This window comes from Phyllobates terribilis, unplaced genomic scaffold (assembly GCF_046119375.1).
Source record: "Phyllobates terribilis strain yellow unplaced genomic scaffold, ASM4611937v1 Scaffold_4__5_contigs__length_816908805, whole genome shotgun sequence".
Taxonomy (NCBI): Eukaryota; Metazoa; Chordata; class Amphibia; order Anura; family Dendrobatidae; genus Phyllobates; species Phyllobates terribilis.
This window is the reverse complement of record NW_027362764.1, coordinates 67,490,088-67,551,035: the sequence shown is the minus strand read 5'-3', so window position 1 is coordinate 67,551,035 and position 60,948 is coordinate 67,490,088. Positions and strand designations below refer to the sequence as shown.

The window sequence follows — 60,948 nt, the reverse complement described above, 5'->3', positions numbered from 1 at the left end:
GAATATTCATTTTCTTTAGCAGTGGGCACACATTATAGCTGCAGCAGCTGGCCATTACCTGTGCCCGCTGCTCCACCGCCGCTGCAACCCGCCCCACCACCCTCAACAGCCGGGAGAACAGCTGAGCCGTGAGGGGACGCGGGACTGAGCCCTCAAAGCGGGACAGTCCTGCAGAAACCGGGACGGTTGGGAGCTATGAGTGTGTTGGCAGGTCCCAATCCTTGTACCTGAGTTCCCTGGACCTTGTGCGGCCCGAGCCTGAACCTTAATCCCCGGTCCCTGTGCGGCCAGTGTCTTAACCCGAACTCCCTGTCTTTGTGCGGCCAGAATTTGAACCCGAATCCCTGGTCCTTGTGCGGCCAGAGCCTGAACCTGGACCTCCGGTACTTGTGCAGCCAGAGCCTGAACCCCTGGTACTTGTGCGGCCAGAGCCTGAACACGTATTCACTGGTCCTTGTGCAGCCAGAGCCTGAACCTGAACCCCCGGTCCTTGTGGGGACAGGGCCTGCACCTGGAAACCGCACTGGCGGCAGTATCCGAACCTGAATCAGTTTCGTTAGTACTAGAACCTGCACCTCTGTCAGTCCGGGAGGAGTTCCTGAGTCCGTACTGTCGGAGCCTGTTCCAGGATCCAAATCCAGCTCTGTCTGACTCCGTATCAGTATCCGTTCTGCCCAAGGTTCCAGAACTGTGTAGTCTGAACAGAGTCCATATCCTGTCTTGTTAAGTTACTCAGAGTCCAGTCTGCGTCAGCATACCTGACCCTTTGGGTCGGCAACTGCAGTACCGGGAACTGCCTAGGAGTGGTACCTGGCGTGGCTACCTGCAGCTCAAGTCTGACTCCACCATTAGGAACAAAAGGACTTTCCAAAAGTGCTGCTTGAAAACTCTTGGTTTTTGAACTCCTGAAAAAAACCTCAGTGTGAACATAGCCTTATGCTTTTCAAGAACTGATTGTTTTCTGCCTGCCTAATGTATCCCATCCCTGAAAGGTAGCATTATTACACGATAATCATTGTTATTGATTTCACCTATTAGGGCTTTAATGTTATGGTTAATCAATATACATTTTCAATTTTATTGTCTGCTAGGAAGAGTTAGACAAAGCTATTGAATCGCTCCTCCCTTGTGCTCTATTATTGGAGGGTCCATGTGCCACTGAATGTGAGATTTGTCAGCCCCAGCTGTCAGGGGTGCTTCACACTGCAGCCTGACCCGCAGCCTGTGCTTGTGAAGCCATGGCTTCAAGTGAGGACGAGGGGTCTGTAGAAGAGAAGGAAAACTCCAAGAAAAAGCCCATCGGAGCTGTGGCCACAGCATGGCTCACCTTTTACAACATTGCCATGACTGCGGGGTATGTACCAGCCCCTTATATTGCTCCCCTTATTTTTGCCTTAGAAGCTTTATAATCATGTGGACCCTTTGTTACAAGTTGTATAAAGTCTTCTTGTAAATATTTACAATGTTGTCTAATTTGTAATATTGTTATAACTTCGTCCTCCGCGGATCCTAAAGAAGGGCAACTAAGCGCCTTATGGATATTAAATCATTTTTTAAGGGTTAGATCGAATCATGCATTAAAAAAAAAAAGTTTGTTTTTGACTTGTAAAACTTTATTGACAGTCTTTTTTTTTTGTGGGGGGGGAACCCAAAGGGAAAGATAGTAATGATGAACGGACAGCAGCGTGTCCGCTGCTCGTCCCAAGTTGCATTTCCTAATACGGTTCATTACAGCAGCTGCGTCAACCTACTGCCGGTCTGTGAGGTTAAGTATAGCCTGAGAAGCCAGTAGGCGGGGAAAGTGCTTCCCTCGGCACATTTTACTGTAATAGAAGCATGCATCCCCTCAACTTAACATAGTTGTACGTTCACAGCGTGTTAATGCTAAAATAAGAGGAGGCTTTGCGTTCAGCGGGGAGATCCATCGCTTTTGCATTTATCGGAAGGGTTAATAATATGTAGATTTTCATTACAGTCATTGGAAGAATCTGTTAGAGATTTTCATGGTAAACTCATTAAAAAATGTTGTGTAATTCCTTGAATTTTTCATCTAATAATCCAGAAAATCTGAGCTCGGACTTACCAGATGTAATAATGTCAGCCAAAGGTTCAGCGCAGACAACAATTCCACTTGGAGCTGATTAGTCAGACACATGGCGCTGCCACTAGGGCAGGAGTCAGCAACCTGCGCCACTTCAGCCATTAAGGAGGTTTTCCTGTTTGGAAAAAACCCTCTTTCCTGGCTGCCGTTTCTTTATAGCACCACTTCAGAGTTTTTGGTTATTTTTCAGCACTGGAGTGGTGCTATTAATCTAAGGTCCCTGACTCATATTATACTTACCCGTTGCCATCTTCACTTTTATCAGCGCCACTCCGGTCTCTCTATGCCAACTTGGGACTGCAACTTCTGACTGGTCAGAAGTCAGAGGTAATGACCACAAGCGCTCAATGTAAGGGCGTAGTCAGACGGCTGTATAACATGGACGACGATCACATTGAATGCTCGGACTGGCTGGCGGCTCTACTGACTCAAGTGTAGCACCATGTATTTTTAAGCTGCTGTCACGCTCAAGTCTGGAGAGCCACCGTCCAGTCCGTACACTGCAATGCGATCGTCGTCCATGTTATATGGCTGTCTGACTGCGCCCTAAGTCTATGGAAGCCAGGACAAGGCTCTCATAGACTTACATTGAAAAGTGACCTCCAGTCCGCTCCAGCAAACACTGGAGCCATCCGGGAGGTCACAACCTGCTGAAAACCAACCGGAGTGGCATTGATAGAAGGTGAAGATGATGGCGGGTAAGTATAGGACTAGAGGCAGAGACCTTAGATTACAACTCTGCACCAAAAAAGAAAAGCTCTGGAGAGGTGCATTAAAAAAAAATCCTTTACTCACCCTTCCCAGTTCTGACGCTGAGTCTCCGCTGCTGCTCCTGCTGTCTGTTGTTGTCTGCAGCGCTCACGCCACACGGGTAGAGCAGCTGAGCTCACTGATTGGCTGCAGTGCTGTAGACGTGACATCAGCTCTACAGGCAATAATAGACATTGGGAGCAGTAACAAAGACTCAGTGCTGGACCTGGGGATGGGTGAGTAATGCACAATTTGTTTGTTTTCAATACAAGCTGCAGCCGGGGGACGGGGGTTTTCCAAAACAGGATAACCCTTCAACTGCAAATTCCAGCATGTCCTGAGAGTCTTCAACTAATTTCACAACAGCTGGAGTGCCGCAGGATACTGACCCCTAAACTAGGGTCTCTTTTTTTTTAGGCCAGATTCATATATTCATGCAATCGGACTATGCTGCGCGGACCATCCGAGGGTCTCCTGATGCAAACTTGACAATTTCATTTATGTCTATGAGATTATCGCGTTCGGGTCAAGAGACCCATGACCAGTTTGTGCGTCTAAGTTGTACTCAGATGGCAAAACACAGATATGTGAATCCGGCATTTTGTGATGAGTTATACATAATCTATTAGACCTCAGATTTTTTTACTGAATAAAATATCCCCCCCGAAAAATCATAATTAAAAAAATTAAAAGCCATACTGAGTCATAAAGTAAAGGAGTAAAATATGTTTACAGTTCAGACACATATATGAAGACCTCAAGTGCATCTACTATAGATCTGTCCTCATTGGCACCAGTTTCTCAGCTCCCCCAAAAAAATCATGGATGCATCAATTTTTTTTTTCTATGAACACTGGGAAAAAAAAGTATTTTTTCTTTTCCTGGGCTCTGGATGATATGTCCTGTGTATGCAATGATTCAACTGAAAGTAATGTGCACATGTTCAGTGTATGGAGGGTAGACCCTCAGAATCATTTCCTCTGCTGGGTCAGAAGAACCTCAGTCCAATGCTGGTTATAACCAGGAAATCGTATCCTGTGTTCTCTGTTATCTAATGTTAGGATATAGTGTTTTTTATTTTTAATATCATGCCCTATATTCTCATGAAAAGAGAGGAGCGCAATAGGTGGCTATTATTGACCTGTGTGGCTATGGTCTCACTTCTGATTTAGATCTCGTAGACCTAAATCTTGGTTCTTTTGAGTGAAGTATGAGAAAAAGTATAAGAAATTTCCCACAAAGTGCACTTATCACCACTGGAGCTTCCATACTAGGCCCCCAACCAATCACTAATATGGGGTTCTCCTCACCACAGTCATGGGGTGAGAATGAATAAGTGAGGAGGACCTCAATTTTAGTAGGATTTCGAAAGGAGCAACTAAATTCCAAAGCTGTGGGATTCATGGAGACTCCCTATTCTTAGTGATCACTGGGAGGCCAGTTTTGGACTTTTTGGTAAAATTTCTTAAAATGTGACAATCATTTATGGTGTTAACGGGTTTTAGACTTTTGGTCCTTGGATTTAAAGTGATCAACTTTCAAGAATTGTCTTGTTATGTGTTGTTCAGTAGAAGGCATCTGTGAATACCTGCGCCATTAACTGCTGTTATTGAGTCATTTATGGGGATCTAAGAGCCCTTAAGAGGGCTTCACCCCGTCAATTTGTTTCAGATTTATTCTAAATTTCCTTGAACACTCACAGACATTGTAGTTTCATTGGAATCAGCTTCCATTTGAGACACAAGGATCTGACATCCCATCATAAGAATTCATTTTTTGTATTGAAGCCAGCCGGGCAATCAGCTTTTATCGCATGGGGCAGCTAAGAGGTTTACACATCTCCTTTGCCACAGAAACTTTGGAGGAAACCTATTTATTAGATGCCGGCTATTAGAATAAATGAGAGATCACCAGTTCACCAGAATAAGAGATGCTCTGAGGTAGTAACTCTCTACTTTGAATGGCAGATGGGACTCCTAATAAAGAGACCCCATCAAGTTACATCCATATGCCTTAACAGAGCCTTTAAGAAGGGGTTAACATCTGAAGACCTCATTCACATGATCATTTTCAGGATCTGTATCACTAGGAGGTCTCCTCTATTTGATGTTTAGCTCATAGGGGAGACTCTATAAGTATTATATGGCACCATACAGAGCCCGTACGGATCCAAACCGCAGATGAAAAATGGTTTTATGTGCTACCGGACAGGGGCAAGAGGTAATGTTGTATACATGAGCCCTGAAAGTGAAGGAACTATTTATAAGTGGGGCAGTAACTGGCTTCAGACCATTGTGTTAAGTTTTCCATGCTACTCATAATTTCTTCTGATATACTTTTCTTTCAGGAATTGTAATTCCTAACCCAAAAGGATGTTGATACAGTATATGTTTTCACTGTTTTACCTTATTATTGTATGCAATCATGGTGTCTATCACTAGAAAATGGAACTGCTATAAAGGAAAGGACCTGGAGGAGGTGATAAAAGGGAGCTGGCAGCAGGGAGTGAGCCCGTGTGTGGCTGCGGTACCTCTATAACCCAGGGAAAAAGACATCTAGACCTGAGACGAGATGTGGAGTCGGACAAATGAGGAAGCACAGAGGAGACTAAGAGGAGGAGTTATGAGAGCTACAGAGAGACATCATAGTGGTTAAATGATTGTAGCATGCCCCAACCCAGCCTCTTCAAGGAGGACAGGCTGCAATGTGTAAGGAAGATTTGTGAATTATATTAGTTGGGGTTTGTGATATCTTGGCAAGTACTTTTCTCTGGTGATGATCTTCTTGCGTAGAGTGTGGAGTAAGACCTTATGAGGTGCTGGAAGAACCTGTTGCTGAGGGCAGAAGGCCTGAGCTTGTCCATCGATGGTTGGCTGATGGCTAGAGCAAGCGATGGTGTGCCTAAATGGAAGATTCCATGGTGGATTCATGAGGTTGAGATAGAAACCTAGAGTGCCAGAGTGGTTCCCAGTAGCATGGTCAGAATGAGGCATGGTATTGGATTCTCTGATTGGGGGAAAGTGCCTTGCAGACTTAAGGGATTTCCTCCCACCAAGAGCGAGTGACTCGTGAATAGTGAGAGGTTGAATTCCAGTCCCCTAAAACTGCGGTTATTTACTGGTGGAAGCTATAAGAGATTAGCCCATCAGATTCTTGAAGAAATGCCAAGTGATTGAAGAGCATCCACCCAACTGAGGGCATCTGCGTAATTTCAGAAGTGGAACCATCCCTCACATTTGTAGACCAAGATAGATGTTTTTTTTTATAATTGTTGCCACTGATTTATAAGGGATATTGGGAATATAACCAAAGGGCTGCTGTTAAGAAATAAGAATCAATAGTTGGATTTGCCTACCAGATGCAATAGTTATTCCCCAAAAGTCCAGTATAAGACATTATTTGGAGCTGTCTTTGGAGCCAGTTACATGGAGCCAAGCAAGACGGGAAGAGCGTCATCGGCCAAATTGGCTTTCAACTAACAGCTATTGAGGGTTTATGCGCGACTTTCGAGGATGATTTAGAAATAACCTATTAGATCTTCTTAATGCTCCTTGTGTGTACAACAACAAGGTTTACAATGCATTTATGTGCACATGTTCTGCATAGATGGAGGATAGACACTCAGGAGCATTTCATCTGGTGAGCCCAAGGAAGCTCTGTCCAGCCCTCGGAAATGCCACTGGTATCAGACAACTCCTAATAATAATTTGAATTAGTATTTTCAACATTTTTTTCTTTCTTCGTTATAGCCATTGTGCAATTTCAAACGGCTGATCATTCTGCTTTGGTTCATTTTATGGACTAGAATAATGCATGAAATGAATGGTAGCTCCAGCACCGGTCCACAAAGCGCAGGAGCACATATATGCAATTTGCAGTCGAGACTGGCCCAATTTTTAACACACGTTTTTTTGAACCCATCCTAATTCTTCCCTTCTCTGGCTAACTATAGGTTTAACTACAGATCTCTGATGCTGACACGCGGCTTTTTCATCACTGTCTCTTTTGTCTGACCCTTCGTTTGCCTTCTTTATGTACCTATGGCTCTACATTCCTGGTTCATTCCCCGACTGTCCTCCTGACCTCATCTTCATCTACCGATCTTGCCCCTGTCCTTGTTTCTCTGGATTTGATCCAACTTCAAGACCAACTCTGCTACCACTTGGTAGATGCAACCGAGGGGATTCACACCAGAGGCCAAATGCTTGTACAGGATGAAAGGGTGAAGACTGAAGTGCTCATTGGGACATGCTAAGTGAGGTGGCTGGCATCAAGACTATCACTGGAAGCCCTGTGAAGAGTTGTCAGAAGTCAACATCCAGTCCCTCATAACAGTGTCGCAGAAAAGTTGCCAAATTGTATTTGAGAATTGCCGCCGCACATCGCCTTATCTCTCCTCTCCTGAATAGAGATGAGCGAACCTGAACTTAAAAGCTCAGGGTTCGCACTGGACATTTAGTGTCCGGAACTAAACACGAACTTCTCCCGGAACTCCGTTTTAATGAAGACAGAGAGACTGTTAGAATCTATGTTGTTTTACTATCGGCCATCTTGTGGTGGTTTGCTGGCTTCTAGTCTTTTCCTCTGGTGCTGGGTTTCTTGGTCACATGATCTCTGCACTCTTTATTACTCAGCTTTCATTCCCCGCTGGACATCAGTGTTGTATCGCTCGTGCTCTGGCTAAGTAGCTTTGTTTAGTTTTTCTTGCTGTGGACTATTGTTATCCTGGGACTTCTTGTTCCACCAGTTTTGTTTCCTTTGATTTTCGTTTCTGCAATTAACTTTTCTGCTAGGAGGTCTCCTGCTCTTGCTCCCTGTCCTTAGATCTTTTAGGGACCCCTTTCCCCTTCCTACAGGTCTTCGTTTGAGATCAGTGCAGGAGTTTCGGTGGGGCTATTCATAAGGAATAGGGCACCCACCCCAGCGTAGGGTAAAGCTGAGTCTCAGTGCAGGGACAGCTTTTCCCTCCTATTCCTTAGTTCTAAGTCGCAGAACATAACAGAGACACACTAAAGTTCGAGTTGGGTAACAGAACCCAAACTTCCACAGGTCCACTCATCCCTACTCTTTAACAATGCAGTTGAACTCTATTTGGAAGATGAACTAAATTTTCAGCTCTTCTTTGGAACTTGAAGTGATAGGTTGCAGGAAGCTGAGATATGAGGAGTTATCTGCAGGGTCCTTACATCAGCCATTTCTCAGCTGAAAATCCCCTGTATTAGCCATAGTGGAGATGCACCTCTAAGGCCGTTTTCGCACACCCGTGTTTCATGGTCTCGAATATAGACCATGGTGAACTGACCGGCCGCGGGTCTCCTGTCCTGGACTCAACAGCTTCATTAATGTCTTTAAGGCTGTCAAGTTTGGGTCAAGAGACCTGCGGCGGTCAGTGAATCGTTGTCCAAGAACATAAATGTGTGAATCTGGCCTAAGACGTAGACGTGCGGACCAAGAAGCACAGATGTGTGAATATGGTCTACGAGTGACTCGTCTTTACACAAAAGACCCATTGATATCATTTCTACTACTTTTTGCTGATCACAGTCGGTCTTTGTGCCATGATCCAAGCAATCAGCTCGTTGCCAGACCCTTATAATGAGGAGTTTGACAAACTGGACAACACCATTAATGCAGATGAATTTTCTTTAGCCACAGCTCATGCGTCTGGACGTATTGTGGCTCTATGCAACCAATGGTGCTACAGAACCATTATTTGTCATGTATAGCAGTTTATTTCTCCCTTGGTGACCTTGAAGCTCAAAGCCCTTGTCCGGATCAGTTTTTTGTTTTGCAGCACGGACTAGTGGTGTTAGTGCAGCAGGGATATCCAGATGTTGTTGAAGGACAGCAACAAACGAATCACCGAATGCAATAAAGCTAAAACTAATGCAGAAGTGAATTAGAGATACAATAGAGCTGAGTTTGTCACATGGTTCAAATTGGAACTGATCAGCAGTATAGCAGAGTAGCCAGCAATGTAACAGAGCTGGGTTTGTCATAAGGTGAAAAGCAGAAATGGCCAGCAGTATAGCAGCGTGCTAAGCGAACTAGCAGATCTCGGTTTGTAAAGTAATGCTAGTGATCTAGGAATGGTGAAGGAGTTCACAATATTGGTGTGGACTACAACTACCTGAATACTCAGGCTGCACAAATTGGCACCATGGCAGTTTGCTGAGACAGGAGGAGGACATGGTGCCCGGTACTGCAGCCAGGGCAGGTGGGTAATGCAGCAAATAATACCGACCCAATACATTTAGCGCAGTATTCAGGAATATTAAATCCCATGCCATCCTTACAGCGTAGTAGAGACGTTGTGCAAAGTAAACAGCCCAGATGGACCGGCCAAGGGTTTATTTTGAGTTTGAGGTCCTTGAAGGTGAAGTCGAGGCATTCGAGGCCGAGACAGGAATTTTTCTGGTAGGCAGTGCAAGATGATGGAGTCATGTAAGCATGCAAGTATCAGAGAAATCTACGGATCAACGGACAGAGGGAGATCAGCTCCTCGAAAAAAAAAAAAAAAATTACTGGGAACTTTCTTATACAAACATTTCATCTAAGTGGTGCCGCAATTAGAGGGAATATTTTTTAGCACGCGGCACATTTTATTTCCTGCTTGCTCCATTCTTGCGCACAGAAGTGGTGTCATACTCGTAGAGTTGATATTGAAACAAATGTACTAGAATGGCACACCTACTAATACCAGGGATGGATGAGCCTGTAATTGGCGAATGAGCATTCATAAGAACGCTCATTCTCATTCAGTCTACGGAAACATATCAGCGATTACCTGAAGGACCACCATACGATCGGTAATCCGATCATTTATGCCGCCACCTGTTTACACTTGTCCAGTGTAAACAGGAGATGTGCTGCTGACAACGTGATGCGGTATGAGGACGGAATGATCGTGATTACTATCGGTGTCTTCCCGTCAGTATTCATTGGTCTCATTCAGCATTGTATGGTGGTATTATTCAGCAATTCCATTGTGGTATTATGCAGAAAATGTACGGCAGTTTCATAATGGTATTACCCTGACACTATAAGCCTAAATTACCTAAACTGAAATCATAATAAAAAATACCTAAAAGGGGAAGATGTGAGGGCGCTACTGTACATTGTTGGCCATGGCTGTTTTCCATAAATCCAGTCCTAAATCCATATACGTATTTGAGGTTTTCGGACATCATTTCATTTTTTTCATTGGAACATTTAAATGGATATTCTCATCTCCAAGATCCTATCCCAATATGTAGTAGGTGTAATAATAATAATATTATCAAATACCTCCAATTAGAAATGTAGTATAGTTCTTCTGATTTGCTATGTCGCTTACCCCATGTGCAGGGCATTACAGTAGCTTAGTTATCCATGGTTACGGGCACTGATATAATTAATTAGTTAGTTGTTAGTGTTGTAACCATGGATACCTAAGCTAATGCAATGCCCTCCATATACCTCCAATTAAAAATGTAGTATAGTTTTTCTGATTCGCTATGTCGCTTACCCCATGTGCAGGGCATTGCAGAAGCTTAAGTATCCATGGTTACGACCTATCATATAGTGACAGTTAGTTGTTAGTGGTCATAACCATGGATACCTAAGCTACTGCAATGCTCTGTACACGGGGTAAACGATACAGCGAATCAGAAGAACAATACTACATTTCTAATTGGAGGGCACTGCATTAGCTTAGGTATCCATGGTTGCGAGCACTAACAACTAACTAATTTGTTATATCAGTGGCTATAACCATGGATACCTAAGCTACTGCAATGCCCTGCACATGGGGTAAGTGACATAGCGAATCAGAAGAACTGTACTACATTTCTAATTGGAGGTATTTGCTAATATGATTATTATTACTCCTACTACATATTGGGATAGGATCTTGGAGATGGGAATACCCCTTTAAATGTTCCAATGAAAAAAATGACTGGGAATGAAATTCAGCCCTGGCATTTGAAACCACACAGGCCCATGCTGTCCCTGCCCCCCGAGCCCCAGATGGGTATATATTACTAATTTTACCCTGCCTGGAGGAAATCAAGTTTAACTACAAGACAAATATTTCTAATAATACCAAAAATATTTCTATATAAGATTAAATAATTATGATATCAAAATAAGAATATTGCAATATTACAGACAAATCCCAACAAACCATAGACACATCTTACCAGCATATACAATATTGATAATCCACCATACTGATTGCTAAAGGGGTTGAGGTGAAAGTCTATGTAACTTCAAACTTCTCAATCCTCGTAGCGCATACTTTGAGGATTTTTCGGTGCCGGCATTGAGATCGGCCGTCATGTGACTGCAAGTATGTGATTTTCACACCTCCGGCCACATTTAGACTAATTGTATTCGGCTTTGCTAATTTCACTCGTATTGAGCAAGGCCTTGCACGTCTAGTTAGCACATGACCGCATGTATGCAAATCGCGTACTTGTGGTCACATGATCAGGGGCATAACTACAGTAGGTTCAAGGGTTGCAATCGCACCCGGTCCCTGGAGCCTAGGGGGCCCCAAAAGTCCCTTTGGCCTACATGAAAAGACCAATGCTATTAAAGACTAGCAATAATTGGGGCCCCCATTAGAGCTCTTTCTTTAGGACCTGTGCTGTTCAAGTTACACCACTGTACATGATGACCAACTCCCAGTGTTAGCACCGGAGAATCTTCACAGCACACGAGGTCTTTGAGGATTCAGAAGTCCGCAGTCACATAAAGTCACTGCAGACTTTATCTTCAAGCTTGGACAACTACTTTAACCAAAAACACTGTACGAAGACTGATATCACCACCATAAAATGACCATATAATGCAGGGATGTCAAACTCAAACACACAAAGTAAACCAGTAAATTGTATAATAGGCCCTACACAGTCCTCCATACAGAATTTTGAGTCCCAAGTAGTCCTCCAAACAAAATAATGGGCCCCACATAGTCCTCCATACAGAATAATGGGCCCCACATAGTCCTCCATACAGAATAATGGGCCCCATATAGTCCTCCATACAGAATAATGGGCCCCACATAGTCCTCCATACAGTATAATGGGCCCCACGTAGTCCTCCATACAGAATAAAGGGCCCACATAGTCCTCCATACAGTATAATGGGCCCTACGTAGTCCTCCATACAGAATAAAGGGCCCACATAGTCCTCCATACAGAATAATGGGCCCCACATAGTCCTCCATACAGAATAAAGGGCCCACATAGTGGTGGTGGTTCTGGTGTCTCAGGCCAAATATAATCACCCTGCTGGCCAGATTTGGCTCATGGGCTAGAGTTTGACATGTATGATGTAATGGAAATATCAGTTTTACACCAGTGTTCTGCAGACCATATATTTATTTATTTATATTACTCACTTATATAGCGCCATTATTTCCACAGCGCTTTATGGATTATTTATATGTATATTTTGTGCAGGTTCTCACCAGTGATGTTCTCGCTGATTGTTGTCATTCATTTTCCCTTTTCCTTTGCATTCGGTCCAGACCACCATGACCTCTTCTTCCATCCATAACTCGTCCCTGCAAAATGTAACATACCGACATCTTCACTTTACTGTTACTCTCTACCCCAATACATCAGACTCTCGCCTACCGTGGATACAGTGGCGTACCGCCAAAGGCGGCAGGCCACGCCACTGCTATGGGGCCCGTGACCGGAAGGGGGCCCGTGAGCCGGGAGGGCCCCAAACAGCGTGGGAACCAGGAGGATAGGTGAGTGTTGGGGGAATGGAGGTTGAGGCGGTGGAGGTGCGGGTTGCGGCGGTGGAGGAGCGAGCACACGCGGTAGCCGGCTGCTGCTGCTACCGCGTGTGCCCGCTGCTAAAGGGACATGAATATTCAATCTTCTCTACTCCCATGGGCGTGGAGAAGAGGGAATATTCAGTCTCTTAAGTAGCGGGCACGGAGAAGCGCTGAGCCCCAGCTCCTGCTGTCAGTGCCCGCTGCTAAAGAGAAAGCATATTATTCACGCTTCTCCACGCCCATAGTCCCGGCATGGAGAAGCGTGAATGTGCCGGCAGCAGCAGCAGCTCACCTCGGCTTCTGAGAACGCTCGTTGCTCAGATGCCGACATGAACTGCAGCAGACAGGATACAGCAGCGCTGGAGCAGAGGTGAGGAAGGAAGGTGAGTATAAGTGATTATTATTTATTATTTTATGTGTGCAGTGATTGGGGCCATACATAGTAGGATTGGGGAATGAGGAGGCCACACATGCCAGGATTGGGGAATGAGGAGGCCACACATACCAGGATTGGGGGGTGAGGAGGCCATACATACCAGGATTGGGGGGATTGGGGAGGCCACACATACCAGGACTGAGGGATGAGGAGGCCACACATACCAGGATTGGGGGGATTGGGGAGGCCACACATACCAGGATTGGGGGGATTGGGGAGGCCACACATACCAGGATTGGGGGGGGATTGGGGAGGCCACACATACCAGGATTGGGGGGGGATTGGGGAGGCCACACATACCAGGATTGGGGGATTGGGGAGGCCACACATACCAGGATTGGGGGATTGGGGAGGCCACACATACCAGGGTTGGGGAGGCCACACATACCAGGATTGGGGGATGATCCCCCTATATAGTAATAGTATGATGGTCCACCTCACAGCCCCCCACATAATATGATGTTCCCTCCAACAGCCCCTTATATAGTATGATGGTCCCCCCAACACCCTCCCCATATAGAATAATGGTACACCTCATAGCCCCTTTATATTATGATGGTACCCCCAACAGCCCCCCTATATAGTATGATGGCCCCCACAACAGTAAACTATATAGTATGGTGGTCCACACCAGCCACTTAAATACTATGATGGTCCAACTCACAGTGCCCTATACAGCGTGATAGTCCCCCACAGTCCCCCAAAAATAAAAAAAATCCCTATACTCACCTAATCCAGACACCTCATCCTCCGCAGCGTCTGTCTCCTCTTCTATATATTCTTGTAGTGGATGCTGGCGGCGCGATGCAGTGATGTCATTGCTCCGCCGACGTCCCCCGCTTGGTACTGGCCTCTGGCAGGTCGCATACAGAAGGGACGCCCACGGCCTGCTGGAGTAAGTGACGGAGCCAGCAACTTTATGCTCCTTCACATCTGTTAACAGTATGAGCATCTTGAGGATGCAGATTCTGATAACAATGTAGCAGACAGGGTGACCCATAACCAGACAGGCCCTTCTGGAATTTGCCAGAATTGCCAGATGTCCAATCCGGCCCTGGTTTCATACAATACCTATAGCCCTCCAACATGGAAAATTGAATACCGTGTGGTGCCTGGCTGCAGAGAAAGCACCAAAGTTTTACCAATGTGACCTGTACCAGCTTGGCAGACACATTAGGTCCATAAGGATCTATTGACACATTTGGATCGTGCACATATTGGAGCGTGCAAATGCAGTGTAAACAGAACTTATGGGTTCTTTTTCATAATCCGCTGATCAGATGGAATGTTGATAGATTCCAAATCATTGCCCCGTGTAAACATGTCCAGCAATCAATGAGCAGATGCTGATTGTATCCTTTATTTATGCCGACCTAAAAATTATCAGCTGACATCACTTTCCCCCATAAAATATGGATGTGTTTCTGACAGGAGGAGGAATGAACGATCGTTATGATGAATCGTCCTCCTGATCATTGCTGGGTGATAGTGGTCCTTATAATGCACCCGCCATTTGGCATAAATACGTCATTTCTTTATATTGATGACCACCCCCATTGGACCAAAAGGGATTTTCCAGTTTTGGAAAATGCCTATCCCCATTCTGCAATTATTATTTTTTTCTTCAAAAAATGTGCTTAATTTACCCTCCCCGGGTCCAGTGCTGAGTCTCCACCACTGCTCCTGGTGTCTGTTATGGTCTGCATAGCTGACGTCATGTCCACAGCACTGCACCCAATAAGTGAGATCAGTGAACTTGGACAGAGCTGCTAAGCTCTCCCTACTGGGAGCATCGGGGAGACTCAATACTGGACCTGGGAAGGGTGAGTAAAGCACTGTCTGTTTTTTTTAAACAGAGTAGATTTATATATGGGGAGAACTAGGAGCTTTATCTCAGGAACAAAGAGTAAAGAAGAATAACCCCAACAATGCCAGATTCAGGAGAACAGCGGCTATTACACCAAGTAAAAAAAATTACATATTTATGGCAAGTGACAGGTCCACTTTAACAAGTGACTCGTTGCCAGCCTTTTCTTTGCCCATATGAAAGGACTTTACCTTTATCCACAAGTCAGATTATTGATTTTATTTTGTTAAACCAGCAGAAAAAAATTCTAAACATCGGTTAAAGGGAATCTGTCAGCAGGTTTTTGTTATGTAATATGAGAGCAGCGTATTATAGGGGATAAGACCCTGATTGAAGCAATGTGTCACTTACTGCTCTGCTTGCTGTCATTTTGATACAATCACTGTTTTCTTTGCTACAGATCTAGCAGAGCTAGGTATGCTGAGCTGTATATAACCTCACCCACATCACTGATTGGCAGCTTCCAATGTTCACTGTGCATAGGCAGAAAGCTGGTAACCGATGGTGGGGCGGGGCTACACATAACCGTGGATTATAAGACTCGAGACACCTAGTTCAGTATTGATAATCTCCTGGTGATAAAACATGGATTTTATTGAAACAGCAACACAGCCTAGTAAGTAACACATCCCTGGAATCAGGTTCTCAGCTCCTACATCATGCTGTTCTCGGTTTACATAACAACACCTGCTGACAGATTCCATTGGGGGTAAGTTCACATCTCATTTTGACATTATCTTTCGCAGGACTGTTTAAATTGTTCTGCCGGACATATGTCAAAGATATACCAGTGTTCTTATACATCTAAAACTGAAAGCTGGTTCCAGTCATTGCATGGCAGCGTAGTTGACCGTGCTCCAAATGTCTTCTGCATCACGTCATATAATCTCAGTGGAAGCTCAAGACAAACATTACATCCATGCCTTCATATCCTGAAGAACACTATGATCAGCATCTTGGACTACAGCCCGGACCCTCTGTCCCTCATCAACTTACATTTTCTTTCTTTGTTGTCAACACACCTTATTCAAGCTTTATATGATACACCCTGGAAAGGATGATGTCTTAGTGATTTCCCATCAAAGTCAAAATAAGACACTTCTCCATAAAAGACACTTATGACATAATTACTTAAAATGCTTTAAATGTCTGGGACTCCAACACATCAGACTTTTGGAATTTGACATTTATCCTGTCTAAAATTTGTAGCTCAACTTGTGGAAATCTTGGAAAACTTCTATAATGTGTATACTATTCAACACTGTTGTATAGGGTCAATTTTGAGTTTGTGTCCTATGACCCTATTACTTTATCCCTTCAACTCCACAGTTCAAGCAGACATTATGTAGTAAGGGGTGATTCACTACTGGACATTTAAAAAAAATGCTCTTAAAAGTTTAGTATTCTGAATTGATAATAAATTTGCTGATGTGTAAGCTGGATGTGATCTAAAGTTGCACCAAATAATTAGTATTACACAAATGGTAAAGTTATCCCGGGCTCTGCTTCCTTCACCTCAGTCTGCTGCCCTCTGCTGTGCTCCACATCGTGTTTTGCAGGTTGCCCAGCGTGGCTGAATGATGTAATTTTCATGATCCTACTTAAGGTCTATTAGGACAAAAAAGCTGTGTCTTAGGATTGAGATTTGAGACTTTAGTTTGGTGCATTCCACTTTCTGTGCACAACCATGCTTTAACTTGCTTCATTCCCTGCTGACTTCCACTTCATCCATTCTGTTGATTCCAAGATTCCCGAGTGTGCCATATCCTCGCTACCCATGTGCCATCCTGCCAGCTGCACCAAGGCTTAGTGGGTCCTTATGTTCATCCAAACCTGGGCCTTAGTGGGTCCACTAAACAAGGTGAGCCTTAAAAGTAGCCATGCGTTAGCCTCTTGCTTTCTAGCACCTGCAAGGGAAAATCAGAAAAAGTCGCATTAATGTTAATTGTCACTCAAACACACACTTCATATTATTTCTCAAATTACTAGCGCCAAAGTCAGCCTTTGAGGAAGGAAGCTTTAGAGTCATTGGATTATTTGAATATTTTGTAATTATTGTGCATTTGTGTTTATTAATTACAAACTATCGTGAAAAGTAACTGATATACTGTAAATTGTTGGGAGAGATTCAGCAGTCTATACACAGGACAATACACAATCTGCCCACAAATGGACAAGAACAGATAACTGTCACTGGTGTGTCAGGTGTGACAGACAGTCAGTCTGGATCCGGCTGTAAAAGGTCACTGTGCTTGGCATTGCAGATACCTTCTTGATCCTCTCATCTCTGTAGTATAGTGATATCTTTCTCCCTTTAGGAACCAGCAGCGACCTCCACCTTATGCTGCTGATTGACACACCCTTGCTTGATAATTAAAAACTCTCCGTTTCTCCAGAGAGTTGCCGGTGATAGTTCTATGTACCTATGTGTAGGCTTGGAGTACTAGCAGCTAGCTAGCTAGCTAGTTTCTTCTTTGGTGCCCTTGGAGGACAGTTGGCGTTTTCTCTTTGGTGTCTACTCAAGCTAAGTGTATCTTTGTTTGTTTACCTTGTTGTCTTTAGTTACAGTGGGGCCTGACTAGTGCTCACCCCTTCCCCACCCTATCTAGGGCCTAGATCTATGGACATTCAGGGATTAGGTTCCTGCTCTGCGATAGTTGCGGAAACTATATAGGGATGATAGGGTAGGCAGGGTGATATTAGATCTGCCTAGGGGTCTCCATTCCCCCTTTCCCTAATTGTTGGACTCCCTTCCCCATCTTCCCATCATTTTACACTTGTTCCTTCCCTCACCTTGCGTGACAATAACATACCGAAAGGAATTTCGTAGTAAGAGAGATTTTTCTTGGGGAAGGACTAGAAGAATGAACAGCAGAGCAGTTGGCATTCTAAGAGCAGCAGAAAGAAAAAGTAGTGTCTACCAAAGGAAAGTGTTGCGCTCGCACCCGGACTGACTGGCGTGAGCGTGATTAGTGATCCCACTGGACCATGAACTGAGGAGTGCCTGGAGGGGGCGGAACTAAGTATCAACCCGGTCCGACCAAGGTCGCACGGTGGCTCAGTCGACTCCGTGAACCAGGGAGGAACCGAGCAGAGGGACCAGGTGCTACTCCAGGTCAGACCCCGGTCACAGCTGTTGACCCACACCGGGGAATGCAGGAACAGGCAGGTTAGCTGGTATGCAGACAGGTGGGTACTGGCAGGCACGGCTGGTATGACGGCAGGTGGGTACTTAGCAGGCACGGCTGGTATGAAGGCAGGTGGGTACTGGCAGGCACGGCTGGTATGCAGACAGGCGGATGCTGACAGGCACGGCTGGAATGCAGACAGGCAGATACTGGCAGGTATGAACGCAGGATAGGGACCAGTACAGACTGGGATACAGGAACGGAGCCGCAGGTGCGGTGGACTAGCAGAGCAAAACCGCAGGAGCGGTGAACAAGCAGAGCGGAACAAAAACGCAGGTGCGGTGACCAAGCAGAGCGGAGCAAAACCGCAGGTGCGGTGAACAAGCAGAGCGGAGCAAAACCGCAGGTGCGGTGAACGAGCAGAGCGGAGCAAAACCGCAGGTGCGTTGAACAAGTAGAGCGGAGCAAAACCGCAGGTGCGGTGAACAAGCAGAGCGGAGCAAAACCGCAGGTGCGGTGAACAAGCAGAGCGGAGCAAAACCGCAGGTGCGGTAAACAAGCGGAGCAGAGCGGAACCGCCAGAGCGGTGAACAAGCAGAGCAGAACAAAGCAGAAGGTGAAGGCAGACAGGACAGGGCTCTGTTCACATGGAACAGACTGGAAAATACAGGAAGATGGTTAGAACACAGGAGGTAGATACGGAGGCAGGGAAAGGGGACAAGCAGAGCCAGATACACACAAAGTACTTACAATGAAGTAGCGAGTGGACACAAAACTCACAAACAGAAGTACAGAGACAACGAGTTGGAGTTAGGTGCAGGTTCAGACACTGAAGGAAAAGGGAAGGTACGGACATAGAGAGAAACAAGTAACGGGCTAGGACACTGTTCAGACAGGAACTGAACTGGGAACAAGATACAGGAACGAGCCTGGGAACTCAGCCCCCAGGGTGGCGGAAACAGACTAGAAGTCAAAGATACAGGTAGCGGCCCTGGGTACTCAGCCCTCAGGGTGGCGGGAACAGACTAAAAGTCAGAGGTACAGGTAGCGGCCCTGGATACTCAGCCCCCAGGGTGGCAGAACAGACTAGATACAGGACAGGACCTGGCAACTCAGTTGCAAAAGACAAACTGAGTGAAAGTGTTGCTTAGGCACCTCCTGCTGGGTGGAGGGGGTTTAAGTATCCAGCGACTCACAGAAATAGGCTGGGGACACATTAGGACTGTGCACACAGTAGCTATAAGAAACAAGCAGAAAGCCACGCCGACGCCCTAAGCAATCAGACAAGAGACATGGACACATCAGGTACTGGAGCAAAGAGTGCAGCATGGACTGACAGGTAAGATTGCGGTCTTGCATGGTGGGAGGTGGTGCACCATGCAAGTACGCCACCAGGGATTTTACAGTACCCCTCCCCCCCTTTACGCCCCCTCTTCCTCCAGCCAGCAAGGATTTTCTGCAGAGAATTTGGAGGCCGTTCCTTCTCCTCAAGAAGATTTCCTCTTCTCTCCACTAAAGGGAACAAAGCTGGTCTCATCATCTTGGTAACTAGGATGCTTCCTTCCATCAGGCCAGATGAAGTGGGCGAGGTACCAGGAACAGGACACAGTAAAGTCTCTCTTCACTTATTAATATCGGGTAGCACCCCAAAGGATTCACGGGACAACTGGAGACCTCCACCGGGTTGGAGGGGTGCAGAGACTCAGGGGAAACCACCGCCTTGACGTGCACTTTGCCAAGCTTACTGGATGAAGTGGGCGAAGTACCAGGTACAGGGTGCAGAAAAGTCTCCCTCCATTTGTTAACAGGTAGCACCCCGGAGGATTCAGGATGTCCTCCACCTGGTTGGAGGGGTGCAGAGACTTGGAGGTAGCCACCACCTTGATGGACTTATTGCCAGATTTGTTAGAGATGGAGGATCCTTGCTTAGGGACCAACCTCAGTCTGGTTTCTGAGATGACACATCTGCGAGGCGGGGCGGAGCCTAAAGCCAGATCATTGGTACAATCGTCGAGACTGTGGGGACAATGCCTCCGCTTCCCTTCCTTCGGAGACTTCAGCGCACAGCGAGTCAGCGACTAGCAGATCTGGTGAAGAAGAAGAAGAAACTGCTGACTGTCCTGCAGATATGGGGATTGGACACCCCTTGCACCTCAGCAGTCTCCCAGGAAACAGCATGCAGGATCTCCAGACCTGAGCGGGCACTAGATCTCTCGGCTCTGGACGACCTGTGGGTAAACCAGACAGCACCTGGAATGTGAACTTCTTCATGTGCAATGCTCCAATCTACGGAGGCAGGGAAAGGGGACAAGCAGAACCAGATACACACAAAGTACTTACAATGAAGTAGCGAGTGGACACAAAACTCACAAACAGAAGTACAGAGACAACGAGTTGGAGTTAGGTGCAGGTTCAGACACTGAAGGAAAAGGGAAGGTACGGACATAGAGAGAAACAAGTAACGGGCTAGGACACTGTTCAGACAGGAACTGAACTGGGAACAAGATACAGGAACGAGCCTGGGAACTCAGCCCCCAGGGTGGCGGAAACAGACTAGAAGTCAAAGATACAGGACAGGACCTGGCAACTCAGTTGCAAAAGACAAACTGAGTGAAAGTGTTGCTCAGGCACCTCCTACTGGGTGGAGGGGGTTTAAGTATCCAGTGACTCACAGCAATAGGCTGGGGACGCATTAGGACTGTGCACACAGTAGCTATAAGAAACAAGCAGAAAGCCGCGCCGACGCCCTAAGCAATCAGACAAGAGACATGGACACAGCAGGTACTGGAGCAAAGAGTGCAGCATGGACTGACAGGTAAGATTGCGGTCTTGCATGGTGGGAGGTGGTGCACCATGCAAGCACGCCCCCAGGGATGTTACAGAAAGAAGAAGTGACAAAAATACAACAGGGCCAGCGAGAGAGTAGAGATGGTCTCCAAATCTACATTCAGTATTTTGGAAGAAACCCATAAGGAGGGATCTGGTCAAGCATCTTCAAAATGGCCGGATTCCTGTGTTTTCCTCCACAAGTAAGGGTCAGACAGAATTAGGGAAGAAGAGCTAGGCCAGCCAAGCTAGGCAAATGCAGAGAGACTATTAAAAGGGCAACTGGTGTACCGAACACATGACTAATAGTAAGGTCACTTTCATAAAGAATATATTCTCAGAACTCAAACTTTTATTTTAACAGGGACACATCATTACATAGTTAATATCTATGCTATGCCCGAGAGCATGACTTTGTTTGAAATGCGTAAGAGATCCCGTGAGTTTTAACTCTGTTTTGACATTTCCCTGTTTATATAATGGATTGCATTTTAGTTTGAGGGCCAGGAATATACTCTTTGTAAAAGTGCATCAGCCTGGGGAACAGCGCTGTAAACCCATGCACCAAAGAAACATACACATACATGATCTGAGGACAAGGTAAGGTTGGACATGGTTCATGGTTGGACATGGTTCTGTTCTAGTATATTGCCCTAGATCGTAGCCAAAGATAGTGAAAGCCTAAGGACCTTCACCATTTAAGTTCGGAAACTGTACTTCATGTTTATTAGTTACTAGTGTTGAGCATTCCGATACTGTAATATCGGGTATCGGCCGATATTCGCGGTATCGGAATTCCGATACTTAATTCCGATACTTTTACAATATCGGATACCGGAATCGGAAGTTCCCATAATGCCTGCGCTCTGCAGTGTCTGTGAAGGATGACAAGTTGGATGGCAGCGCGATCCAGCCTGTCATCAGAATGCCATCCCAGCGGGGGAGAATTCTCCTGATTGTTTAAAAGCCGGCGGGCGGTATAAAGCCGCCGGCTTTTAAACAATCACACAGCCCCATACTGCTTCCCCGCAGCCTCCCACCCCGATCCTCCGCTACCCTCGCCACCTCCCATCCCGATCGTAAGTTAGGACCGGGCGGGGAGCGCAGCTCCAAGGAGCGGGGAGTGAAGGACCCGGGCGGGGAAGCCGGCAGTGAAAAGACTTCACCGCCGGCTTTCCCGTTCTGTGCTGCGCTTTCCCGCCGGTTATTTCAAATGAACAGCTGAGGTATCAGGTGATGCCGATCAGCTGTTCATTTGAAGTCACCGCGTTGCCCTCAGAGGGTTCATGTGAGTTCATGCTTGACTGCATGAACTCACATGAACTTTCCCACGGCCGCACAGGTCAGCCTCACCTCCCAGACCCGTCATGATTAGTGTGTGTGCGGGGTGTGTGTGCGGGGTGTGTGTGCGGGTGTGCGCGGTGTCTGTGCGATGTGTGCGGGTGTGTGTGCGTGCAGGCAGACATAGGCCGATGTGACACTACTACTCCCATCGGCCTATGTCTGTCCCCCGTCCACTCCTGCCAGCAGGATCAGCTCGATGGGAGCAGTAGTTCCCATCAGACTGATCCTGCTATTTAAATTGCCCTACTGTGTCCCCAATAAATGTTAAATACATGTCATTGGTGGCCAGTGGTTACCTAAAAGAAATTAGTTCATACATTACCTGTCCCCGCCGATCGCCACCTAAAATAAAGTAAAAAATAAAAAACTACACCTATACTCACCTAGACACCTAATTCCCCGAAGCCATCGATCTCCTGTAATAAAATATAAAATAATAAACCACAACCTTATCCTTACCCCTCCGTAGCAGTCCACGAGTGTCCCACGAAGATCTCCAGTTCAGAGCAGCCACATAGAATGTGACCGCTCTGAACCGCTGCCGCCGCTAGAATGACGGGGCCGTAAGGGTTCACCGGAGTTCAGGCAGCGCTGCTCCGGTTAGCTCCTTTACGGCCCTGCTGTATCGTGAGAAATTCCCACGGTACAGCAGTGCCGTAAAGGAGGTCTCCGGAGCTGCGCTGCCTGAATGCACTCCGGTGACCTCAGTCAGTGGCTCCCGCTGCCGGGAGCGGACGTGTTCCCGGCAGCGTGAGCTTACAGCAGCCATGCACAGCTGTCACCATCTCCAGATGTGACAGCTGTGCATGGGAGATCAGCGCAGGAACGTGGACAGGTAACTATTATTTTTAGTAAACTAAGAATTAAATAAAATTGTGTGTTTTATTTCAAATAAATTATTTTTTTCTGGGTGTAGTGTGTTTTTTCTTTTTAACACTTTGTAGGTTAGTAATGGGGGTGTCTTATAGACGCCCATCATTACTAACCTGGGCTTCATGGCAGCTGGCGCTGACATGAACCCCACCACTATTACCCCCTGCCACCGCACCAGGGCAGCGTGGAAGAGCGAGGCTAAGTGCCAGAGTTGGCGCATCCTATGGATGCGCCATTTCTGGGGCGGCTGACGACTGGTGTTTCTAGCCTGGGAGGGGGCCAATATTCATGGCACCCTTCCTGGGCTATTAATATCAGCCCCCAGCTGTCTGCCTAGCCTTTGCTAGCTATTAAAATAGGGGGGACCCCACGTCATTTTTTTGGGGGGGGTCCCCCATTTTAATAGCTAGTAAAGGCTAGGTATTCAGCTGGGGGCTGATATTAGTAGCCTGGGAAGCTCCGTGGGTTTTACCCCCTTCCCAGGCTTCAGACATCTGCCCCAGCCGTCTGCTTAACCTCCGCTAGAGACTAAAATTATGGGGGATCCCACGCCATTTTTTTTTTAAATAAATCCATTATTTTAACACTAAATGACATTTGAGGAGTTAATAAAGATGCAGTCCCTAAATTATTATTTATTTTTTAATTTTTCCCAAAACTTTTGACGTGGGCTTCGCCATATTTTTGTATGCCAGCCAGGTACAGCATCCAGCTTCTATGAACGCGCCATTTTCCGGGGCGGCTGCGGACTGCAATTTTCAGCGGGGGGCAGAAAGCTTGGGCCTCCCTGCGCTGCAGATTCCAGCCCCCAGTTGCCTAGTTGTACCTGGCTGGACACAAAAATAGGGAGAAGCTCCACGTTTTTTTTTTTTTAATTATTTCATGAAATTCATGGAATAATTAAGAAAAAAAGGGCTTCCCTATATTGTTGTGTCCAACCAGGTACAAATAGGCAGCTGGTGGTTGGGGGCAGCCCGTTCCTGCCTGCTGTACCTGGCTGGACCCAAATATAGTGCAAAGCCCCACGTCAATTTTTTTTTAATTATTTCAGGAAATTCATGAAATAATTAAAAAAAAATTATGTGGGGCTTCGCCCTATATTTGTGTCCAGTCAGGTACAGCAGGCAGGAACAGGCTGCCCCCAACCACCAGCTGCCTATTTGTACCTGGTTGGACACAACAATATAGGGAAGCCCTTTTTTTCTTAATTATTCCATGAATTTCATGAAATAATTAAAAAAAAAAAAACGTGGAGCTTCGCCCTATTTTTGTGTCCAGCCAGGTACAACTAGGCAGCTGGGGGCTGGAATCCGCAGCGCAGGGAGGCCCAAGCTTTCTGGGCCCCACCCGCTGCAAATTGCAGTCCGCAGCCGCCCCGGAAAATGGCGCGTTCATAGAAGCGCCATCTTCTGGCGCTGTACCCAACTCATCCAGGGCCCTGGTGCGGTGGCTCACTGGGTAATAAAGGGGTTAAGGCCAGCTTGGCATTATCAGCTGGCCCTAAGCCCGAAATTCATGGGGTCATGCCAATATTAGACATGACCACCATGAATTTCTAGTAAAGTATTTAAAAAAACACAACACCCAGAATAAAGTCCTTTAATTGAAATAAAGACACAATTCTTTATTGTTCTAAATTAAACCATACTTACAGTCACGCCCATTCCAGCTGAAGCCAACGATCTCCTGCAATAAAAGTAAAATAATAAAGCAACATCATCCTTACCTTTCCATGGCTCCCACGACAGCTTCAGCTCTGCTACATCGAGATGACAGGCTGGACCGCAGCAGAACGCTGCCATCCAGCCTGTCATCCCGCAGACACTGAGAAGCGCAGGCATACTTCCACTCCTCAGTGTCTGGCTGTGACGGCATCCAGATGAGCCGAGGTCATGTCCAATGAACTCAGCTCACCTCATGTACGTCACTGACAGCGTGGGAAAATTCTCCTGCACTCAGCGCTTCAGCGTGAGAATTTTCCCACGCTGTCAGTGACGTGCATGAGGTGAGCTGAGTTCATTGGACATGACCTCACCTCATGTATGTCACTGACAGCGTGGGAGAATTCTCACGCTGAAGCGCTGAGTGCAGGAGAATTTTCCCACGCTGTCAGTGACGTGCATGAGGTGAGCTGAGTTCATTGGACATGAACTCTGCTCATCTGGATGACGTCACAGAGAGACGCTGAGGAGCGCAAGCATGCCTGCGCTTCTCAGTGTCTGCGGGATGACAGGCTGGATGGCAGCGTTCTGCTGCGGTCCAGCCTGTCATCTCGATGTAGCAGAGCTGAAGCTGTCGTAGGAACCATGGAAAGGTAAGGATGAGGTTGCTTTATTATTTTACTTTTATTTCAGGAGATCGTTGGCTTCAGCTGGAATGGGCGTGATGGTAAGTATGGTTTAATTTAGAACAATAAAGAATTGTGTCTTTATTTCAATTAAAGGACTTTATTCTGGGTGTTTGTGTTTTCTTTTAACTTTGACTATGGGGTTAGTAATGGGGGTGTCTTATAGACGCCTCTCCATTACTAACCTGGGCTTGATGTCAGCTGGCATTATAAGCTGACATCAACCCCAACCCTATTACCCCCTGCCACCGCACCAGGGCAGCGTGGAAGAGCGAGGCTAAGTGCCAGAATTGGCGCATCCTATGGATGCGCCATTTCTGGGGCGGCTGACGGCTGGTGTTTCTAGCCTGGGAGGGGGCCAATATTCAATGCACCCTTCCTGGGCTATTAATATCAGCCCCCAGTTGTCTGCCTAGCCTGTGCTAGCTATTAAATTAGGGGGGACCCCACGTTATTTTTTTTGGGGGGTTCCCCCATTTTAATAGCTAGTAAAGGCTAGGTATTCAGCTGGGGGCTGATATTAGTAGCCTGGGAAGCTCCGTGGGTATTACCCCCTTCCCAGGCTTCAAACATTTGCCCCAGCTGTCTGCTTAACCTCCGCTAGAGCCTAAAATTAAGGGGAACCCCAAGCCAATTTTTTTTTAAATAAATCCTTTATTTTAACACTAAATGACAAGTACAGTAATCAACACTGTCACTGTACTTCATATATATGTGACTGACATGTTTCTATCTATCTAATCTATGTGTGATTCTCTATTCTTTCTATTCTAAATTGTCGGGTACAGATGCTGAATTGCCGGCCGGCTTTCTTAAAGAGACGGTGCATGAAAACACTATTATTTTTTTAAATAAATCCTTTACACTAAATGACAAGTACAGTAAGCAACACTGTCACTGTACTTCATATATATGTGACTGACATGTTTCTATCTATCTAATCTATGTGTGATGCTCTATTCTTTCTGTTGTAAATTGTCGGGTACCGGTGTATGCCGCTGATGAATTGCCGGCTTTTCATGTCATTCTACATTATTCTTAGTTGTTTTACTTCATGTAGAATTAACCTACAAGGAAAGAAAGGGTTTATTTTCATTCCGATATTTGTGTCCCATTGACTTGCATTGGTTTCCGGTATCGGAATCGGCGATATCCGATACTTTTTGGGTATCGGCCCGATCCAATCCGATACAATATTTCCTGATATCGGAAGGTATCGCTCAACACTATTAGTTACTATTCATTTGTTGGACTGTATTTAAAGACGTGGACTCATAGTGAACTTGTCATTTGAATAATGTCTTGGAAGTGAAAGAGAAGAAAGAGTTAACCTCAGCTTGCATAGCGCCACTCCTCACATTACAACTTGGCACAGCGTGGCAGAATAGGATATCCTCCAGTTCATCCCATGGTACCGGTAGGAGCCCTTCTCAACCACCTACTCAAGTTTAATGAGACTTGAAGGCAAAACTAGCCCCCAACATGCTAAAAAGGGAAGTAGGAAGGACAGTGTTGTTTCTTCCAGAAAGGCACAAGAAGACATTCAATAACTTTTCCCATGCCTTACATAATACGTTGTGTAGGAATGCTTTGAAAGCAGTTCTTTGTCCATCACCAAAAAGAAAATGAGATGCTGCCCCCATTCGTGAATGGTCTTTAAGAGTTAATCGTGAAGAGTTAATCGTGACACTGAAACGTAAAGAAGAGCAGTGGACCAGGGCTTTCCAGGACATTGATATTGTGTCCACAAGGCAGTTTATCATAAACCTGAGCAGTCTGGTCTCATGGTATACCGGGTGCTGAAGGAAGCAGAAATGAAAGAAAAAGATTTAGGACAGCCGCTGCAACTCAATGGGTAGAATTGATTTTGGAAAAAGACACATGCAAATGGAATCCTTGAAAGAAATGGTAAAAAAATAACCCAAGCTCTGCAAAATTTCAATACAATACAAAGAAGACAAAGATATTGACTACTGCCAGGTATGACGAGGACACATTTGAGATGGATGGTGAGGAACTGGATGTTATAACGAACTTCAAGCTACTTGGATCAATGATCACTCAAGATGCAGTAATGACACAGGAAGACAATAGAAGAAGTCACTGGACAAGGTCTTCAAATCGAGGAACATTTCAATGGCGATGAAGACACGGATGGTACATAATTTGGTCTTTTCTCTAGTAACATATGGATGTGAAACTTGGACGATAAAGAAACAGGATAGAAGAAGAAGCAACGCCTTTGAAATGTGGCGCCGGAGAAAGATGTTATCAATACCATGGATGGCAAGAAGAACAAATAAATAAATTTTGGAACAAATCAAGCCAGACATGTCTCTGGAAGCAAGGATCACCAAACTATGACTTGCCTACTTTGGGCACATCATACTAAGAGAGCAATCACTGGAGAAGGACATCATGGTCGGGAGAATAGAAGGAACAAGGCGTAGAGGAAGACCAGCAACCCGTTGACATGATATAATCAAGATAACGGCGGAGAAGACCCTGGTGGACCTATCTTGGCTTGGACAATATCGATCTTCCTACAGAGTGTTCATCCACCAAGTCGCCATGGCTCGAGATTGAGTTGAAGGCCGTTAAATAAAAAAATATAAATAGAGACTAGCTGAGCCTGCAAAAATAAGCAATTACAGAGGGACATTCCCACTCTGAAAGGGCACCCAGTGTGCCAAAAAAACACTATTATTAGTAAGTCTATTGTCACAGATTGTCACCAAAGACTGTGTAAATACTTCCAGTCTAAGAAGTTATAACTATTTAAATAGGTAATCCATCATGGGCCCATTAACAATCTGTTACTAAGTAGTGGACAATCCCTTTAAGGTCAGAGACTGTACTACAGGTTAATTAGTTGCCGTTGATTTCGTGGACTGTATAAAAAGAAGTGCGCTCATAGTGAGCTTTTACTATTTCTTAAAAGATAAAAAAGAGAGAACCACATCAGTGTGTCTAAAGCTTGCAGGGCCCCATTCCTCATGTTACGAAAGCAGTGATTATTACTAGAGTATTTGTGGGGGGTTGAGCTCTGAATTCTGTGCAAAAACAGGGTGGAATTCCAATGTGCGAGGAAATTTTTAACTCCGTATTGCTTATGGCTGCAAATTTATCAACAGGCCACACAGTGTTTGGTAAACTTGTCACATCTTTATATATAACATTTCTGTCTAAAACAGATTTTTCCTCTTTTTATGCCACCTCCTTACTGGAGTGAGTTTGCACTTGTGGTGCAACTTTTTTAAAAGTTGGAAATGTATAAATCTGACTTAAAGGAGTTGTACCCTTTCAGAAAATGTTGATGTCTGAAAAATGAAAACACGTTTTTCTACCGCCGAGCCTCCGGTGCTTCAGGTATCCGATATTGGCTGCAGCGCTCACGAAGTGACGAGGCAGCCAATCACTGAGCTCAGCGGCTCTGCCCATGTAGGTAGAACCCCCCTCTAAGAGCCGCTGAGCTCACTGATTGGCTGTCACACTGTCAACGTAACATCAGCGCTGCAGCCAATATCAGACACTGGGAGGAGCGGCGGAAACTTGGTGGTAGACACAGGAACAGTGAGTAAAGCAGAGTTTGTTTTATTTTTTTTATAACAAACTGCACCCAGAAGTCGTATTTTCTGAAAAGAGAAATCCCTTAAAATCTTAATTGAGTAGCTAACTTCGCCCATTTTTTTAAATTGGTAATTTACCCCTGGACACCCTTTACCTTCTATTGAGGGGGCATATATAATGTATGTGCCCCCTCAATATAAAAAACATACACTGTGCCACTGAATATAAAGAAAAATACACTGCAAACTGCTCTGATGTTTGTTAGCAGGTGACGTGATAAATGTTGGTATATCTGACAAATACAGGTTTGCGGTTGTCTTTGAAATGACAGACTTGTGTTTTTTGTGTATAATAGTGTAATACTTTTTATGAAATAAAAAAAAAAAATACCTGAGGTTCACATAGAGTCATAAAATCCACTGAAAGTCCTGAGTCCCGGATTATGCTGTACAAGCTTCCACTAGCTGTAACATTAAAATGAATCTTCACCTTTTTGAGGTTGAAGTTCAATTTTTCAAAAACCGCTCCTAAGCCCCCTCTAGTGGTGGCTCCAGGCAACTTAATTGTTATTATGTAACCCATTGCCTATACAGGAGATTTGGAGCTATTTATGTGAAAAATAAAGAGCTCCAACCTCAATAACATATTGCCACATCTATATTTGTTCCTACCCTTCCTGTCTCTGCTTCTGTTGCCAGATGGAACCGCACTTTTGCTGCAGGCTATGGGAGGTGACAACTCTAGTTCAGTGTCCTCTAGGACTTGTAGTTCCGTCTGTGCTGGGAGATCAAGAGTTAACTTTTGACAGGGTTTGCTTTCTCCTGCTTAGCCTGAGTGAGACTGTGAACTATTTAAGCTCCTGGAAGTCTACTGTCACACACGCTTCTAGGTTTAGATAGGGCGAGACGGGTTTCATGAATTCTTTGGAATCCTGGGGGAACCATTACTCGGGGCAACCATAGGCTGCAGCTTCTCTCAGGCACACGATAGATTCAGTTGCTGACCAGACACATCTGACAAGAGTCTTTTTCAACAGTTTAACAGTGGAATTTAATCTGAAGCACTGCCAGTGGAATTCAGGGATATTACAGCAACACTCTTCATTACACAATTCCTTCCAGTCCTTATCTTTCTGCCCGATAATACTCCACACTATTAGCTCAGGGAGTCTATCTGACCTGTGTTTAGCTTCCCTCCTGACATGATTTCTGTTCCCTTGTTTTCTGTGAGATACAGATAACACACCACCTTTTGTCTTCCCTCCAGCCAGACAGTAAACAACTTCCCCAAAATCCCCCTGGTGCTCTGCTAAAACACTCCCCTTCTCCTGTGACTGTGTTAACCCCTCTAGTTGCTGGATGCTTCTGGAGCACAACACTTCCTGTCTCCTGTGCTTGTGTTACTTCTAATAGTTGCTGGATGCTTTTGAAGCAACAGCACTACTTCTGCATGTCACACTTACTTAAAATTTTGCCTTGCACTAACCTCCTAGTTCTGACCCGGCCATTGGACCATTCTCCTTGACAGCTTGTACCACTGAAGAGCAGCAGATTCCATGGCCCAAACATAGGAGTCTCTGTTAAAAGAAGTTGTCCACTACTTGGATAACTCCTTGTCATACCCCTCGCTTGGCCCCGATAAAATAAAAAACGCTTATACTCACCTCCCGTGCGGCTCCGTTCCCGCGGTGTCAGCACTTGCTCTCCCTGAGGATCCCGTGATGTTGTGATGACACGTGACCCAGGTGCCCAATCAGCGCTGGCGTCACTGTCACCACCTTCTGTCGAATTAAACATGAAGAAGAAGTCAGAGATCAGTTACTGCCCAGACTTACAGCAGAATCTCCAAAGTTTTGCATTTTTGAGTAGGATTAGAAGAGTTTTCTCTTAACTTTCTGCTCAGTTTCTGCAACATAAACTCCTCAACATGAAGGCAATGACTTTTTTTTCAGATGGATTCTGCCACGGAAAAATCCTGAAAAAACAAAAAACGTTCAAAAGAATGTGTAAAAACGTCTTGCAATGCAGATATTCTTGCTTTTGAATGTGCTTTAACCACTTCAAGTTTGTAAAAAATGCTAAGTGGTTAAAAGAAGTGACCCGACCATTCTTCTACTATTTTCAGCTCGGAAGACCCTCTACAAGTTCAAAAGACGCCCAGAAGACAACTGGATGTTTTTGGATTGTTTTGCCATCATTCTCGCTTAAAAAATGCCATAGCGGTTTCTTTATTATTCAATGCAGTGGAAAAAAAAAACATTACTGCTATGTGCGCATGACTTTTTTTAAACTCAGGAAAATCCAAACAGTTTTTCAAGCAGAAGACGCTTCAGAAAACTCTGGAGTTTTTCTTACTAATGTGTTTTTTGATGTAATTTCCTGAGCGTTTTTCAGACGGTTTTGTTTTCCGGTCATTTTTTTTCACTTTATTGAATGTTGAAGAAACCACTAGTAAAAACGCTCCAGAAAACGTCCAGGCATCCTTTGAGCTTTTCATTTCACTAGTATTGTAAAGTACGAGTGGAAAAACGCCAGAAGAACGGTAATGACTGTACGGTACCCAAAAATGTCACTTATCTTGTACATTAGGATACTTTGACTGCAGGTGACCAAAGTGACGTTATGGCTCTGAATAAATAGGATTTTATAGGAACCTTCTGGGTGAAGTTGACGCGCCCCTGGGCCTACTTGGTGTAGCGTTGCGCACGCGGGGACTACCCGGAGTCGGGCCTGTCGGGGGTAGTAGTCTCGTGGCGGTGACCCGGTCCGTGCCCAGGGAGTCAAACTGTGTGGCTGAGTATTAGCAGTAGATGTTGGACGACTACGCCACCCGTTGAATGCAGCTATGGAGCTGCCGCTGCAGGGCAGACCGCTGAGGCCGGTGGTACGATTGTGCAGCGTAGATGGTATAACCCCCAACGGGAGGGGTATGGCCTCAGGGCAGCCGACGTGGATGATGGGGGTAGCAGGAACCACTCAGAGACGATGCGGTGTAGTTCAGGGTCTTTACTGGTGATAAAGATAGACCCTCCCGGAGTACTGGCTAGCGATCGGGGCCTGGTCAGTCTTTGAGCAGATGGGATTTCCCCTGGCCAGGCAGAGTTGTAGGCCTCCCCAACTAATTGTACTCTTCTGACTACCTTGCTAGAGGTGGGTAAAAGTAGCCCACGTCCCTGAGTGTACCGTGTGGTGCTCACCCGTATGGCCGGTGACTCGGGGCCTTCTGGTAGCTTCCGCTCCACGACGGCGGTGCTGGTCCCACGCGTGTGACCGTGCCTTCGGGTTTCTTGGCCAGAGGACCTGAAATCCCCTGCCGGTCGGTTTCTGCTGCTGGGTAAGGATTCGTCCCCACAGCCTCGGACTCCGGGTCCGGTGATAATTCTTCAATCAGGGCGAGCTCTACAGCTGCCAGCCCCTGATTCCTTGTAGCACTGCTCCCACTGAGCTCCTGATCTTTCTTTCCTATAGCTGCTCCTCTCCAGACCAGACTATGTCTCTGTCTGGGACTCCTCTTCTTAACTCCCTAACCCTGCCTCAGCCCCAGTTTTATATAGGGGAAGTTCTTCCCCTCCCAGGACTGGGCAGGAGGTGTGGCATGCATAGGATTCCTGACCAAGAGACCTCCCACCTGCTCTCAGACGTAATATTGCTATTACTGTGGAAACCAGACCCCTGGGGTGCCACAATGTCACAAAAATTGTGATACTTAGTGCAGAGGGTGCGGAGAGAGAGTCCTTGTGTCGTGCTCCTCCTCGCAGTCTCGGCATTTGGCCCAACTCTGGATCAGTTTTGACCACAATGTTCCTCTAACAACTTGATAGGATGCCGTTCTTTAGAATCATGTAACACCACATAGAAAGAGAAGAATAAATATTGCAACAATGTAATTTTGTGAAACTTGAATGTTTGCAGGTGGCTGGTCCTTGCCATCGCTATGTGTCGCTTCTACATCGAAAAAGGAACACACAAGGGGCTGTACAAGATTATTCAGAAGACACTTAAATTTTTCCAGACATTTGCGTTACTTGAGGTAAATCTCTTGCTTTTGCTTGGTGTATTGAATATAGATGTCCATAGGGGGTAGAATTACTGCGGCTTTTACTTGCAAGTATGCAAAGGTAAAATCCGCAGAGGATAACAGTACCTCCACTCTTCTGTGAAGGCTTTCTATAAGATTTTGGAGGTGTTTGTAGGAAATCATGCCCATTCACAATCAGTGTATTATTTTGTCCCATAAGTGTTGGATGGGGCTGTGATCAGGATTTTGTCTAGTCACTTGATTTTTTTTCCACACCGACTCACCCACCCACGCTTTATGGGCCTTGGAAGCATATGGTTGTGTGAAAGGTCATTACCATTCATTACAAATAAGGGGCCAAACCCTGAATACCACATACTATGCATATCCCAAGGGTTCACCAAACGTAGATTCATTCATCAGACGGCCCGGTAGTGAAACGTTGCTCATGACCCCAGAGAACAAATTTCCTCTGCTCCAGTGTCCAGTGATGGGTTGTCTTACAGCAGACCAGCCAACACTTGGCATGGTGCACCTTAGTCGATAGGGGCATATTGGAAACTTCATCAACTGACTTGTGACATCCTATGACATTACCATGTTTAAAGTCAGTCAGTGAGCACTGCAGTATGACATATGGGCCTACCAGTGTTCATCTATGGAGATTGCATGGACCTGTGCTTGATGTTACGCACATGTATGCATTGTGTGATACCTGACCTGATCAGGTTTCTCATTCAGTCCCATTGCCGACAGTGTATAACATCCGGCCCTTCACTCCATTGCTTCCCCTTCAATAACATCCAATCCCTCACACTCCAGTATATAACATCCGGCCCTCTCGCCTGGTATATAACGTCTGACCTCTCGCACCCCGGTGTATGACATCCGACACCTCGCTCCCCGGTGTATAACATCCGGCCCTTCGCCCCCGGGGTATAACATCCGGCCTTCTCCCCCGGTATACAACTTCCGTTCCCTCTCGTCCCCCGGTGTATAACATCCGGCCCTTCGCCCCCGGTGTATAACAACCGGCCCCTCGCCCCCGGTGTATAACATCCAGCCCTTTTACTCCTGTGTATCACATCCGGCCCCTCACTACATTGCTCCCCGGTGTATAACATTCAACCCCTCACCTCCGGTGTATAACATCTGACCCTTCACTCTCCAGTGTATAACATTCGGCCCCTCTCCCCTGGTATATAACATCCAAGCCCTCACTCCTGATGTATAACATCCGTCCCCTCGCCCCCAGTGTAAAACATCCAACTCCTCGCCCCCGGTGTATAACATCCGGCCCCTCTCCCCTGGTATATAACATCCAACCCCTCACTCCTGGTGTATAACATCCGGCCCCTCGCCCCTAGTGTAAAACATCCAACTCCTCGCTCCCGATGTATAACATCCAACTCCTCGCCCCCCGTGTATAGCATCCAACTCCTTGCCCCGGTGTATAACATCTGGCCCCTCACTCTCCGGTGTATAACATACGGCCCCTCTCCCCCGGTATATAACATCCAACCCCTCGCCCCCAGTGTATAACATCTGGCCCCTCACTCTCCGGTGTATAACATCCGGCCCCTCTCCCCCAGTATATAACATCTGACCCCTCACTCCTGGTGTATAACATCCGGCCCCTCACCCCATTGCTCCCTGGTATATAACATCCGGCCCCTCACCCCATTGCTCCCTGGTGTATAACATCCAGCCTCTCGCCCCCGGTGAATAACATCTGGCCCCTCACTCTCCAGTGTATAACATCCGGCCCTCTCCCCCGGTGTATAACATCTGACCCCTCGCCCCCCAGTGTATAACATCCGGCCCTTCGTCCCCGGGGTATAACATCCGGCCCTCTCCCCCGGTATATAACATCCGGCCCCTCGCCCCCGGTGTATAACATCCAGCCCTTCGACTCCTGTGTATAACATCCGGCCCCTCACTCCATTGATACCCGGTGTATAACATTCAACCCCTCGCCCCCCGGTGTATAACATCCGGCCCCTCTCCCCTGGTATATAACATCCAACCCCTCACTCCTGATGTATAACATCCATCCCCTCGCCCCCGGTGTATAACATCCAACTCCTTTCCCCCGGTGTATAACATCTGGCCCCTCACTCTCCGGTGTATAACATCCGGCCCCTCTCCCCCGGTATATAACATCTGACCCCTCACTCCTGGTGTATAACATCCGGCCCCTCACCCCATTGCTCCCTGGTGTATAAGATCCGGCCGCTCACCCCATTGCTCCCTGGTGTATAACATCCAGCCTCTCGCCCCCGGTGTATAACATCTGGCCCCTCACTCTCCAGTGTATAACATCCGGCCCTCTCCCCCAGTATATAACATCTGACCCCTCGCTCCCCGGTGTATAACATCCGGCCCTTCTCCCCCGGGTTATAACATCCGGCACTCTCCCCTGGTATATAACATCCGTTCCCCCTCGCCCCCCGGTGTATAACATCCGGCCCTTCGCCCCCAGGGTATAACATCCGGCCCCTCGCCCCCGGTGTATAACATCCAGCCCTTCGACTCCTGTGTATAACATCCGGCCCCTCACTCCATTGCTCCCCGGTGTATAACATTCAACCCCTCTCCCCCGGTGTATAACATCTGACCCTTCACTCCATTGCTCCCCGGTGTATAACATTCAACCCCTCACCTCCGGTGTATAACATCCGGCCCCTCTCCCCTGGTATATAACATCCAACCCCTCACTCCTGATGTATAACATCCGTCCCCTCGCCCCCGGTGTATAACATCCAACTCCTTGGCCCCGGTGTATAACATCTGGCCCCTCACTCTCCGATGTATAACATACGGCCCCTCTCCCCCGGTATATAACATTCAACCCCTCGCCCCCAGTGTATAACATCTGGCCCCTCACTCTCCGGTGTATAACATCCGGCCCCTCACCCCATTGCTCCCTGGTGTATAACATCCGGCCCCTCACCCCATTGCTCCCTGGTGTATAAGATCCGGCCGCTCACCCCATTGCTCCCTGGTGTATAACATCCAGCCTCTCGCCCCCGGTGTATAACATCTGGCCCCTCACTCTCCAGTGTATAACATCCGGCCCTCTCCCCCAGTATATAACATCTGACCCCTCGCTCCCCGGTGTATAACATCCGGCCCTTCTCCCCCGGGTTATAACATCCGGCACTCTCCCCTGGTATATAACATCCGTTCCCCCTCGCCCCCCGGTGTATAACATCCGGCCCTTCGCCCCCAGGGTATAACATCCGGCCCCTCGCCCCCGGTGTATAACATCCAGCCCTTCGACTCCTGTGTATAACATCCGGCCCCTCACTCCATTGCTCCCCGGTGTATAACATTCAACCCCTCTCCCCCGGTGTATAACATCTGACCCTTCACTCCATTGCTCCCCGGTGTATAACATTCAACCCCTCACCTCCGGTGTATAACATCCGGCCCCTCTCCCCTGGTATATAACATCCAACCCCTCACTCCTGATGTATAACATCCGTCCCCTCGCCCCCGGTGTATAACATCCAACTCCTTGGCCCCGGTGTATAACATCTGGCCCCTCACTCTCCGGTGTATAACATACGGCCCCTCTCCCCCGGTATATAACATTCAACCCCTCGCCCCCAGTGTATAACATCTGGCCCCTCACTCTCCGGTGTATAACATCCGGCCCCTCACCCCATTGCTCCCTGGTGTATAACATCCGGCCCCTCACCCCATTGCTCCTTGGAGTATAACATCCAGTCTCTCGCCCCCGGTGTATAACAACCGGCCCCTCTCCCCGGTATATAACATCCGGCCCCTCACCCCATTGCTCCCTGGTGTATAACATCCGGCCCCTCACCCCATTGCTCCCTGGTGTATAACATCCGGCCCCTCACCCCATTGCTCCTTGGAGTATAACATCCAGTCTCTCGCCCCCGGTGTATAACAACCGGCCCCTCTCCCCCGGTATATAACATCCGGCCCCTCACCCCATTGCTCCCTGGTGTATAACATCCGGCCCCTCACCCCATTGCTCCCTGGTGTATAACAACAGGCCCCTCACCCCATTGCTCCTTGGAGTATAACATCCAGTCTCTCGCCCCCGGTGTATAACATCCGGCCCCTCTCCCCCGGTATATAACATCCGACCTCTCACTCCTGATGTATAACATCCGTCCCCTAGCCCCCAATGTATAACATCCGTCCCCTACCCCCAATGTATAACATCCGGCCCTTCGCCCCCGATGTATAATAATTGACACCACAAAAGTGACAATCCAATCCCTGACTGGAATATGTCTCTTTCAGTGGCGCATGGCACGACATTGGGAACATCTTACTCCCGCGTACTGTTAAGGGCCTTAGTGTCATCCTTCTATGTGTATTCTATTATTATATTATGATTATTATCGGATCTGATTTATTTCTTATTCTCTATTTCAGTTGGTTCACTGCGCACTTGGTGAGTATATTATTTTCTATTTTGCAACGTCCCCCCCAAAATATACTTAGGCTAGGGTCACATGACTGTATTTTCTCTCGTCCGAGAGAATCGGGTCGATTATGCTAATCATGCTCTAATCACAATGTGGTCATAGTGTGTTCCAATTCTCTCGGATGAGGAGATGGATAAAAAAATGTTTCCATCTTCTCCATTGTATCAGTGTTTGGAAATCGGACAGCACTCAGATGTCATCCGAGTGCAGTACAATGTCTCCCAAGAACTCATTGACTTGCATGGCCAAATGCGGACCAAATATCGGATCCAACTGCACACATGTCTGGCCAGGACGTGCATGTTTATTTCAAGGCGAAGAGAGGCAAAAACCAAAATGTCTGGTAAAGGCTTTTCTCTCTGCAGAACAAAAGGATAGAGCATATTGAAATCCAACACGCCCAATCATTTGTTTTACCCAAAATCTGCCATTGGAAGATGGATGGGGATCCGACACCTGATATTGATGACCTATTTTGAGGATACGTGATTAAAATCATATGGGTGGACAAGCCCTTTAAGTCATTAAAGGGATATTCCCACCTTTATAGATGGATATTGTTGGACAGTGCTTGTACTTTTGCAATTTACTACTTATTAAAATTCGCAGCCGTTCTCGAGATATTAACACTTTTTTTTCTTTTGGTTACAGCTCGTTGCTTAGGAGACCGACCACCGCTGCTGTCTAGCTTGTAAGCACTGCACTGAAGCTAGCCAGGTTTAAGAGGTAACAGCGCACTGTAGTGATCCCCGAAAGCTTCATCAAAGTGAGTACAAGCCCAATAGAAAAGAGCTTGTAAGCTCAGCGCATGTTCCGCTATCTAGCAATGGTGGTCGGTCTCCAAGGCAATGAGCTGTAAGCGAAAGAAAAGTGTTAATATCTTAAGAACGGTAACAATTTTTAATAAGCAGTAAATTGCAAAATTGCTTCTATTTAAGTCCTGTGGGGCAATATCTATGAATATGGGAACAACCCTTTAATGGGGAAACTGAGGCTTGTAGATATACTACGTGAGCCTCTATGATATTTTTTATCTATGAATGGGGGAATTTTTCCGATTATGGAACTTTCCCAGAATATTTCTTTAACCTGATTTCATAACTTCTGTCTTTGTTTTGCTTTTCATTTTAAGGAATAGTGCGTACTTCGGTGCTAGTAACTGGGGTCCAAGTCAGTTCCAGAATCTTCATGGTCTGGTTAATTACCAACAGCATTAAGCAGGTGGGTGTGAAATTTCATACTTAAGCTGCGTTCACATGTGGACGCGTTTCGAGCTGTACAAGGAATAAGAGCTTGTACAGCTCAAAACGCGTCGACTTTAGCACTAATGTTTTTTTTTTTAAATTCTCCCCTTTTTATTTTAATATATACAATAAACGTGATGTTTAAAGATTTTTGCGGTTGCTGGGTTTTTGCCATTTTTCTTTTCTCTGTGAGGTTCACTATGTCAAGTAATCCCTCAAAAAATAAGCCCTCATAAAGCGCCGTCGACAGAAAAATAAAAATATTGTGGATTACAGAAGATGGAGAAATAAAAACAAATGTGTTTTATTGTTTTTGTTTTTTTCTAAAAACAAATTTTATTGGACAAAAGTTGTAAAAAACATATATATACATCTGCAAGGAGTTTGTATGTTCTCCCCGTGTTTGCGTGGGTTTCCTCCGGGTTCTCTGGTTTCCTCCCACGCTCCAAAGACATACTGATAGGGAATGTAGATTGTGAGCCCCGATGGGGACAGTGATGATGATGTCTGTAAAGCGCTGTGGAATTAATGGTGCTATATAGTTGAGTAAAATAAATAAATATACCTTTGGAATTGCTTAACTCGTAATAATCCGTAAAATAAAGTTAGCACATCACTTATCTTGAACGGTGAACGCTAGAAAAAAAATGGCAGAATTGTTTCTTTTTAAATCCCTCTATAAAACAATAATAAAAGTTTTTCAACACATACTGTATGTACCATTAAAAAATAAAACTTGTCCAAGCAAAAATCATGACTACATCAACTTAAAAATGAATGTGGTAGGCTCACTTTAAAATGCGCCCCCCACTATAGGTCTAAATATAAACCCACCAAGAGATGGTATAAAATTAGAAAAAAGTGTCCAAATGTAACATCCAGCACAAGTCACAGTGATATATTTGGTGCCTGTTCAGACTGTCTAGTCTAAATCTACATTGTCTATATATTCGACAGGGTTAGCATTAGTAAATGTGTCTTAGTATTCATATGCATGTCTCCCATCTGGTCAAGTTTTTCACATGATTTTCCCATGATGCAACTATCCCAAAGGGGCTTTTTTGTGGGCCTTCCAAGATGGATCAAGGTAGGACTTAAAGGGAAGTTTCACTATTTTTTTAAATTCAAACAGACTTCCTCCTCCAATTTGTGCAGTTCCACTGATTCTGGAACAGTTTTTCTTTTTATTCTGCGAATCTCTGTTCCAAAGTTATGCCCGTAGGTAATAATGGCGCAAACTGGGCGTTTACCCTGTGGGTGTGGCCATGTTTTGATTGGCCAGCATCAGAGGAGAAAAAGCAAACACCCACAGAGAAGTTCTCTGGTACACGCCCAGTTAGCTGAAGGGAAAATTGACATCTTTATTACTTTGGGCATAACTTTGGAATGGAGGGGCACAGAAGGAAAAGAAAAACTGTTCTAGAATCAGTGGAGCAGCGGCAATTGGAGATGATATGCCATTTCTATAAAGAAATCTAGTGAAAAGTTCTCTTTAAATGCATCCCCTGCGGAGGTTTTTTCCCACCTCACCTTACTTAATTGTTTTCCCTTTTTTTTACCACCTCATCTTACTTAGTTGTTTTCCCCTTTTTTTTTACCACCTTACCTTACTTATTTTTTTCCCTTTTTTAAGTACATTATATGGTAAAATGAATGGTTTAATTCAAAATTCCTACTCGTTTGGCAAAAAAAAAAAAATACCCAAACCCTCATATGTCCCTGTCGATGGAAAAATAAAAAATAAATTCTGACTCTTAAAGAAATAGAAACAATAAAACAGAAGGGCAAAATTAATTTTTTTAAAGAAAAATATATTGTCTGTCCATGAAGGGGTTAATTCACCCTAACATTGACAGAAATCGGAGATACAATGTGCTCCGATTTCTGTTCTGCTGATCTGTAATTTTCAGCTATTTGGCCTGAACATTAAACGTTGCCTTGTATGATTCATGTTTTCTAAATAAACCCGTCCATAATCGATCCCTGGGTTGGGTTGGCACCGGAGGTTACTTTTTTTTTTTTTGAAGCTCGTAGTTCTTGGAGCTTCTCCTGGCGGGAAGGCAGATATGTGCCGACGAGGCTGCTGGAGATGAAGCGGAGTTCCTTCTTTGAGCTCCTGGGCTCGCTTCCAGATGTCTCTGGGGATACTGCAGAAAGCTGCACTCGTTATATATCCCTGAGATACAAACCCTATGAGCGGGCACTCCGACTAAGCCACTTTTAAATTAAATAAATGCATATAAAATATTAACTAGTTATTTATTTTCCCTTCATTAGAAGGTGATTTTTCATTTTTTTTGTGCCATAAAAGCCATCATATTTAAAAAAGAAAACATAATTTCTTTAATTTTTATGGTATATATATAATTATTTTTATTTTTTTTTATTTACTTTACACTTTTTATTTTAGTCCCCATAATGGACTAGTCTGGAATAGTTTAAGAAAAAAGTTGCAATCCCAAACATTTTTAAGATTTAATAATTTTATTTAAATAAAATTAGTAAAATAAAATAATATATGTTAAAACCTTAATCCTCATGACTCAAAAAAAAAGAAAGATAAGATATTTTTTTAAACCACAAACATTAAATTATGTAGTATAGTGCGGTCTATGGCTGACAAACTAAGTGTTTGGGCATCCAAGTGGCAGATGAGGTTCAATGTGGAGAAATGTAATGTAATATGGGGGCACCACGGGGCTGATTCACACCAGTCATGATATAGTATAAGGCACTGAATTTATTAACAGGCGCACACCACTTATTGAATTCAGCACATCTTATAAGTGGCATGTGGTGTTGTCTGCTACTCATTATATTATATTCCCCCATTTAAAAAGAAGCCTATATTGGCCTCTGATGCCGGCACCGTTACGTTGTTATGCCACGTGAACCTTAAAGTCAATCAGCCGCCCCATTCTTATTTCCTTTGGATGAAACTGACATCCTGAAGGAGTGAGAGCTTCTTTCTGACTTCCTCCAGATGGCTGTTAGCAGCCGCTGATTGGCTGCAGGGCTCACATGACAAACAGCGTCACTCAAGTCCTGGGAGCCCGGCACTGACATTGCTGGAACAGCTCCAGAGGTGAGTAGAGGCTGTTTTTATTTTATATGGGGGAATATAGTAATTGAGAAGAGCTTGACCGAGTAATGGACAGCCCCTTTAATAGTAAGAAACTGTCCTCAAACAGCAAGCGATGCTCTATGCTGCAATGTTAAATATTACCATTAGAGGGCAGCATTGTCACACAAATGCCAGATTAGACGTCAGCTCATGTGTAATCTCTACCAAATCTATCTATTATCTATCTATCTATCTATCTATCTATCTATTATCTATCTATCTATCTATTATCTATCTATCTATCTATTATCTATCTATCTATCTATCATTATCTATCTATCATTATCTATCTATCTATCTATCTATCTCATATCTATCTATCTATCTATCTCATATCTATCTATCTATTATCTATCTATCTATCTATTATCTATCTATCTATCATTATCTATCTATCATTATCTATCTATCTATCTATCTATCTCATATCTATCTATCTATCTATCTATTATCTATCTATCCATATATCTATCTATTATCTATCTATCTATCTATCTATTATCTATCTATCTATCTATTATCTATCTATCCCATATCTATCTATCTATCTATTATCTATCTATCTATCTATCTATCTATTATCTATCTATCTATCTATCATTATCTATCTATCATTATCTATCTATCTATCTATCCATCTATCTATTATCTATCTATCTATCCCATATCTATCTATCTATCTATCTCATATCTATCTATCTATCTATCTATTATCTATCTATCTATCTATCTATCTATCTATCCCATATCTATCATTATCTATCTATCCATCTATTATCTATCCATCCTCATATCTATCATCATATCATCATATCTATCTATTATCTATCTATATCTATCTCTCTATTTATCTATTATATATTTTCAATCTATCTCATATTTTTGCACATTTTGCTTATTAAATGGCGATAATAGTAAAGCAGTGCAGGTTCACTGGTTGGAATAATGTGCAGCGGTTGTGGCAGTGATGGAAAGAGTCTCAATGGTATACTTTTGGTTGCATTTTTAGTGGTTTTTTTTTATAAATTTTTTAATAATAACATTTCATTTCATATTTTCTCATAAACTTTTTTTTTTATAGAACTTCAAAAATGCAATAAAAAGTACAAAATGTAAAAAAAATGTTTTGTTTTAAATAACCATTTTCTTAAAGTGTTTTTTTTTTTCGGGAAGTATTGACTGTTCCAAGAAGACTAGTCAAGTGTGCAATCTTATTGGCAAAGCTCTATAGGAAAAAAGTACGCTTAAAAAAGTGTATATACAGAAGCCCTGATAAAAGTGGAGAATAGGCTAGGATTGGACCGATTTTTCGTAAACCGTCCTGGGAAATTTTTTATTTTTTTTATTTTTTTTTTTTCAACTCATCTGAGCCCATTTGAATTATTTTTTTTCCCTCTGGACAACCCTTTTAGTCAACAGTAATCTCAGACTTTGGCCACTTTAATGTGATGTATCTATGACTTACATGTGACATATATTACTATAATCTTGTGTAGTTGATGCTGTTTATATTTTTTCATGCTTTTTTTTTTTTTAAGATCCAGAATGAGGAGAGCGTCCTTCTCTTCCTGGTGGTGTGGACTGTGACCGAGATCACTCGATATTCCTACTACACGTTTAATCTTCTCCATCACTTGCCGTACTTCATTAAATGGGCCAGGTGGGCAGCGTGCTCGGTGCCGGCGTTTTCTGCATGGCTTGGTTCTGTGTGCTCGCAGATGGCCTTGGGCTCGGATGGTTCTGTTCGCAGGCTTGTAATGTCATCTTATGAGAACGGGACAGATTGAAGGAATCACACATTCATCTACTGACATATTGTCACTTCATTCTTCACCGCACCAGATTGCACTTTCCTCTATTTATAAATCAATTATGTCGTGTTCCCTCCAGCGCTTTTTTTTTGTGTGTGTTGTTTTTTCTGTTAGATTTTTGTATAAGACTTTTCTGGCTTATAAAGAACATCATGATTTTCATGTATTTTTTTCTTTTTCTTGCATAATCACTTTTTTTTTTTTTTCATTTCATATTTTTCCTGTAGAGAAGCCTATGGGAAAATAAATGAAAAAAATAACACACACACACACACAAAAAAAAAGAAAAAAACATTTTTAGGCATCATTCAGACTTTGATTTTTCACATATGTGTTCTATCCTTGTTTTTGTTGGATAGAGAATGGTGCTGTTCATATGTCAGTGTCTTCTTTTCTTTTTGCGAACTGTGAGACATGTCCGTTTTTGATCCAAAGTGACGTATTAAAATTTCCTATACAAGTTTATGGGTCCGTGAAAATCACGGACAGAACACGGATGGGGTCAGTGAATGATTAACATTGTTATTTGTAGAGGAAGATTTGCAATTTTTTCTTTTTTTTTTTGGAATACAAGGAAATTGCTCATGGTAAAAACAGATACACTGACCAAACATTAAAAATCCATCTGTTTTCTGAATTGGGCCTTAAAGGGGTTGTCCGGTCTAAATTGAAAAGTCTAGAGTCGCTCTGTGTGACTGCAGAAGAATAGAATGGACCCGTGGATCAGTTCAACATAGATGAATAATCACAAGGTCTATGGCTTTAGCAGGATCCTGGACCACCTGTCAACATTTTTCTGGAGCAGCAATGGTTGCGGTATCGTAATAAATATACAATTTATTATAATCAAATTTAAAGATGATTGCTGCATGCAAATGAGCTGAAACAATCATCAATAATCTCCGACATTGTAATTAATCTGACAAAATCTGTCACATTGTAGGTAACGGAGGTTAGAGCGGTTTCAATGCATAAATATGGCCATACCACCAAGGACAACATCTGCAAGGAGTTTGTATGTTCTCCCCGTGTTTGCGTGGGTTTCCTCCGGGTTCTCCGGTTTCCTCCCACATTTCAAAGACATACTGATTGGGAATGTAGATTGTGAGCCCCAATGGGGACAGTGATGATAAAGTCTGTAAAGCGCTGTGGAATTAATAGTGCTATATAAGTGAGTAAAAAAAATAAAAATAAAATTCTCCCTTTGTCTGTCTTGGCTCCTGACTTCCTCCAGGAGGTCGAGAGATCTACCCTCTTTTCCAGGAGCCTTCTGCACAATCTGAGAGAGCTGGCCTGTATATTAAATGTACAAAATACAAAGGGCCAGTATCCAAGTAATTCTATAGTCTCTAGCAATGAGCAAATCTCCCAAAATTTAGCTTTTTTTGGATGGATTTGCTCTATTCAGTCAGCAGATTCAATGTGGCACGAATAAAATTTGATCTAAAATACTCAAACTGATCCCAAAGCATAAAAAAACAAAGGGCCGTGAAAAGGGGTTAAAAAAAAAACCTTTTTTTTCTTTTACCCAGTTAATTCCTTTGTTTTATTATCCCTGGTTTAAATGTTTGACTTTATAATCTTGAAAAACTCAATGAAAATAATTTGATGAAAAAAAAAAAAACTAACAAATTATATTCACCTGGTGTGATGCACCTCCTGATGTCTGCTATGTGACCCTGTCCTCTGGCAAGCTGCCGGCCTGACTAGCGGAGAAGGGAGCCGGTGGCTGCCTGAGAACGTAGATACTGGAGTGGAACGGTCCATCAGATATATGTAAGAGTTTCCAGATGAGCGGTCCGGTCCCTTCTGAAAATCCTATAGCAACACCCCTTCTGACATGTTCAATATCTGTGTTGTCAGTCACTGCATATAACAGGGAGATAATTACGAGACATAAAGATGGAATCAGTGTCCCAGGCAAATGTTATAAACCAAGACCCAAGAGCTTAAAATTATTGACCCTGACTAGATTATTCCCCGGTTAAGGAAAGAATTAGAAAACCTTTATAACTGAGTGCAAACAATGTTGATGCCTCCGATTCAGGAAAGAGATTTCCGTCTTCCCCTAATAACAAACTGCAAGCTGAGAAATGTTGACCTATATTCTAAATCTGTCTTATCATTCACTGTGGGGTAAAGCGCAGTCCACCAGGGGGCCGGAGACATGTCGGCATAATGGCTCTGCAGGAAAAGTGAAATGTTTTCATCTTCGTTCAGTTACGATCGGAGCTGACATGATTATAGATTTTATGTGAAAATTGCCATCAGGTCCTTTTCTCAAATCTCTGCAGATTCTTGTCTCTTGTTCCCTTGAGTTCTCTTTAAAGGGTATGTCCACCCTGAACACATTTTTCCCTTCAATCTAAAATAGATCTAAAAACTTTAAAACTCTATTTTCTAATGCTGATTGTTTCCAATATCTTTTCACACATTTATTCAAGAAACTCCAATTTGTCATTATACAAATTTGATACATTGTCACACATAGAAATATAGCATAAATACAACTCTTGAGGGGCACATATAGAATAACTAACTCCTGACTGGTACATATAGCAAAAATAACTCCTGTTAGACACATGTAGTATACATAATAAATTACATACACAAAATAACTACTGACAGACACATATAGAACAAATAACTCTTGACAGACAGGTAGAGCAGAAATAACTCCTTATAGACACATATAGAATAAATAATTCCTTACAGATACATACAGCATAAATAACTCCTGGTAGACACAGCATAAATAACTCCTGAGAGGCACATATGGCATTAAAGAGGTGATCCGAAACTAATATTGATTTTCTTCATAAATGTCTCACTATTTATTTTAACAATATAATAGTTTTTCTAATATGGTTTTATTAAAAAGTTCCTACCCTTTCCTTTCTAATCTAACTGCTTTATTTTATTTGTTTTACCTATTTTTTTTCAATTCCCACATATATTCAGTGACGTTGGTTTCGGGAACGAGGCTGGTCTCTGCTCGCCGCGTCCTCTCCTTACAATGTGCACTGACAGTGCACTTTCTTACTGGCTCATCACTTCTAATTATAACCAGCAAGGGAGCGCACTGTCACTGTGCACTGAGAAGAATATTGCACAGTAAGAAGGGAGCTCGTACTGAGGATACGTCAGATTTGACAACCTGTGCACGCTCAGTAGAGCAGGGACTAGCCCAGCCCCTGAAACAGACATCACTGATGATGCTTAATCTCTGGGAGGGGACACAGGCTGCTTCCGTGACCGAAGCCTCTTCCCCCTGATGACGTTTCGCTTGAGTGCCGCAGCATGCATTGGGGATTCTCAAACGAAGCTCATCAAAACAAAAATAGGTAAAAACAATAAAATTAAGCAGTTAAGTTAGAGAGGGAAGGGTAGGGACTTTTTAATTAAACCATATTAGAAAAAGTATATTAAAATAAATAGAGAGACATTTAAGATGACACACACATATGGCTCAAATGACTCCTTACTTTTTTCAAATCTGTTCATCGCGTGTCACGCATCTTGGGTTATTTTGAGCTAAAAGGATTCGGTAAGGAAGGACACATTGTAGAGCCAACAGTGGTGTTACTACAACCTTGCTCTTCTATTGCCCGGTGCCCCTGCTCTAAGCCAAGAGCGATTGCCATACTGGAATTGCCTATATGTCCTCCTTCCCTGCCTTACCCCAATGTGTCTTAAGGGTCTCACAGCACCCGAATTTCCCACTGTTTTCTGACCTGCAGAGAAGGGTTAAATCAGTGATGACTTCGACCCAGGCTGGGACCTCAAACATCAGCCTCTAGGTGGTACGTACATCCTTGGTTAAAGTGACTGTACAAGCATTCCAGAAAATGTAGAAGCGGGCACCATATTTATGGACCCTTTTCTCCACCCAAATACTGACAGCTGCAGCGGTTTTCTCTGACGCTGACAATCTCTAGGCAGCTGCAAAGCAAAAACTACAAATGTTGCCATTATGGTACATGTGTTATACATCGGAGGCTAATGATACGAGATCGCTCTTCCGTCACAATCCCACCACGTCTATAATAGGAGACCATGGAACAAATGGAATCTGAAGCAAAATCAATGAACAGCTTTGCTTGAAGTGCATTGTATGAATGGAAATGGAAAAGAATGGCTTCCTGTGCATTACTCTGCATGTGTCCTGTGCGCGCTCTCATGACTATTATGTGGGATGTAGTCGGCTCTAATGCTCTTCTCTGATTCATTTTCCCACCGCAGGTATAATTTATTTATTGTATTGTATCCTCTCGGCGTAGCTGGTGAACTCTTAACAATTTATGCTGCTTTACCGTATGTGCGGAAGACGGCCATGTACTCGCTGCGGCTTCCAAACAAGTACAACGTGTCGTTCGACTACTACTACTTTCTCATCGCTGTCATGTGTTTTTACGTACCACGTAAGTCACTCCAAAATCTGACCTGTCTTCATTTAATTATACTTAAAATTCTTGCATTTTTTTGAGTGTAGTCAACTATTGCTTTATGTTATCAGCCATTTTGGACATGCTTCATTTTCATTTACGTGCCAGCTAAATGCAGAGGGAAAAAACAGCTGGGACCCCTGAGATCAGCTTGTCACCAGGACTGGGAATTATCTCTGGTTCACTGTTCTATGGCGGAAACGAAAGGCAAATGATCAGACATCCTGGATTATTGGATGCCGCATTAACCCCTTCATGACGCCGCCAGCTTTCATTTTGACATTTTCGTTTTTTGTTGTTCTTCCAAGAGCCATGACTTCTTTATTTTTTCCATCACTATAGCTATATAAAGACTTGTTTTCTGCAGGTTGAGTTGTAGTTTTGAATGACACCATAAAATGTACTAAGAAACAGGAAAAAAGTTCCAAGTGAGTTTAAAGGGTGAAAAAAAACAACGCAATTCCGCCTTTGGGTTTTGTTTTTACGGCGTTCACTGTGTGGTAAAATTTACCTGGGAATATGATGCTCCAGGTCAGTACGAATACGGCGATACCAAACTTATAAAGTTTTTTTATATATATTTTAGGAGTTAAAAAACTTCATGACCTTTAATAAAAAAAAGTTTTCTTTGTGTTGCCATTTTCAGAGACTTTGTTATCTTCCCGTTCATGGAGCGGTGTGGGGGCTTCATTTTTTGCACGTTGAGCTGACATTTTTATTGATACGACTATGGGATGCATAGGACTTTTTTTTTGCTTTTTGTTATTTTTTTAATTGTGGTGCTAGAAAAAAATGCCAATTCTGGTGTTTCAATAGTTTTTTTTCCCTGTCTAACATACGGACTAAATAACTTTATATTTTAGTAGATCGGACTTTATCGGACAATGACAATACTAAATATGTATTATTTTTCTTTTCAATTTTTTATTTCTTTATTTTTTGAATGGGAAAAGGAGTGATTTGAACTTTTTTCAAAAATTTTTTTACTTTATTTTTTAGTCTCCTTAATCAGTGATCATTTTGATCACTGGTTAAGGAGACTAAAAAATAAAAGTAAAAAAAATTTTGAAAAAGTTCAACTCACTATACACTGCAATACTGTGGGACTGCAGTATATAGTGTAATTGCAGTTCTTCTGAGCTTCGCAGGGGGGAGATGGCAGTTACAGGGGACTTAGGCAGTGACACGATCTCGGAGGAGACCAAGGGAGCTTGTGGCTTGCGGTGCTAGTGCATGTTAGTGATTGACAGAAGCATCTAAATAGTTAACAGCAGCGATCAGAGCTAATTCCAGTCGCTGCTTTTAGAGACAGATGTTGGCTATGTAACATGTTCCAGTCAAAAAAAATATATATATTGAACAATTTTTTACAATTTTTCATTCCAGTGTTTCCCCAGCTGTATTTTCACATGCTTCGTCAAAGAAGAAAAGTTCTGCACGGAGAAGTCTTTGTTGAAAAGGACGAATGACCCCAAAGAGCACAATCTACAGGACTCTCTTCTTACGACCAGTCATTGCTTTCCAGAGTCAACATGCGGCGATGGGCCTGTTGGTTTAAAATCCTGGATAATCTCGTACGACTCCTGTCTTCCAACCTCACATTCTGTCCTGTACTCTTATTTTTTATAGATTCATATCGAGACCGACACTGACTCGTGCTGCAATGAGTATACAAGGTGCATTGTGATCTTTTTATAGAGCGAAAACACAAAAAAAGTGAAGCAACAAAGATTTGAAACTAATCTTTATTTTTGTACTGTATATCTGTATTGACCACATCTCAGCAAATATAAAAAGGTGAAATTTCTCCCTTTTCTCACCTTAGCCAGGAATTTTCTAGAGTTGTGTCTTATAAGTTCTACTATGCACTCACCACGTCATAAATATCCATCTGTAATAGGGCCCCTCATGTACCATGTGACTTATGTGGCCTATCTGGTACCAGAGCCCAGGTGCAACTATTACCTTTACACTCCCTATAACTATATCCATTATTGTAGTTGATCACAGTCACAAATTCATGTAAACCCCAAGCAAAAGTGGGCTTTTCTGTTTAGTTTTGGTATTTCTTGCGAGGTTTCTGGAGGCAGTACTTAAAAGAGTGTTCCAACTTCAGAAAACCCCTGTTCTCTGGCTGCAGTTTTAAAAACAAACTGTGGTTTACTCACCATCCCTTGGTCCAGCACTGAGTCTCTACCACTACTCCCGGACAGTGGCGTAATAGAGTCAGAAGGACCCTGGTGCAAAATATGGACCTGGGCCCCCAACTGCATGTATGGCCCCTTGTAGTGTTCTAGATTCTATAAAGACATATATGGGTTCCCCCCACTCCATGTAATTATGTCCCCCATCCTGTAATATTGTCCCCCATCCGGGCCCCTTCCTGGTATAATGTCCTCCATCCTTAGCCCCTTCCAATAATAATGTCCCCCATCCTGGGCCCCTTTCAGTAATAATGTCCCTCATCCTGGGCCCCTTCCAGTAATAATGTCCCCCATCATAGGCTCCTTCCAGTAATAATGTTCCCCATCCTGGGCCCCTTCCTATAGCAATGTCCCCCATCCTAGGCCCCTTTCTATAAAATGTCCCCCATTCTAGGCCTGTTCCTGTAATAATGTCCCCCATCCAGGGCCTCTTTCTGGTATAATGCCCCCCCCCACGCTGGGTCCCTTCCAGTAATAATGTCCCCCATCCTAAGCCCCTTCCAGTAATAATGTCCTCCATCCTGAGCCCCTTCCAGTAATAATGTCCCCCATCCTGGGCCCCTTTCTGGTATAATGCCCCCCACCCTGGGTCCGTTCCAGTAATAATGTCCCATATCCTTAGCCCCTTTTTGTAATAATGTCCTCCTTTTCGCTCTTCTCCAACAATTTTTTTTTTTTTTAAAAAAAGGTACTGACGCACCCCCAGGGCTGTGGGGTACTCGGCAGCCGGGCCTAGAGATGCCGGTATGGGGGATATCACGATGGCTGGCCCGGTCCGCGACCCAGGGCGGTCAATAAAAAGGGGGGATTAATTATAGGGGATTTGGAAAGTTCGTGATGCTACCTGTGAAATGCGGCTAAAGAGTGCCGCCGCTGCGGAGCAATCCTCTGGAGCTGGTGCTACGGCAGCAGGGATGGTGTGGCTCTCCACAGGTAGAGCTGGCTCCAGGGCAGTGTAGGATGTGTTAGTTGCGCTGGGCGTTGTAGTGCCGGGAGGGAGAGATGGCGCAGATGAAAGAAGGGACGGAGGCAGTGCGGTGCAGTCATCCGAGTCTTTACTCACAGTTCTTATGACAGTTCCACTGGTGCACTGTACGGGTGTCAACCTCCCACGTCGCGCTGCGTTCACCAGGCTGGGGTTCAGCACTTCCTCAGGCAGATTAGGAGTACCTGACAGAACCCCACTTTCCTGTGTTCCTAGCTAGACCGTCTTCACGCTGGGTCTTTCTCCCTCCTGTCCTGAGCTTCCCACTCTCAATCCCGCTCGGGTGCTCTGAAGTCCCTCCTGTCTTGTCGGAGTTCCCGGACCTGCTTGACCCTCACAGGGATTAGAATGAGGCTTCGGCAACTGACTATATAAGCCAGAAGCCTCCGGTTTTCCCAGCCGAGACTTGGAGTTACACGGCTGGACCAGGGGCCGGTCCCCTTCTTGCAGCCTACGATCCCTCTGTCTTCTGACAGATTCGGGGCGTACGGGTGCCGTCCTGCACTCGCCGTACCCCCTAGGATCCCTTCTGTAGATCGAAGCCTACTCCTCTGCTCCCCACCTGGGCCTCTAGGACTGGGCCCTACTTGTGGAGCAGAGTTCCTAAAGAGACTCTGCTCCCTGTCTTACTTCACCACTGACTAAACTACTATTCTGCCACCCTAAGATGGCTTCCCTTTATATACCTCCTATGATGTTGCTTCACTACCTTCTTCCTCCACCCACACCCACTACTGGTTCCCCCTACCTTTGGGTTCCCCCCACTCCAGCCAGGGACAGGGCTCAGCAGCTGCGCACATGCATGTTGCCCCTCCAGCCGGCCTGGAGTAGTGTAGTGTTGAATGCGGGTGTTGGTGTTCCGGCAGCACTCCCTCCTTACCTGAGAGAAGGAGACACCACACCTCTGGGTGAGGTGCAGTACCTCTGTGGCTACTGAACCCTCAGGGGCGCCACAGTTCTCCTTACCTTCCCTCGCTCCCATGATATGCGGTGTCCTCTTCCATAGATGGCGTAGAGGCTTTCAGCTGACTTCACCATGTCAGCCACAGGCAGCTCAGGATGTGATTGACGTGTGCTGCCTGTGATGGGCATACTGATGTCTGTTGCCGGCCTCTGATTCACCGGCAGCACATGTGGCAGCGCAGGGAGCCATGGGTCTCTGCACCGCAATACACTTCAGTTTAATGTGTGGGCCACCCTGCTGCATTGGCTTGTTTTTGGTCGGATCCTCTGTGACTGCAATCATTACAATTGTAGCAATGCTCCTGGTGTCTGTTATTGTCTGCAGCGCTGATGTCTCATCAACAGTGCTGCAGACAATCAGTGAGCTCAATGGCTATGCCCAAGTTGATGGAATAAGCTGAGCTCACTGATTGGCTGCAGCGCTGTCGGAGTGACATAAGAGCTTCAAGCATTAATAGGCCCTGGGAGTGGTGGCTGAAACTAAGCACTGCAATCGGGAAGGGTGAGAAAAGGGCAATTTGCAGGGGTACAGTCATTTTCCCAAATTGGAAAACCCCATTTTTATTATTATTATTATTATTATTATTTATTTTTAGAGCACCATTGATTCCAGGGCGCTGTATATGAGCAGGAGTTACATTCAAGATACAAATATAAAATATGGTGAACATACTAACAATTACAGACTGGTATAGAAAGGAGATGGCCCTGCCCTTGCGGAGTTTCCAGATTTTGCCAAATCAGATATTTGTAAGTATGAATTTGCTTATAAACAAATTGGCCTGGTATTAATATCACACTATAAATATTTCAGGATGACTACTGTCCAGGGCAGATTTCGGCACCCTAAAAAGCTGGGGTCTACAATCCAGGGGGCCCACTTCTGCCCACCATGCTACATAGCCTCCGCACAGGTGCAGTTCCTGAGAGGTATTCTGCTCACTGCTGCGTTTCCACAACCACTGCAGTGTCCAAAGACTTTCATGAGCATTGGTCCATAGCTTCACCCTAACCCTACACGTCCTCCACCCACGTACGTCAAAGCTTCAATACCATGGTGCCATTGCCAAAGAAACACTGATGCCCTGCTCCTTCACCGCTGCCCCAGCCACTGTGCCCTCTCTACTTCAGCAATGACAACAGCCAGAGACCCTGCCCAAAAGCACAGAGGGATGACCAACAGGTTGGGGAGAGCACAGGGCAAAGAAGCAGATGAATGAGATCATCAATAATTAGGAAAGTTGGTGCCACTGAAATCTTACACTATCGGGCACTTGAATCAGTGGTGTCATCTGTACAATGTCTTCTTTTTATGATCTCTGTAAAAAGTTGGGGAAGGTCAGAAATGTGTTACAAAAAACGCAACACTTTTTTGACAAACTGTTAATAAATATACCGATGTAACTGTGACATATGATCAACATATTAATACAGGAGCCTCAGAGAATGCTAAAAAAAACCTGTGCTTGGTAATAATGAGGGGTGCACAAAAACGTGAAAGAAACTCATAGCAAAGATTAAAAATGGGCACGCTAAGCCTATGTTCATACGTTGTGTTTTTGCTGCGTTTTTTTTGCTGCACTTTTTTATGCAAATTTTAAGCTGCGTTTTACAGTACCAGCAAAGTCTATGTGATTTCAGAAATCTCACGCACACACATTGGTTCTTTTCCTGACTGATTTGGAAAACTGATGCTTTTTTGCAAACTGCAGCATGTCACTTTTTTTCAGAGTTTTTTCAGCATTTTTGCAGCATTTTTTTCACCTATTTAAAGCAATGGGTAAGTGCAAAAATACGGGTATCAGGTTTTGTTGTGTTTTTAGTAAAAAAAAAAAGCAGGTACATTTATTTTTTTGATTTTTCCCAAGTTTAAACCATAATGTCTTGGAATTCATGGCAGTTGAGAATGGCAGTTTAGGATTAGTACAGTTTAATTAAATTCATGATGTGTACAAAGTAAATATTGGCCAACCAAGGTGTGAAATTGAACAATAACTGTGGCCGACCAAAGTGTGAAAGTAAACAGTGTCCTACAAACTCAATGCTCTACCAATATCTTAAGTAAACTGTTCCTGACTAGACCAATTCACTTACATTTGTAATTCTGTATTTTGCAATTTTTATACTAGCAACTGGACCTACAGAAGACATTTCAGCAATCTCAGCATCAACAAACTGAATCAGACTCAGTCGTTTATATAAAAGCATGGTCCAATCTAAGATCAGTATGCAGGGAGGAGGTGGAGGTGATCTGTGACATCACCTATTGTTATTGGTGCATCGTATGTTATGCACTTATTAAGAGTGTGTTACATTCCATTGGAATCTTGTCTGTGATGAAAATGAGACTGCTGAGAAGTCTCTTATACAGAACAGGAATTGTGAGACTAGTATTGGGCTTAGTGGCTAGTGTCAAAATTGCAAGTTTTCAGGATTTTTTTTTTAAACAGAAATAGTGATATGGAAATTTTAAAAGCATACAATATATAAACAAGTAGCAAGCATGGCTTTCTGCTTAAGTCTCATTTCTATGATTTTTGGGATAATTCCCCACACTCTTACTTGTAGGGCTGGTGGAGAAGGGACCCTTGTACATGTTCTCTCTACCAATTAATCTAATCTAGGCCTCCTTTCTCTCCAAAGTGCCCAGAGCAGCTGCATGATCTACCTCTCTGCTATGTTTTCTTTTTTGGCACTTATATTTTTTTATTTAGTAATAACATTATTTATTAGTTTTTATATAATGATTTTTTAATGATTCATTGTGCCACTAGTGCAATAATTAATCCCAAATTGCACCATGACGTAGATATAGATCAAGGGCTTAAATTATGGGGACTCTCCCTTTTAGCCTTAAAGTGGTAATCCCATTTCAAACATTTATACCACATCCACAGGATATGCTAAAAATTAATAATATACTGTATTTTGCAGAATATAAGGTGCATTTTTTCCCCCAAATTTGGGAGGAAAAAGGGGGTGCGTTCGTTTCATAATGCGAACTTACGGTTTTACCCGGAGGAGCGGCGTCGGATTGGGGTCCCAGAGGTCGGTGGCAGCTGCGGCGGCAGCAGGGTGATGCTGCAAGCCCCGCCGGTGGCGGGGCGATGCTGCGGCCCAATCCCCCAGAAGCCGGCGGTGAGCGGAGGAAAGGTTCCCTATCCTGTATCTAGCGCTGTGCTTCGGCAAAACGGCCGCTGGAGCATGCGCAGATCATGATCTCGGGAGACAAGATCACCGCCACCGGGGCCCGCAGCATCGCCCCACCACCACCGGGGCCCGCAGCATCGTCCCACCACCACCGGGGCCCGCAGCATCACCCCGCTACCGCCGCCACGAACCTCCCCCAGGTAAAAAGGATTCTAAGGCGCACCATTTTATTTGAAAAAAACAAACATTTTTTCCTATTTTGCACCACAAAATTTGGGGTGCATCTTATAATCCGCAAAATACGGTATGTAGGTTCCACCTTTGTCATAAAAAATAGAGAGTGCGCTTGATTGGCAATTTTCTGATCGTGCTCCAGATAGATGCAAGTCCCAACCACATAAAAACTGTTTGCCTCTTTCCTGATTTCTTATTCTTTTGCATGTTTATCACACTTAAATGTTTCAGATCACAAAACAAATTTAAATATTTTACAAAGATAACACAAGTAACCACAAAATGCAGTTTTTAAATGAAGGTCTTTACTATTGAGGGAAAAAGAAATCCAAACCTACAGGGCCCTGTGTAAAAAAGTGATTGCCACACCCCCACAAACATAAATTAACTGTTTATCACATCTTTGGGAAGCTGAGTTCAATTTCCTTAGCCACACACCGGCCTGATTACTGCCACACCTGTTCTCAAACAAGAAATCACTTAAATAGGACCTGCCTGACAATGTGAAGTAGGCCAAAAGATCCTCAAAAGATCTATCAGTCTGGAGAAGGTTATAAAGCCATTTCTGAAGCTTTGGGACTCCAGCAAACCACAGTGAGAGCCATTATCCACAAATGGCGAAAACATGGAACAGTGGTGAACCTTCCCAGGAGTGGCTGGCCGACCAAAATTACCCGAAGAGCACAGCGACAACTCATCAAAGAGGTCACAAAAGACCCCACAACAACAGCCAAACAACTGCAGACTTCACTTGCCTTAGTTAAGGTCAGTGTTCATGACTTCACCATAAGAAAGAGACTTGGCAAAAATGGCATGCATGGCAGAGTTCCAAGACGAAAAACCACTGCTGAGCAAAAAGAACATAAAGACTCGTCTCAGTTTTGCCAGAAAACATCTTGATGATCACCAAGATTTTTAAGAGAATACTCTGTGGACTGACGAGACAAAAGTTGAACTTTTTGGAAGGTGTATACCCCATTATATCTGGCGTAGAAGTAACACAGCATTTCAGAAAAGGAACATAATGCCAACAGTAAAATATGGTGGTGGTACTGTGATGGTCTGGGGCTGTTGTACTGCTTCAGGACGTGGAAGACTTGCTGTGGTAAATGGAGCCATGAATTCTTCTGTCTACCAAAAAATCATGAAGGAGAATGTCCGGCCATCTGTTCGTGACCTCAAGCTGAAGCACACTTGGGTTATGCAGCAGGACAATGATCCAAAACACACCAGCAAGTGCACCTCTAAATGGCTTAAGAAAAACAAAATTAAGACTTTAGCGTGGCCTAGTCAAAGTCCTGACCTTAATCCGATTGAGATGCTGTGGCATGACTTTAAAAAGGCGGTTCATGCTTGGAAACCCTCCAATGTGGCAAAATTACAACAATTCTGCAAAAATGAGTGGCCAAAATTCCTCCAGAGCGTTATAAAGGACTCATTGCTAATTATCGTAAATGCTTGATTGCAGTTGTTGGGCAATCACTTTTTCACACAGGACCCTGTAGGTTTGGATTTCTTTTTCCCTTAATAATAAATAACTTAATTTAAAAACTGCATTTTGTGTTTACTTGTGTTATTGTTGTCTAATATATACATTTGTTTTGTGATTTGAAACATTTAAGTGTGACAAACATGCAAAAGAATAAGAAATCAGGAAGGGGGCAAACACTTTCACACCACTGTATGTCCAAAATAGCAAAACTCCTTTAATTACCTGCCCGCCCTTTGAGGTAAGCATGGAGCCCAAGATCTCTCTTGTACGAACCATAAGGGCAAATATATTGGTGTAAAAAAATAAATAATAAATATAAAATTAAATCACCATTATGGCTAAAAAGAAAATAAAGTGTAAAACAAAATGAAAAGAAAAATACACAAATACATTTTTTTTACGTCATTTGTCATATTCAATATCTGTGTAATTGTCATAATATTGCAAATGGTGTTTTTTCTTGTCTCACAAAAAAGAACATTAATAAACATAGTGCTAGCATAGATATTCTAAAATCGTAAGTGTATAGACTACAACATGCCCTACAAAAAAGAAAACCCCCAAAAAAGAAGACCTCATATTGATGCATTATGGCAAACATAAAATTGCGTGATTGTGCTCCTCATTGCCTAGAATGACTACATTCTGAAGGGATTAATAGTCAAGTTATTTTTGGAATTAGTATTAATTCTATTAATGGTTAATTAATAAAATCAATTTAATCAAAGTTAATAAAGGTCATTGACTATAAATCAGCAAATGTGAAAAAATGATGGTGTCTCCAGCTCAAATGCCCACGGAAGTGAATGATTCCAAACTATTGTCTCCAATAATGAAAAAAAAACTACAAAAGTCACTAAATTCTACTTATTACTAATATAATAACTTCAGTAAATAAGTTAAATGCTGAAATGACTATTTGAAGGTCTTTAAAAAATAGTTTGAACTTTTTTGGGGGAAGTTTTATGTTATTAATCTATATAATAATGTATTATTTATTATTTTTTTAAAATAAAAACTACTGTTACAATAACTATATTAATATTTATTATATAAATTATTTATTATTAATATTCGTTTTTTTAATACTACAACTATTTTTTAATATTATTGCTATTTACATTTTTTAATTAAATAAAATGAATTTAATCAAGGTTTTAGTCAGGAACTACATTGCTCAAAAAAATAAAGGGAACACTCAAATAACACATCCTAGATCTGAATGAATGAAATATTCTCATTGAATACTTTGTTCTGTACAAAGTTGAATGTGCTGACAACAAAATCACACAAAAATCATCAATGGAAATCAAATTTATTAACCAATGGAGGCCTGGATTTGGAGTCAGCCCCAAAATTAAAGTGGAAAAACACACTACAGGCTGATCCAACTTTGATGTAATGTCCTTAAAACAAGTCAAAATGAGGCTCAGTATTGTGTGTGGCCTCCACGTGCTTGTATGACCTCCCTACAACGCCTGGGCATGCTCCTGATGAGGTTGCGGATGGTCTCCTGTGGGATCTCCTCCCAGACCTGGACTAAAGCATCGGCCAATTCTTGCACAGTCTGTGGTGTCTGTGGTGTGGTGTTGGTGGATGGAGCGAGACATGATGTCCCAGATGTGCTCAATTGGATTCAGGTCTGGGGAACGGGTGGGCCAGTCCATAGCTTCAATGGCTTCATCTTGCAGGAACTGCTGACACACTCCAGCCACATGAGGTCTGGCATTGTCCTGCATTAGGAGGAACCCAGGGCCAACCGCACCAGCATATGGTCTCACAAGGGGTCTCAGGATCTCATCTCGGTACCTAATGGCAGTCAGGCTACCTCTGGCGAGCACATGGAGGGCTGTGCGGCCCTCCAAAGAAATGCCACCCCACACCATTACTGACCCACTGCCAAACCGGTCATGCTGAAGGATGTTGCAGGCAGCAGATCGCTCTCCACGGCATCTCCAGACTCTGTCATGTCTGTCACATGTGCTCAGTGTGAACCTGCTTTCATCTGTGAAGAGCACAGGGCGCCAGTGGCGACTTTGCCAATCCTGGTGTTCTGTGGCAAATGCCAAGCGTCCTGCACGATGTTGGGCTGTGAGCACAACCCCCATCTGTGGATGTCAGGCCCTCATACCACCCTCATGGAGTTGGTTTCTAACCATTTGTGCAGACACATGCACATTTGTGGTCTGCTGGAGGTCATTTTGCAGGGCTCCTCCTGTTTCTCCTTGCTTAAAGGCGGAGGTAGCGGTCCTGCTGCTGGGTTGTTGCCCTCCTACGGCCCCCTCCACATCTCCTGGTGTACTGGCCTGTCTCCTGGTAGTGCCTCCAGCCTCTGGACACCACGCTGACAGACACAGGAAACCTTCTTGCCACAGCTCACATTGATGTGCTATCCTGGATGAGCTGCACTACCTGAGCAACTTCTGTGGGTTGGAGAGTCCATCTCATGCTACCACGAGTGTAAAAGCACAACCAACATTCAAAAGTGACCAAAACATCAGCCAGAAAGCATTGGTACTGAGATGTGGTCTGTGGTCCCCACCTGCAGAACCACTCCTTTATTGAGGGTGTCTTGATAATTGCCAATAATTTCCATCTATTGTCTATTCCATTTGCACAACAGCATGTGAAATTGATTGTCAATCAGTGTTGCTTCCTAAGTGGACAGTTTGATTTCACAGAAGCTTGATTTACTTGGAGTTATATTCTGTTGTTTAAGTGTTCCCTTTATTTTTTTGGAGCAGTGTAGAAAGTTATTTAAAATATATAAATGGTCATTCCAACAGTTGTCGTAATTATTAAAAAAAAAAAAGAATAAATATCAATGTGTATATTAAATATGAATATATAAGAAATAGTAAGTAATTGTAACAGTTGTCGTATTTATTTAAAACTGAATAATAAATAAATTATATATTAAATTTTATATAATAAATGGTAATTGTAATAGTTGCATTTAAAAAAATGAATGAATAATAATGTATATATTAAATATTAATATAATTAATATCAATTGTAACATTTGTAGTATTTATTTAAAAAATGAATAAATACAAATGTATATATTAAATATTAATATGTAATAAATAGTAATTGTAACAGTTGTAATATTAAAAAAATGAATAAATAATAAATATGGATTTTTGTATTAAATATTAATATATAGTAAATAGTAATTGTAACAGTTGCAGTATTTATTTAAAAAATAATAGTAATAATTCTTATTATTTTGATTAATAACATAAACCTAAAAAAAACAAAAAAAGTGCAAAAATTGTAAGAAATTCAAATTTATTTAATTTACTCAAAAATACTTTTGTAGTTTTATTTTTATTACTGGAGTCAATACTTTGAAATCATTCCCTCCCGTGGGCATTTGAACTGGAGACACCATCTTTTTTTTTTTCACATCTGCTGATTTATAGTCAATCTTGAAACTTCCACACTGAAATCTGAAATGGGAATTGTTGGTCTATGAAGAAATATAACCGAATACTTTCAATATAAGTCATCTGCACATGGTCGGAGTGGTGTGGAGCCGTAATAAGCAGCCATAAACGTTGATTGAGCCCCAGTGTCTATCCCTATAATTCTATATGAAAGCGTATAGATGGTTTCTTGTAGCCTTTCCTACCGTTTTCATGAGGTCTAAGGCTGGTTCCATCCACCATGATTGTCTCATAGGATCAGGGGTGGATTAAGAGTAGCAAGGGCCCCGGGCAGTTTAGAAGGCGCGGGCCCCCCCCCACACACCTGATTTATCACGTGACATGTCACATGATCCCCTGTCATAGAT

The 60,948-nt window shown here is 43.9% G+C and overlaps 1 protein-coding gene across 2 annotated transcripts; it reads left to right on the top strand.

Annotated features, from left to right (window-relative positions):
• Positions 1–1,150: 1,150 nt before the first annotated feature.
• HACD1 (3-hydroxyacyl-CoA dehydratase 1) lies at positions 1,151–49,866 on the top strand. Of its 2 annotated transcripts, none has more exons than XM_073677462.1 (7): positions 1,151–1,354; positions 32,926–33,043; positions 37,448–37,466; positions 38,633–38,721; positions 43,407–43,528; positions 48,007–48,100; positions 49,511–49,866. In XM_073677462.1, exons 1-7 carry the CDS (start codon positions 1,239–1,241, stop codon positions 49,751–49,753), a joined length of 801 nt encoding a protein of 266 aa, XP_073533563.1. In that variant the 5' UTR covers positions 1,151–1,238; the 3' UTR covers positions 49,754–49,866. The 2 variants fall into 2 exon arrangements, with proteins under 2 accessions (XP_073533563.1, XP_073533564.1); XM_073677463.1 differs by having other exon boundaries at positions 1,154–1,354; positions 47,922–48,100; positions 49,511–49,730.
• The last annotated feature ends 11,082 nt before the right edge of the window (positions 49,867–60,948 follow it).

Excerpts from the sequence above, each read along its gene's own strand:
- HACD1 (XM_073677462.1), top strand. The coding sequence starts at position 1,239 with ATGGCTTCAAGTGAGGACGAGGGGTCTGTAGAAGAGAAGGAAAACTCC. Across the intron at positions 38,722-43,406 it reads TTACCAACAGCATTAAGCAG|ATCCAGAATGAGGAGAGCGT; the intron begins GTGGGTGTGAAA and ends TTTTTTTTTAAG. Across the intron at positions 43,529-48,006 it reads TACTTCATTAAATGGGCCAG|ACGGCCATGTACTCGCTGCG; the intron begins GTGGGCAGCGTG and ends TATGTGCGGAAG.